Genomic DNA, 64,853 nt, shown 5'->3' with positions numbered 1-64,853 from the left:
TTAATTTTATTTTTAAAAGTTATATTAATTTTTTTTAATATTTAATTCCGCCCCTTCCATACTTGGGTTCTGGATCCGCCACTGCCAACAAAGATTAGATACAACACAAAGTAATAACCAATGGTAGAGACATAAAAACAACTCCCTATAAATCATATGCAAGCCGCGGAACATCACTACAAAACTTAAAACAGTACTCCCTCCGTCCCACATTACTTGAGGCATTTTGTTTTAGCATGAAATATAAGAAAGTTGTGTTTAGTCGGTTAAATAAAGTAAAATAAAGTAGAAGAGATAATAAAGGTAACAGAGGGGAGAGGGTAAATTAGTAAAAGAAATAATAAAGTATGTGTGAACGTGTGATTAGATGTTTGGGTTTTAGCCAAAAAGAGAAATGACTCAAATAACTTGAGACAATCCAAAATAAAATACGACTCAAGTAACTTGTGACGAAAGGAGTACTATAAAACAAAAAACAAAGTAAAATCACAATAAAAACAAAGGAAAAACAACAAACACAAATCACGCCAGCAAACCAATCAAAAGGTAAGACTCGCTCGTTGCACATACATAGATAAAGATGAACATACACATGAATTCAAAGTCAACATACTAGTTAAGTCATTTAGCCAAACACATATAACTAAAGAATCATCAGATGTTTCAAAAATGCAATGGTGAACAAAGCTGGAACATGAGGCATGAAATCCAATTATCAACATGTGTTTGTAGGAATTGAAATAGACAAAGAAATGGGTAGAGTAGTATGAAGCCATTGTGCAGAAGGGACCATCACTCTAGAAAATGGTGTGTTGGTGATTCGTCTAGCAGCTCATATTTGCGGCTTTGACCCCTCACAATTTTAATTGGATGGGGGCTACCTTGTTTTGGACCTATCCATATGCATATATTCTCCCATTTGAACAAAATATCCAATCGAGTTTGCTGCATTTAAAAGATTATTATAAACATAATTATTTAGATTTAGACGTCGTATATTGTATGTTACTTTTGGAATACAAGCATTAATGTGACAGCTTTATACATCTAATTTTTGGCCTGGATCTTTGTCCTATCATCTTGTATAAACCTAGGAATCTAGGATGCTAGTTGCCCTAAATTTGCAAATTAGTTGGCTCTACCGAACAAGGACTGTGATTGTTAATTTGTTATTGCCTCTTTCTCGAAAACGTAGTCCATCCGTATCAGTGGCGGATCCAGGACTTATAAACGGAGGGGGCGAAATATATATTAGTAGGTTGGTTTAGGGCGAAAATGACAATTTTTTTTAATTTTTGGGGCGACGTCGGATCGCACGGAGGGGGCGAACATGGTAATTTTACGTCCGGATAAGAGGAAATTAGTCGCACGGAGGGGGCGACCGCCCCCTCCTGCCCCCTCCTAGATCCGCCACTGATCCGTAGTCATTTTTTCATTTTGGTATTCTCAACATTATTCTCTCTTACTTTATCATTTCTCCATTTTAACTATTTATTGCTCTCTTCGTCCCTCAAATATTGTCTCACTTTAACCCGACATAGATTTTAAGAAATATAATGAAAAATGAGTTGAAAAAGTTAGTGCAACGTGGATCCTGCTTTTATATATTAGTTTTATAATAAAATATGAGTTGGAATGAGTTAGTGGGATGTGAGGTCTATTACAAAAAATGGTAAAAGTGAAATGAGACAAATTTTATGGGACGGACGGAAATAGAAAAATGGGACAAACTTTCAGAGATGGAGGAATTATCATTTTAATAAAACGAGTTTGCAAAAAATGACTGGGACTCCTAGTGGCGGACGGAGGGAGTAGTAATAATTAACATTTGTCTCACTCTTAATTTTCTTTCTCTTACTTCATTCTCACTACTTTCTTCACTTTCTACTCTCTCTCTCTTACTTTTTTTATAAATCTACTATTTAACACGCTAAACATCAATTTTTTAAACTTTGTGCCGAAATTTTTTGCCTCAATTATGAGGGAAAGAAGGGAGTAGTACTACTAATATGATTTAGAATGAAGAAAAAAAAATATTAAGCGAGTCCAAAACTACAAAAGCAAATAAACATAACAAAGCTAATAACACTCGTCCGCTCAATAAATCAGCAAAACTATCAAACACAAGACAATAACAAAGATAATCCCTAAAATAATATATGGAGGAGTATATTTTGAAGATAAAACTGATGGATAACTCGCATAGCGAGCAATACCACATAGTTCCAAAATCAAGGTGTCAAACCAACCAAAATTCGACATGCCTCTATGTGGGTTCTTTAGTCTCGACCAGTCTCTAATGCTCTTCATATTTTCCACCATGAGTCCAAGGACGAAGGGGAAGTCGGCATCACCCCCTCACTCAAGTACCTATTCGCCAAAGAAGTTGTTTTTCTCGAAATTCCGATAAGATTTGAAACTTTGGAATGTATATTTTTTTTGAGGGAACATCTTTTTTGGTCCACGAACTTTGTCAAAGTATCATTTTAGGTCCGTGAATTTTGAAAATATCATTTAAGGTCCATCAATTATTAGTTAATATCATTCGAAATACTTTTTTACTATTTTCAAGTTTTTTTGGACGAAAATACTCTCAATCCTTGAAGGCTATATATTTTTAATAAACTTATCACATACTCATATTTTTTATAAATATCTTTACTATAGTATTTTTGATGAATTTTTTAAATATAATTTAACCTTCAATATTATTACTTAATTTTGTGACATGCAAGAAAAGTTCCTTCTTCAACTTTTTATAATTAAATAATTTCAAAATATTTTAAAATATGGATATCCGTAAAAATTAATGTCACAGTCAATAGACGATACTTGAATATTGATATATTGATATTATTTTTAAATAATATATCAATATTCAAGTATCGTTTATTGACCACGACCTTGATATTTTACGAGTATCCATACCTCAAAAATATTTTAAAATTCTTTGATTATATAAACTTGAAGGAACTTTTCTTGGATGTCACAAAATTAAGTGATAATATTAAAGGACAAATTATATTTAGAAAATTCGTCAAAAAAATATGAGTATGTGAAAAGTTACTTACAAATATGTACCCTTCAGGCTTCAAGGTATTGAGGGTAATTTCGTCTATAAAAACTTGAAAATAGTAAAAAAGTACTTGGAATGATATTAACTCATAATTGACGGACCTAAAATGATATTTTTAAAGTTCACGGACCTAAAATGATACTTTGACAAAATTCGGAGAAAAAAAAAGATGTTCCCTCTATTTTTTTTATTTTTTTTAATCTCAAATCGATTACACAATGACAAAACATTGAAGTTCACCTATTAAATTATGATTCAAAATTTTACAGTTTTTAGTTTTGACTCTTTTGGTGTCGAATAGAAATCTCAATCTCGATTATCTATTTGTGGAATTTTAAATGGATGGATTTGGTCCTAACTAAAAGATTGGAACGTATTCATTTTATAAATTGGATTTATCAACAAAAATAATCATAGATGGAGATATAAGATATTTAATCTGCAATTAATGCGAAGGTTTTAGGCCCAAGATAGTAGTCGAAAGTTAGGATTTGGGCTATTTGACAAACTTGCATATTTTTATGGTGAGATTCTAGAAAAAGGGCTATTAGTTAGGATTCGGGCTATTTGATGTGAATATCAACTTTATATTAAAAAATTGTACTCTTAAAAAAGGAAAAAAGAAAAATTGTAAACTTATAAATCGTCACGAGCCAGAAATCACTGATGTCACGTATCGGTATCACATACACATGTTCTAAATTTTTTATTCATGTCGTGCAATTAAAAACAAACTATAGTTATTTGAGCTTAGATTTTTTATTTACATCATTATATTTATATATCGTATAGTATCGTTCGTGCTCTGAGTCGCGCGTGGTTACCGATTAAAATTGTGTGGATAATATATAGTAGTATTTGTTTTAGTACTCGTATATGTATTTTTAAATTTTGTTTTTATACCAGAAGCAATATCGAAAGCAATTTTCCCAAATAACAGAATTGAATCAATTGATTTTGTGATAATTTATTCCAATGCCATTTTTTGTTGTTGGTATATATAATAGGAAGTTAGATTTCACACATCATTTCTACTCAAATAAATTTGATGAAATGAAAAATCCAAATATTCCAAGTTATTCATAATATATGTAAGAATAAAAGATGAAATATCCCTACGAAAGAGAAGATGCTGCCTGTTCTAGCATTTGATGCAGCAACAAAATATAAGTTTCTAACAAGATTCAATTTTTCAGTAGTGATTGTAAATGTCACACTATCCTATTTTGGTGGGGATGCTTTTCTCTATAGTATTATGCCTGTGGTTGGTATGTGAATAATGTGTAGGAAAATCATAAAATTATGATTGTGATTGACTAGCTAATATTTTGCATTAGTTTGCCTTCCAATTCCAGCTACAATATGATCCCCACATATCCACGACCATATCCCACTTGTAAATAGATAAATGAATAATAAATGGTTGCAAATTATCGCATGTGCATATGATTCAAATGTTTTAATTTCCTAAATCAAACAGAACTTTGATGCGACCTATCATATATGTGAAGGGTTGGAAAACATTTCATTCTTCTTACTATTACTCCCTCCGTCCCCGAATAAGATTCACACTTTTTCATTTCGGTCCGTACCCAATTAAGAGTCACACTTCATTTTTACCATAAATAGTAAGTAGGTCTTACATCCTACTAACTCAATTCACTCACATTTTATTATAAAACCAATATAAAAAATGAGTCTCACATTCCACTAACTTTTTCAACTAACTTTTTTTTACATTTCTTAAAATTCGTGTCCGATCAAGGTGTGATTCTTAATCGGGAACGGAGGGAGTACAAACTAGTCAATTGTAATTTGTGGGAAGAGTTTCTATTTCGTACCTCGCCTATGACATTTTAATTGCTCATAAATATTTTTTCAATTTAATACGGTGTTGACTACATTCATATATTTTTGCCTTATATTGCGGAAATCTTGTGTGACATCAAAAGTCCACATCTATTGGGATTATGCAAACTATTCTATTCGATATTGTGCCCAACTTTAGAATAATAATTAAGCCAGAACTATTCGGTACTATCATCATTTGTGCAAATTGCGAAGCCTTTTAGCATTATTTTAAAGCAAAAAGTCATAAAAAGGAAAAAAGAAGAAAGTCGATATCACAAATTAATATCATAATCATCTCCAAAGATCCAAAATCAAGAGAGAGATCAGATCGAAAATGGTTGCAGTTTTCAACAAAGAACTCCTCAGTTGGTACCTCATCACACTCAAGCTCAATCAAGCAGTAGAAAATGGCCTCCAAAATGCTCAAAGCCCCTCCACAAATCCACCTCCCATCGATTTCCCAGACCATCCACCGCATATACACGAAAATCAACCTTTAATCACTCCCGGCGAGGCGGAGTCGGAGTGGGTGATCGCCATCAAAGAGAAGCTAGATCAGGCCCGAGCCGACGACGGCGCCGGCGCGTGGGCGAAGCTCTCCATCTACCGGATCCCGCAGTGCCTCCGCGACAGCGACGACAAGGCCTACATTCCGCAGACGGTGTCGCTCGGGCCGTACCACCACGGCCGCAAGCGTCTCCGCGGGATGGAGCGCCACAAGTGGCGTGCCCTCCACCACGTCCTGAAGCGGACGGGCCACCGCGTCGAGCTGTACCTCGACGCGGTGAAGGAGCTCGAGGACCGCGCCCGCGCCTGCTACGAGGGCGCCATCGGCCTCAGCAGCAACGACTTCGCGGAGATGCTGGTCCTCGACTCCTCCTTCGCCCTGGAGCTCTTCCGCGGCGCCGCGCAGGGCTTCGCCAGACTGGGCTACTCCCGCAGCGACCCGGTCTTCGCCATGCGCGGCGCAATGCACTCCATCCAGCGCGACATGATCATGCTTGAAAACCAAATTCCCCTTTTCGTCCTCGACCGGGTCCACGCCATCCAGCGCCAGGCTGGCGACGGATCCTCCGTCGCCAGCCTGGCGCTTCGGTTTTTTGATCCGTTAATGCCGACGGACGAGCCGCTGCCGGCCGCGAACGCGGCCGGCGGCAATGCCTTCGACCCGCTGGCGGACCAGGGCGGACTGCATTGCCTGGAGGTGTTCAGGCGCAGTCTGCTGGCAGTCCGCGCAGGGCCGAAGCCCGCCCCGCGTGTCTGGATCAAAAAATGGTCCCATGCTGGGCGGGTGGCGGACAAGCGCCGTCAGCAGTTAATCCACTGCGTGACGGAGCTGAAAGACGCCGGGATCAAATTTAAAAGAAAAAAGACAGACAGATTCTGGGACATTGACTTCAGCAATGGGGTGCTGAAAATACCGCGGCTGCTGGTGCACGATGGGACAAAGTCCTTGTTCCTCAACCTTATCGCGTTCGAGCAGTGCCATCTGGACTGCACGAACGACATAACGTCGTACGTGATATTCATGGACAACCTCATCGACTCCCCGGCCGATGTGAGCTACCTGCACTACTGCGGCATAGTGGAGAATTGGCTGGGGAGCGATGGGGAGGTGGCGGAGCTGTTCAACCGGCTGTGTCAGGAGGTGGTGTTCGACATCAACGACAGCTCGCTGTCGAGGCTGTCGGAGAAGGTGAATAGGTACTACGATCACCGGTGGAATGCGTGGAGGGCGAGTTTGACGCACAAGTATTTCAATAATCCGTGGTCGATTATATCCTTCATTGCTGCGATCGTCTTGGTGATGTTGACTCTCGCGCAAACCTTTTATGCCGTCTATGCTTACTACTTCCCTCCTTCTTGATTGCTGATTTTTTTCGTTTGATACACTTTATACAATAGTCAATTGTGAGTGAGTGGGAGTCGTTTGATTCATTTGGAAGCGTGCCACAAAATTTTGGTTGTAATAAATACAATAGTGAGAGTGATTTGATTCAATTTGGAAGCGTCCCACTAATTTTTGTTGTAAAGTAGTGGAATTTGTGAGTAAAAAATAAGTTGATGAATAAAGTGTATATGATGTGGCATGTGACATATGATGTAATTAAAATAAGTACTAAGAAAAGTTGCCAACAAAGAAGGAAAAAGTAATACTTAGATTTAATCAATTTTTTAACAAAAACATTATTTTTAAACCATTTATTTATAGAAAATATGACATGGATAGTAGGAGTACTTAGATTTCCAGACCTTTTATGCCGCGTGACAAGTTTTGCTCATTTAATTAGGTTTTATTTTTGGGCCAGATTACATCTCAATATTTGGGCTTGTTTCTTCTTTACAAATTATATATCTCCTGACCCAATAATTAACTAAAAAACTTAAATACTCGTATGATTTAAATTGCGAAGAATATTTATATATTGTTAGATTGAGATGATTTACCTTAATTTTTCATTGTCGGTAAATATTTTATACTCCCTCCGTCTTATGTTACTTACACTTTTACTTTTCGGCACGTCACAAACTCCTTACACTATTTATAGTTTAAGTTAGAATTAATGCATTTAATTAATATGTTAGTATAAGTTAAGAGGTCCTTTATTAAGTGACGTCTCATTACACTTAAAATTCTAATTTTATTATATTAAAAAATCAATCTCAAATTTACGAACTAAAATGAAAAATGCGAGTAACATGGGATAGAGGGAGTACGTTGTAGAAAGCAGAGTTCATAAAATTGTATAGTTACTGAATCTTCTAGTGTGGAAGATTGGTCAATATTGAAGATTTTTAAAAACTCTAGATTTAATATCTACTTCATGTATCTATGAGCTACTAATCTACTATATAGACGGGGAAAAATGTGAAAAATTCGAAGACAACTAACAAATAATAGAGTACAGTACAATTGAAATAATTGTAGTTATTGTTGCATTCGACTACACAATAAACAATTATTGTATCCATTAAATTATTTTTTGCAAGGTTTTGTAATAGCTTTAATTTGGAGTCTTTCAAATGGAATTAAAGTAGTAAACGAAAACGTATGTATGTCGAGGTGTACAATGCGTTAAGTAGTTCTATTTAAATTCAATTATCTTAATTTGTTTAAAGTTTCTTAATCCTTGATTAGAATCTATCAATCCCCTAACTGGGACAAATGCACTAATGCGTATCTTGTAAAATATGGTGACGGAAAGGTAATTCATATTGTTATAATCTTTAGCGATTTTTTCCACCTCAAACACATAAAATGAGATGTTATTGAAAATTTGAAACACAAAAGATATTTGATTCTTTTTGCTCAAACGACATTTTTAATGTGTTATTGCCAATTTTTTTGTATAATTAGATATTTGAAAAACGTTATAAATGAGATAATATTGCGATATGTATATATCCGTTACGATTTAAAAAGATCATAATTAAAATATTTCGCTAATAGCCAAACTCTCGTGGAGCTGACATGTCGCGACAGTGGTGGGTGGCGGAGTGCCCACCATTTTCCACTCAAAAACAATCTCAGCCGTCGAATGCTGGGAACTTTCTAGAATATAGCCGCTGATTAATTGTTTACAGCTTTTCACGCAAACCTAGGGCGGATCAACACCACGTGTACTGATGCACGGCCCAGATCCATGATGGCGCATGCACCGGTTGCATCGTATCACACCTGCTTATCTCAAAATACATAAACCTCAGTCTCCGTAGTTCACCACACATTCTACCACTCTCTATTTCGACTCTAGCTCTATCAGTACCTCTCACTCTACAAACAAAAATGGGTAATTTTCGTTTTTTCTTCCTGGTTTGTCATTAGCTTGTTCGTCTCTTTTACTAGTTTCTGATCTGCCTTTTTTTTTCTCTCTCGGCGCAGCGAAGATTAAGATCGGAATCAATGGTAATAGATCTGATCTATCGTATATTTATGTTGTTTGGATCTAGCATAATCCTCGATGAGCTATTGAAATTGATTGATTGTTTGGTTGTTGGATAAAGGTTTCGGTAGAATCGGCCGTCTGGTTGCCAGAGTCGCTCTTCAAAGAGACGATGTTGAGCTTGTTGCTGTCAACGATCCGTTCATCACCGTTGACTACATGGTATATTCATCTCTGACTTCATCCTTTTCTGATCCAATTTGCTTGATAATTTTCCTTTTCTACTTACTCCTCGAAGTCTTTTTGCGATCTGGATTTATGTTGTATTAAGTGTAAGTTTCTAAATCGGCCTGCGAAAGCGCATCTGTATATGTAGTTTGCTTGTTAGCTTGCAGTGCGTTCCGATTTACAGATCATAAGTTTGTCTTTTCACCAGGATGTTTTGATTTACTGTTGTACTGGTTTGAGAGAAGTTTATGACTTGTCTAAGTTTACTTGTACATGTTACCTCTTTCTCTAAAACTCGATCTATAATCTACGATTGCATTTTAATACTCGTATGTTGGGAAAATGAAGAAATCACCGAATAATGGAGTTCCTAGTAAATATCAAGTAGAGGAACTGATTTATTAGCATTCGTTGCACACTATTGGATGTTTCTGGGGACAATGTTTATAATGTTTCTAGGTTCTGTGTTATTAGTTGGAGGGCTTTTGAAATGGATTTGACTTGTACACTATTGGTGGAAGCTAATATTATAGTGTGATTAATATTTGGTACCTGTTGCTGCAGACCTATATGTTTAAGTATGACAGTGTGCACGGCCAATGGAAGCACCACGAGCTCAAGGTTAAGGATGAGAAAACCCTTCTCTTTGGTGAGAAGCCTGTCACTGTTTTCGGCTTCAGGTAAATTCATCAACATATATTTCTTTGACAGTGCTATGATACACATTAGTTGTTCACTTCCTAACTTTATGGCACTGGTAGAAATCCCGAGGAGATTCCATGGGCTTCAACTGGGGCTGAGTACATTGTGGAGTCAACTGGTGTTTTTACTGACAAGGATAAGGCTGCAGCTCATCTGAAGGTATTGCATCAAACTGGCAGTTGTTCTTGCTTGTTTTCATGAAATCATTTATTACAGCCATATTTTACAGACAATTGCTTATTTTTCTCTAAGTATCTGTTACTGAAGTTATGAATTGGGCTTTTGGATACAGGGAGGTGCTAAGAAGGTTGTTATTTCTGCTCCAAGCAAGGATGCACCTATGTTTGTGGTCGGTGTCAATGAGAAGTCATACACACCTGATCTTGACATTGTTTCTAATGCTAGCTGCACCACAAACTGCCTTGCCCCATTGGCAAAGGTATGCCATACTTGTCCCATCTGTCATTTGTTTATGTTTATTCTTTATCATCTTTCTTCTAAGGTTATAACGTTGTGAACTTTCAGGTTATTAATGATAGGTTTGGTATTGTTGAAGGTCTTATGACAACAGTCCATTCCATCACAGGTTAGTATAAGTATAATTACCATATTATGTTATTTTGTATGAATCTATCTGCTTAGACTGATTATATTATGTCTCGTTCAGCTACCCAAAAGACTGTTGATGGACCATCTGCCAAGGACTGGAGAGGTGGAAGAGCTGCATCATTCAATATTATCCCAAGTAGCACTGGAGCAGCTAAGGTAGCTTAATTGTTTAACAAGTTAAATCTACTTTTCTGCTATGCATGACTAATTTTTTATTTTCCTGTTTTCTGTGAAGGCTGTTGGCAAAGTTCTTCCTGCTTTGAACGGAAAATTGACTGGAATGGCCTTCCGTGTCCCAACAGTTGATGTTTCTGTTGTTGATCTCACAGTGAGGTTAGAGAAGGAAGCTACTTATGATGAAATCAAAGCAGCACTCAAGTAAGATTTTGCTTTTTAGTGATGTAGTACCTGATATGGAAACATTGAGTGGAATCTAATCAGCTCTGTTTGTTCGATAGGGAGGAGTCTGAGGGAAATCTGAAGGGAATTCTAGGCTACACCGAAGATGATGTTGTGTCTACTGATTTTGTCGGCGACAACAGGTGAGCTTATTATAGAACTTGGCATTCTGAGATCATACCTATGTTTGAAACTAATGGTATTCGTTATTGCAAACAGGTCAAGCATTTTCGATGCCAAGGCTGGAATTGCTTTGAGCAAGAACTTTGTGAAGCTCGTTTCGTGGTACGATAACGAATGGGGTTACAGGTAATTCTGATGCTCTTTTCCTAATAGCAGTGCCTGTCATCCTACCTTGGTTGAGGTTCATTTTAGTTGATTCGGTACCTTTTTTCTTGCAGCACCCGTGTGGTTGATCTGATCAAGCATATTCACTCCACCCAGTAACTTGCTACGTTCATCTAAGGTCACATCCGTTATGGTGTTTTCGGCGGAATTTGAGTTAGAATAAATTGTGGTCTATTTGAGACTAATGTTTGATGTGTGGCTGGTTTTAGCAGACAGATGTTGTATTTCGAAGAATTTTGTGTTGAATGGTGAATGCTAAAATATCTACTTGTGTTCTAATTTGCATAACGTTTTGTGGCCTTTGCTTTGTTGAGGGTCAAATCGTTGGCTGCTTTATATTGGTTCTTAACCCCTGCGAAGACCGAAAAGGCACTTTTACTTATTGTGGGACGGTTTGGCCATTTGTGTTTGGGGTTTTTTATCGTGTCACTTTTTAAGTGCACTCATGTGAGTGTGAGTATCAATGCTGCCTTTTATTTGTGGGGCTCTGTGGTCCTTTCAGCACTAGTCGCCCAAGTATTTTCCACAGTTCGTATTTTTTATAATTCTCGTGACTATAGAGCCTTAGTTTCTCCAGCTCTATACTATTTAACTATTTTCTATTTACATCTTTCAATTTAATTATTTTATAAATACAAATTAATGTTGAAATTGTGAATATGATTATGGTATTGGCTAAACTTGTGGTATTGATCGACTGTACACGAATCAGTTGAAGTTTGAATAAAATACTATGCAATGGTTAGTCAGTCTCAAGAACGACCTAAGGGTGAAGATGGTTCATGCGTGACAAGAAATCAAGGCTGTGAAACGTTTATTGCGTAAAGAGTAAAGACTAAAATTGGTCCTGAACATATGATCATTTTACGTTTTTGATCATAAATATTATCTTTTGGATTTTGTGGTCCTTAACATATGGAAATTTGATCATTTTGGTCCTCCGTCAATATTTCCATTAAGAATTAACGATTAATGGATTTAATTCCAATTTTAATCAAATTAAATTTTTAATTCTGATTTTTTACTTCCTAATTAAGTCCCTAATTATTTTTGCAATTCAATTTCATCTTCTCATCTTTCATCTTCTTTCTTCCTTTTTTTTAGAAATTTCATACATTATTTCCCACTGAAAATAAAATAATAAAATAAAGTAGTGTAGCTTTTTGTCGAACCTGGGTTTCTTGGGCTGGTGCTTTTCTCCTTTCATCTGGTGCTTTTATTTGCTCCAATAACAAAGGATCATTTTACTCCTATTTTTACTACAGAATATTACAGCAAAACAATTGGGAATGAAGACAGTTGAACCGAATCAAATCTTGAAATGCCGGAGCACACCACAACCTGGTCTGCTGTGGTGAAGCAGGGCGGAAGGAGCGGGAACGACGGGGCAGGCGGTGGTCGTGGCGACGCAGATTTGCCAGAGAAGCAGAGAGAGAGGCGGGCGGCGGAGGGTGTGAAGCTCGCGGAAAAACTTGCCAAGGACCAAAATTTCTAAAAGAAGAGGAAGGAGGAAGATGAAAGATGAGAAGAGTGGAATTGAAGTGCAAAAATAATTAGGGAATTAATTAGGGAGTAAAAAATCAGAATTAAAAGTTTAATTTGGTCAAAATCGGGATTAAACCCATTGACCGTTAGTTTTTAACGGAAATGTTGACGGATGACCAAAATGATCAAATTTCCATATGTTCAGGACCACAAAATCCAAAAAATAATGTTTAGGACCAAAAACATAAATGACCATATGTTCAGGATCAATTTTGGCCCTTACTCTTAGATAAATATAAAAATTTTCAGATATGCGAGCATGTTTTTCGTATAATAAGAATGAAATAATGAAAACCTAGCTTATTAATATCGATAAAAAAAAAACAGCCGAATGCTACCCAATCATCTAGTAATTTTAATAAAAAAATGATTAATAGGAGTACCTTTTTCAACTAGTTATACATAGGGAAATAAGCTTTGGATGGTATATCCAGAAATTTAGAAAATAATTTTAAAAATTAAAGATCTTTGTCAATTTATTGCGATGGGTCATTCTTCAAATCCGATAGATGTGTGTGACATATTTTATCCTATTAGTCATATGTTATCCAACATCGAATTTAAATAGTAGGACGTCGAAATGATGTTGTTTCATAATTTTTTTAATTAAAGCTAAGTCATATAAATTTAATTCACGATTAGCCATGTAGGATTAAAAATCTGCGTTATATTATTTTCATTATACTGAGGTGATTTGACAAATTTCAAAACCTTCACATTCTAAAGCGGAAAGGATATCGGAAACTAGATGATAGAATTGGTTAATTGGGTTTCACCTTCAAATATTTGTTTCATTTCTGTTATATAAATTAATTATTTACAATATTTCCAAAATTTAAACAATGAACTTTAATGTAATTGTGTTTGTAATGCTATTTAAAAATAATTACTCAATATACTAAATATCTACTATTAACAATTTATTGTCATTATGTAACCATTGAGCCCCTTTTCTTCTATTGTAAGCCCAATAGCATTTTTGGTATTTTTTTTACTGCGAGTGCTATTATTATTATTTTACCACGAAAGGTGAAATTTATCCACCTGCCCTATCTAAGGAACCAAGAATGTGCTATCTTTCTTGGGGGGCTCCGTTTCGATAATTTGATAAGAAAATTTCTATGATCTCTTTTTTTAGTGTTTAAATAAATCAAATAAAACAAATAGAAGTACAATCATAACTCGGGTATACCAAGAGATACAGCCAACTAGTCAAGCTAGCGAGCTGGGGTGGGGATAAACACAATACAATCGAAACTTGGGCATTACTCAAGGGCTTATATCAAGCCGGTTTACATCACAAACTAAACAAAGAGCTTAATCATAGAAAGCCTAGGGCTTTGACAAGCGTCCTTGCCAAGTAGAGGTTTACAAGGGGAACATAGGCATACCTATGAGGGGGAAGTCTGGGTCTACCCCCGAAACCACAAACAGGAACCCTCCAGTGGATCTCCATGTTCTATATTGTCTCGTGGTCTATTTGGGATATAAGAAAATGTCGTGTTTCATGATTTCAAGTCTAATTGGGAATTCGAGAAGAAGAGGCTCTTATAGCGGCTTGGTCTGATCTCGCTAGAATAAGTGGTGAATAACCTACCTACACAGCATTAGAGGCTGGTCAGAACCAAAGAGTGCACGAAAAAAGAATCTCATCGCACACAGAGAGCTAGACTACGATGTTCACACGGGGTTAACTTTCTTCCTTTTCCATGTTTGCAGGAGGTGCACTTTCTATGCTCTTGTGGTTGTGGTGTTTTGTGGATATTATATATAAACTCCTAAGAAAGGAGGAAATTACAACTGATGTTAAGAGGGCTCGAACTCGGCACCTCATACATTGATGTCTAAGCTCCTTGCCGTTAGGACAAAGGCTCTGGACTGGTTGTGGTGTTTTGTGCTAGTGTAAGGTTATGCTAAGAGCTATTCTTTTTCTATTTTTATTGTCTTAGCTCAGTGTGTGTGGTGGTTCAAGTGATTTTGGTCTGTTGATTTGCTTTTTTTCATTTTTCTTGTAACTCTCTGCTCATCTTTTTCCGGGGTTTTCATTTTAGTGCATTTATATTGCACATATTAAAAAAGTGTATAAAAGTAAATACAGTTTACTACAAAATATCGTAAGATAAAATACAATAATCACAACATGAGGATTGCTCTGCTGAGCGCTCAAAATGAGCGCCAACGTGAGCGTCACTTTTTTTTTTTCATTTTATTACAGTTTTACAATACATTATTATTTGTTAATTAATTTTACATTATGAAATTTTCTTCTTTCTCTCTATAAATCTGATTCTCGAGTTCATCTGCACAAGGTTTTTATCTCAAAAAATATCCGCTCAATTTTTTCTCCATCGTTTTTTTCTCCAAATTGAGATTCCAGTCTTTTCTACAAACTCAAATTCAACAACATGATACGAGGTGACTCGTATCAGGGGGATAACTGCGAGAGATCGCGGAGAAGATATTGGTTCGTTCGCGGGGAGAATCCCGTCGAGCAGCCAACTATCGTTCAACCAGGGTTTTGAGCAAGAAAATAAATTGCAGGAATGAAAGAGACGGTAAAAATAAGATAATTCTGATATATTGATTGATTGATGAGAATAATAAAGTATCTCCTATTTATAATAGGAGTATTATAAACCTAACGTGCTGAACAAGAAATAAATATGCTAGAAAGATATGATAACTAAATAATTAATAAGATAGGAGGAATATTCTTGCAGATATGCTCGTATCAACTCCCCCACGGTTAAAGTCCACCTTGTCCTCAAGGTGGAAACCACGGCACAAGAAGGCGGTCCAGCTCAGAAATTTGGCTACCATGAAACACTTCAAGAAGCTCTATCCCTAGGCTTGCAAGTTGCCAATATAATTGCACGACATCTGCTGGTGCAATCCTCAATCTCAGTCCACAAAAAATTAAGTCATCCCCACTAATTACAGCCACTCCATCAGCACCCATGAGATCATAGTATTCCCAATAGGTCTCGGCTTCAGCTTGATTCAACTCTACTCCTCGGTCAAGGTGCAACGATGACAGCATTACATTGGCATTAAGAGGTTTAACTCCAATAATTTTCACTTGTTTAAGTACCCGCTGAACATAGGCTTGAATCTTCTTCCAATCCCGAGCAGAGTTTTGCGAGATACTTCCTCCTGGATCAAACGCATACCGAATTAATAAGCGTTTCACCTCGTTGACGATACGCGTCACCTTGAGGCGATCAATGACACCCTCATCCTCGGTGCCTTTATGCTGAGAGTCGTTCGCGGCTGGTTGTGGGGCAGCATCCGGCAGCGGTGCTGCTGAATGGTGATGGTTCTGTGTATCCCTACAGGAGGGTGAACACCGCAGTGGGGCTTGCTGGTCGCAAGATGACAAAATGAGCTGAATGCACTGTCCGGGCAGATTATGCAGCGGCTGAGGAACACCAGGGAGTGAAAACATCGAAGTCTCCCATGGTGGAGGGCCTAGAAGGTGGGTTACAGGCTGATGCAACGACTGACTTCCAAGAGGCAACGGCTGAACAACTGGAGGCGGTTGTGCCTGTGGTCCTAGGTTGAACCCCGACAACGGTCCTGAGGTGGGCTGCTGCCAAACCGGGGGAGCGTTCTGTGGATCCGGCTCAGGCAAATCAGGCAGAAGGAGGCTGTCCACGCGACGGTCGATGATGGCAAGATGAGACTCCATCTCGGCAAATACCCCCAACCTTCGGTCATGCTCGTGCAGCGGAGGCGCAGCTGCATCAGAGGTCGTGTAGAACGGCTGATTTTTGTGCTTTAAGGTGCTGACCCAAGCCTTGACCATAACTACATCATCCTGTTCTTCAATTGCACATGAAACGTCAGCCGTCTGGGAAGGAATCGGCTCCATCGCCTTCTCTGCATCGACTACTTGAGAAGGGAAATCTGCCACTTCGGACAGAAACTCAGTACGACGGTCTTGTGCAGAGCTATCATGCCAGGCTTGTTTGTAACCACGTTGCCAATCCGGGGTCAATGACTCCATTTCGCGAGTTACCTGTAAAATTCTACCAGACACGCCATCACTAATGTTGAGAAGAAAACTTGGGAAGAGCAATTTCCACTTGAAACCCCTGTCTACCATTAGAATGACAATATTTTTCATAATTCTCTCGGAAGATTGGATCCAACATCCCTATGTATACTTTGGATATGAATTCAAAAAAATATATCTTGGCAGCTTCTCCATCCCTATTGTTCTCAGCTACCAGCAAGGAATAAGAGCTATTAAAAAGAACGCCAGGATCCCATGTAGATGGTACCTCATTCTCGGCTCTTTGTCTGAGCGAAATTGCAATAGAGGATCCCGAAATTATAACCGGTACACTGCTTCGACCTCCTAAATTTGTCCATTTTGGCTGCTTGATGTTGATGGCCTGCCAATCATCTTTGCTCTCAGACTCTTCCACATTAGGATCATTTGAAACTTCTATAGAAACATCCAAGCCCTCTTCCAAGATCCATTTGTCATCAAACTCATTTCTTCCAGTTATACTATCTCCAAATTTCACATTAATCTACTTAGATGCCTCAACATTACTCACGGGGTAAAGGTACCCTCAACACTAGAATGAATAACGTCTTTTGCCTCGTCATCACCAATTGTATCTGATATCATGGCTGCATGGTGGGGAGGCTGCTGGGAACATGTGTGTTGTTGGAGCGAGTTTGGCATAAAGTACGACGTCGAAACGGGGTGTGGGGCGTGATGGAGAACAGCCGGGGCGGCGATGGTCGGCAGCGGTAGGGGACACGATACCGGTGCCATGTAGGGGACGCTGAACGGAGGGGTTGGTGGAGGTCGCGTCGCGACATGTGGATCGCCTAGGCAACGTTCTTTTGCATCCATCCGTAACACCAATTGCTCGACATCTGCGGTTAAGCACTCAAGCTGTGAAACCAAGGCCGCTATCGATAGGTTCGGTTCCAAATCCGGCATCACCGGATCATGTGGCATGACGAGAGGCTCCGCATAGCCGAAACCGTTGGTCGTTGAATGACCTTGCCAATCTGGTGGATCAGGAGGTTGTCGATATAGTGGCGGCGACTGGTAGTAGTCAACGTTCTGTAGGCCCGATTGCATTTGTTGTGGCTGGATCTGGTATGGCGGCTGGTGACCATACTGGCGGTCAGTGTATCCCACGTCTGGGTAGCATTGTAGACCGGACAAAGCAGTCGTTTGGAATGCCGTATCCCATCTACTAGGCAGGGGCGGCGGTGCCGAGTACTCATGGAAGGGAAGCTGTCCCTCAGTCTCCCAAGGCGGTTGCTGATGGTGGTAGTTGATGTCAGCTTGGTAGCGCTCTGTGTGGGAATTGTAGAGCTGCTGCCAGTCCGGCGGATCGGGCGGCGGCTGCGATCCAGTGTTGTACGCGTTGGGCGGTGGCTGAAAGTAGTGCACGCTGTGTGGCAGCCCTGTTCGGTAGGGGTACTCCAGATTGGGCTGCGTCTGTGCGTGGGTGTGATCAAATTGGCGATGGTGATAGTCGGTGTAGGTGTATGACATGATGACATCGTTCGGAGGAAGAGATCCGATGAAAGCACCAAATGATACGAGGTGACTCGTATCGGGGGATAACTGCGAGAGATCGCGGAGAAGATATTGGTTCGTTCGCGGGGAGAATCCCGTCGAGCAGCCAACTATCGTTCAACCAGGGTTTTGAGCAAGAAAATAAATTGCAGGAATGAAAGAGACGGTAAAAATAAGATAATTCTGATATATTGATTGATTGATGAGAATAATAAAGTATCTCCTATTTATAATAGGAGTATTATAAACCTAACTTGCTGAACAAGAAATAAATATGTTAGAAAGATATGATAACTAAAAAATTAATAAGATAGGAGGAATATTCTTGTAGATATGCTCGTATCACAACATATCTCTTGTAATTTCTCACTCCTAATATTTCAAAAACCCCAAATATGCAGAGAGATGTAAAATACACGCAGAGAAGTTAAGATTTCACTTCTTTTTTCTCCTAACTCAAAACTCTAAAACAAAGATTAACCAAAAGACAACATATATTAATCAAAGAAATTGAAATTCCACAACCTTTTTTTTCTCAGCATCCAAAAATCTCTTAGCTTGTAATTTTTTTCTCCTAAAATTTTAAAAATATCAAATTTGGATGAATCAGAAGACAAAGTCTCAAAATTTCAGATTTGGGGCTAATGGTTTTAAAAAATTGGAGGGTCAAAATTTGAGAACAAATCTGACAATCAGCGTAAGCATTCCAAGTTATTGTTGAATGGCAATTGAAAGAAGCATAATTGAGAAAAAAATAAGAATCGAGCAACAAACAGACAGATGCAGAATGAAAGAGGGAATTGAAGAATGAAAAATAGAAAGGAAAAAAATGAAGGAATTGGTGAAATTGAGAATTGAAAAAAGAAGAAGAAGTGAGAATTGAAGAGAGGAGGCGCTCACGCTGGCGCTCGTATTGAGCGCCCAGCAGATTAAGTATAATTATTAGCCGAAATCCAAACCCCATTTCGTAACTAACAAAACTAACTTTATCCACTCCCCCAAAACCCCAATCCCAAAAATGCAATCTTTCCAACTCCAAACCCTCTCTTCCTTCACCACCTTCCTTCCAATCCCACCAAAACCCTTCCTTAAACCCCACAAATCCATCAAATTGAAGCCCCATCTCCTCCGCTCCTACTCCTCCGACGAGTATCCCGTTGGCGACGACGACGCATTCCTCGCCTCCTTCGGCCCAAAGGAGAAGGAGTCCGAAGAGGAAGCTCGGAGAAGGAACTGGGTCGAAAGGGGCTGGGCTCCCTGGGAAGAAATTCTCACCCCTGAAGCCGATTTCGCTCGCAAATCCCTCAATGAAGGCGAGGAGGTGCCTCTTCAGTCCCCTGAAGCCATCGAGGCTTTCAAAATGCTCACTCCCAAGTACAGGAAGCAGAAGGCTGCTGAAATGGGCCTCACGGAGGATGAGTTTTTCGCGAAGCAGTTCGAGATTAAGGGTGAGATTCCCGAGCCGCTCGAGCCGTTGTGGAGTGGGCCTTTGGTGCTGGGATTGGTTCCTCCCAGGGACTGGCCTCCTAGGGGGTGGGAGGTCGACAGAGAGGAGTTGGAGTTTATTCGAGGTGCTCATAAGATCTATTCGGCTTTGAGAGTGGATCCGGAGAAGGTGGAGGAGCGGTTGGAGAAAGGGACGGAGATGGAGGATATGTGTTTGGAGAGGTATAATATGTTCCTGAAGCAGTACAATGAGTGGGTGGAGGCGAACAGGGATCGGTTGGAGGAGGAAGCCTATGAGGTTTATTTTGGATTTGATTATCTACTTTGTTGCTTTATTGCTTTTTCTTGCAGTTCTGTGGAAAGCCTGAAATCTGAATTAGTTTCTTAGGTATACTGTTTCTTTAATGAGTTGGTGATTCTTTAATTATTCAATTCTAAAGTGTGTATACATGTTTAAAGTCAATAATGAAGATACGTGTGTTGATCATTAGTTGCGTAAAGACATTGTTCTTGATTTGAATTCATTATGTCGATGAAAGATTGAATCTTGCTAATTAGTAGTTGGTGCACACTAATAGAAAAGAACATGCTTGTCCTTGAACTTTTCCTGTTGGGGATGAGGAGCAGACCGTGGATGCTGCTCGTGCTTAGGAAAAACCCGCTCTTAGTCCTATGTAAGTAGTTTATAAACTGCACTGCAGAGGGAACTCACAGTAGGTAAGCCTTGCACAACTGGCTCAACCTAGAAGACCTTAGTGGGATTTGAACTCATGATCTTGAGTGACAGGTTCACCCATATGCATTGACTAAGTCAGATCTAAAAAGCAAAAGGGCAAACATGTTTCTACTTTGTTATTTGTATGTAATGTATGTGTGTGCGCATTGTGTAGGAAAGAAATTTTTCTGATAATGCTACTGAGGAAGGTCTCAAATAAGTATGTCACGTTGCAGGTTGATCAAGATTATTATCCTGGCAGAAGGAAAAGGGGAAAGGATTACAATGAGGAAATGGTAATTTCAATGCTGGTCTTTTTATTCATACCCTATAATATTACAGATATCTTCCATCCTCATAGTATTAGTTTACTTAGTGCACTGTCATGGGGTCAGTTTGAATGATTATGAATGAACTAATTATTTCCTTTTTTTGTGACATTCACGGTCCTGCAGTATGAGCTTCCGTTCTATTACCCAGGAATGGTAAGTAAACACTCACAGCTCTTTAATTTCTTTATTTCCATGATTTCTACGTATATAATTCAATTTCCGTTCAAGTTTTCTCTTCTTGAATATTTCCAATAGTTTGTTTATCTTTCCTTATTAAAAACAAATGAAAATATAAACTCATGTGTCATTTCATTTCATATTTGGTGAATTGCTTTGTATATTACTACCTCCGTCCTTTAAAAATAGCAACTATTTCCATTTTGGTCCGTCACTTAAAATTATGTACTTTCTATTTTAGGAAAATTTTGTCTCTCTAATGCGGTGAGACTCATTACCCACTAACAATACTTCAATCACTTTTTTCTTTCTATCTCATTATCCATTAAAACCCGTGCCATTTTAAAAGTTGCCTTTTTAAAGGACGGAGGGAGTATGTTTGAACACAGCTGTTTCATTTTCATATTTTCATGTTTTCTTGGTTTCCTAAGCGTGTTTTTTTACCATTTAACTGAAGTTTCTAAGTATCCTTTTGTAGCTTTTTATTGGATTTTGTTATAGCAAATTAATCTAGATTTTATCTTTATATGTCCTTTTTTATGGTTTTTAATTTATTCTTTGTGTTACCTGTTGAGTAAGCTTTTTATAAAATTGCAGCTGACATCTCCGTTATATGAGCTATGGAAATATCTTTTCTAATGAAAGGAAAATTGTGTTCATAATATTTGGCTAGTTATCAAATTAGCTTTCTGATGTTAACTTATGCAGTCAGAGTATGTATATTGTGGTAAATATATTAATGAAAAGTAAATATGCATTCAAGTAGAATTTGTTTGTAATTATTTTCCTTCTTTTCCTTCTTTTCCAAAGATATGCTCAGGTACAGTAACTGCAGTACATCTTTATCAAGGAGCATTTGTTGACATTGGAGGTGTTCACGATGGGTATGGACTATTGCTTCTGTACATAATGTTTGTTTCTTATATTTGACCAGTTCTTGCATGTACATTGTGTTCAGTTTAACCTTTACCTTGAGGTTCTTAAAGAAATGAGTAGCTTGCCCTCTCCTTTAGGTCCAATTGATGTAAAACATCACATATTTCTTTATCCCTAATAAACATAAATACTACATGTCTTACCCTAAAAAGGTTTGACGATATACCATGCTGGTCACAGCCCTTTAAAAGAATAGAGCTTCCACTTTGTAGTCTGTGGTATAACATGAGTGTTTATACAATTAAAAAGGGTTTGATTATTATTTATGTGGATATACAGCCACCAGTCTTTAGTGCTCCGTCAATTTTTGTCTCCATAGGACATTCATTGCTACATTTTAGTTTTATCAGTATTAGGATTTCCATAGGAGCTGTATATTGCTCATATTCTTGAATACTAAATCATTTTAATTTCATTATTCATCAAGATGCAATGGGGGATCTTATTTTCACCTAATAGATACTACCTCCGTCCCATTCAAGATGTCCACCTTTCCTTTTTAGTTTGTCCCATTCAAGATGTCCACTTTTTATATTTGGAAATAAATTTCTCTCTCCTCTCTTCTCATTAAAATATTCAACCACTTTTTTCTCTCTACTTACTCTACCTAACAACTCCTCCTTAAATCCCTTGCCACTCAAGAATATGGACATCTTGAGTGGGACGGAGGTAGTAATTCATATTTCTGTGGTTTATGTGCAACTCATTTGCAGAGTTGTCATTGATACCTTTCCTATGTTATGGTTTTTAGATTCTTTAACATTAATTCCTAGGTAGTTAACATTAATATATCATCATGGTTAGGTTTCACATCCATATGGTTAATCATCTTTTCCAGGTAGTATCGGATGTGGAATTTGTTAACTACTACTTCTAGGATAAACTGGTACCTATATTGAGGAGGTTATTTTGGCTTACCTCAACCCAAATGGAACTCCTTCAACTTGTAAATGCATAACTACATTACATGCATCTGTGACTTTTCCTACTCTGAGTTCGAATTTTCAACACCAGCCTTTACATTGAATTGACCATTCAGGTGGGTTCCTATAAAGCGTAATGATTGGTACTGGATTCGACATCACATTAAAGTTGGGATGCTCGTCCTTGTTGAGATTACAGTAAGTTGACCTCAACTTTTCTTACATATAATAGCACTGTAGCCCGCTTTAGGCTCTTTAATTTGTACTCGTTTTAACATAGTTGGGTGTTAAAAAACATAAGGATAATTTTATTTGATATAAAACCTTAAGTAGTAAGTGTGAGAAACATTATTGAACACATCACTTTTTGGTGTTGCAGATAATGCCCCATATGCTTTTGTATAATCAGTGATGTTACTGTAGTTCGTATCGTTTTGAGATTGTTTATTATAGTACTGATACACAGACTTGTTCTGTTAATACTATTTATTCTATAGGTGCAACTCCTACTTTCCATAATATTGACATTGTATGTTAGGATATCTTTGTGTACCAAAAAAATGTAGCACACTTCACAAACTCGAATAAGATGTTAAGATGCCTGTTGTGGGTTATTATTGCTGAAAACTTTATCTCACTACGGGCATTAATGTTATTGTTAAGCTGTTTACCCACCGGAGATCATGCATGTTGAACAATCTGATATAATTTCCTTGGTGCAGGCTAAACGAGATCCTTATCGCTTTCGATTTCCTATAGAGATGCGGTTTGTCAATCCGAATATAGATCACCTAATGTGAGCTTCCTATATACCAACTTATAGTTTCAGAGTCATTATTATCCTTCTCAACTAAAGTCTGTTTCCTCTTTTGTGGATCTATGTATCATTTTTGAATAAATTGCCAATGCCATGTATGCAATTTACTTAACAGCTCATTGATATATATCAGTTGACATGGTTGTTGCAGTTTCAATAAATTTGACTTCCCCCCTATATTTCACCGAGATGACGCTGAGATTCCAGATGAATTACGTGTGAGTAATTCTATTCTTATCCATTGCTGCTCCAGTAACTCTCCTATATCATGATCGTCAAGCTTTCTTAAACTTAATGTTTAGCAATTTGTTTGTCTTTTTTTATACAGCGTGATTGTGGAAGACCTCCAATTCCTAGAAAAGATCCTGGAATTAAGTGGGAAGAGGAACCTTTATTATCAAACCACCCATACGTCGATAAGGTATTCTAAAGCTTGATCCAGCTTAAAGCACTCCCATTCATTATTACAAAAAATATTTGATCTTTAATTGGTCATGTGTAAAAGTGCATGTTTAGTACAAAAAGGGTGACCAAAGCTCAATATATGCTGCCTGTTGATTAAAGTAACAGCAACGAACCTATAATTAATGCACTGAACTCTAATGAATTTGTGGTCCTGGTTTCAGAATCATGTGGGTTCAGTTAATTTATATGCAAGTGCAGTTACTTTATATGTTATGTGCAACAAGTTTGTAGTTTTTACGGAAAATCAGGGTTTTACTATAACCCAGCCCTTTTCTGATCGACATTCATCATGCTTGAGTTCCTTGAATCTGCATCTAAGATATTCTGTGTTGAATGCAGCTATGGCAGATACATAACGCTGAACAAATGATATTGGATGATGTGGATGCAAATCCTAATAAATATAAAGGCAAACGCTTATCAGAATTGACCGACGAAGAAGAAATTGATGATGAAAACTGCGTAGAGTATGGAAGAGCTAAATACAAGAACACGACCGTTCCCAGAATGACATTGGTAATCTTTTTTTTCTTTCCCTTGTTATCTCTTCATGCCTTGAATTTATTTATGTGAGATTTTCTCATGCTCACTTGCAGAAAGTAAACGTAAATGAACTTGATTTGGAAGCTGCACAAGCTGAGCGTCAGGTTTGTTTGCTAATCTGTATTCTTTTGCAGCATTAGTACATTTTGATGCTTCGGCTGTAATTCACATGTACCCTATTGTTTTAGTATTCTTCACATGCAATTGCTTCCGTAAATGGTAGACTGTCCAACCCGGTCTGCTTGCATCTCAGTTTGTCCGAAGACAGTTCATTTAATCGAAAGATTCTCATCTTGGATGATTATCTCTCAGTGCGGAGAAAAAGTTCGTTAATTTCTGCCTTGTTTCAGCTGCATAACAAACTAAGGAAAGAAGCCGAAGAACGTGGAGAGACGTATAAGATTACTAAGCTGAGGCGCAACGAGGAAATGGATGAATACGATCTTATCCATTGGCGAAGATCATTCGAAGAAAGAGAAACTCTCCTCCGAGATATAAGCTGGTACGTTTTGTTTCCATATTTGGTTGAGAATTTCAGAGGATTGAGATTTCTGGAATTGGAGATTTTGTTTGTTTTCAAACTTGATTTTTCTGTTTTGTAACTTGCAGCCGTCGAGCTCTGGGGCTTCCGTTGGAAGAGCCAGGCAGGTACGTCGACCCGAGTTTCTTCGGAAAAGACCAATACGACCCTGATAGCGCGTTGTATCGTTACGACTACTGGGGGGAGCCAAAGAACTCTGAGAAGAGCAAGCAAGAGCGCATGACGGACACTCACAACAAATCGATAGTTGGCAAAGGAACGGTTTGGTACGAAATGTCGTATGAGGATGCTGTCAAGCAGCAGCAGCAGAGGGAGAAACTCGGGCTCAAGCCTGAGGAGTATGAAGCAGAAGAGTCGGACAGGGACCCCGGAGAGGAAGATGATGACGACAGCGATGATGAGGACTTCGATTACAGCATTCTGAGTTCTACGAGTGTCGGCGCTGCGTCTAGCCAGCCTCATGTCAATGGCACTGAATCTCCGAGGCTGTCGGATGAAGGAATGTTTGAGGATTAGTTTTGAGGTGAGGTTGAGATATCAATTTTTGTAGCTATATAGAATATATACTGTATTTTGGCCGTGCCCATATGCATAAACTATGTAGTAAATCTCATATATTTTGATGGGTATGCATATGGAAGCTGAATATAATTCCTTCCTATACACTAGTATATGCGATGTGTTACTCCTTTTGAGCTACAATGAGCTTAGAGCATCTTCATCATTTACACTAAATTTAAATCTATTTTAATATAAATGTTAAATGGATTTTGTAATATCATTACAACTCTATTCTGAATTTTAGAGTTCCATTAGAGATGTTCTTAAGCATGCAAAATGACTCAAATCTTTAATCCACTCTTTTTTTCTTTTCAGAGTTAATACTAATAAGATTGTTGCGTAATCGGCATATATTTTGCAAATTAATGAACAGGATTACTTAAAAGCATTTCAATGGAGAGGTAAAGTCTTAAACTACCATATTTACCTTATTTTCGTGAAAAATCATTCTACAATGGGAAAAGGTAATTGAGAATGTATTATACTTTTTTGTTTAAAAATGCATGTTGTGCTATTTTTTTTTTATTTTAGAAAATAATTTTTTTTTTTATATACTTTTTCGCTTTAGAGTTTGTTACTTTTTGGAAGGATATATTTCCCTTCTTCTCTGTATACCTTCCCTCCTTGGAGATGCTCTTATAAGATTTATCTTATGATAATTAATATTTCCATTTATTTCTTTTTACTTTAATTTTAAATTTTTTTCCCTCTATCTGTTTTTACTTTAATTTAGTGAAAATGGCTAAATAATCATGAAAGATTGTAAAATTATGTTAAGTTCCACACTTTTCAAAACCTGAAAAATAAATCATAAAAAATGAAAATTTTGCAATGATCTTATCCTTCAATTTTCTGTTGACGGTAATGTGGTAGTAGTTGCTAGTACACTGTAACGTATACTTAAGTTTGAAACAGATTTTGTCCATATGCTTTAGTCACCGAAAAGGAAAATAATGAGATAATTGCAACAATTTAGTTCATCATTTATAATTTATTTTTCAAAATTTAAAAAATATGTAACAGTCCAGAATTTGATCTCTATTTGACAAATTTTCCATGATTTTGTCATCATAAAAGTATACTAATTAGAGTATTTAAAGTATTTTGAACATAAAGAGTGACAGTCATTGCATTGCAATAGGCAGTGGGCGACGAGGGGGTGAGGAGGAGTCGACTTCTCCCTCTCTATGACTAAATTTTCGTTATCTAAATGTAAAATTTGATGCATGTCCAAATAACAGCAAAATGATATCTACAGTAATTAATCGTGAGGGAGTGGTTTAATAAGATCGTGATTGCAATAAGACAAAGTGATCAAAACTGCATTTCCCAAGGTGGCACGATAATCAAGCCAATGCCCATAACACTTATCCCATTCTATTCCCCTGCTGACAACATCACTCCAACCTCATTTTTCTATTTTATCCCAATACGCAATTCAACTTCAATCCTATCCCTTCACCGCTTCCCCCCCTTCCATTTATATACCACCTTTCCCCATACAAAAATAGAAAACAAAACATCAAACAAACAACAAACATGGTTGGTTTTGAAAATCTGGTTCAAGTCCCTCCAATGAGGAAAACCCCAGTCGGCGGCTACGACTGCCCCGAGGGCGTCGACATCCGAGGCCGATACGACGCCGAATTCGCCGCCATTCTCACCAGAGACGCCCTCCAATTCGTCGCCTCTCTGCAGCGCCAATTCGCCAGCCACATCACCTACGCAATGGACTGCCGCAACGACGCCAAGCTCCGCTACAACCGCGGCGCGCTCCCCGCCTTCGACCCCGCCACCAAGCCCCTCCGCGACGCCGACTGGCTCTGCGCCCCTCCGCCTCCAGCAATCGCCGATCGCCGCGTCGAGATCACCGGCCCCGTCGAGAGGAAGATGGTCATCAACGCGCTCAACTCCGGCGCCAAAGTTTTCATGGTTTGTCAAATTCAAATTCAGATTCAAATTCACACTCCTGATCGGTTTAATTAGAAATTTTGATGTGACAGGCTGATTTTGAGGACGCGTTGGCGCCGAATTGGGAGAATTTGATGCGAGGGCACATCAATTTGAGAGATGCGGTGAGGGGCACGATTAGCTACCATGATAAGGCGAGGAACAGAGTGTACAAGCTGAATGAGCAGACGGCGAAGCTCTTTGTGCGGCCTAGAGGCTGGCATCTGCCCGAGGCTCACGTCTTGATCGACGGCCGCCCTGCCGCCGCCTGCTTGGTCGACTTCGGCCTCTACTTTTTTCATAACTGGTCCGCCTTCCGCCGCAATCAAGGCCACGGATTCGGCCCCTTCTTCTACCTCCCCAAAATGGAGCATTCTAGGTATGTGTTGATTCATACAAGTCCATCTTGCTTTTATGATCAAAACCCGTGTTTCAATCTTGGTATTAGAGTGGGTCGCCGATGTGTATTTACGTCTGATGATGTAAAATTAAATATTTTACTCTATAATTTCGGAATGAATATATAATTGTAAAAGCACGAGAAATTGATCTAGTAATAATTGAAATCTAAATATATATTGTACCAAAGTCTAAACTGTCATTGTGATTGTGGTATATTGCAGGGAGGCTAGGATATGGAACAATGTGTTCACGGCGGCGGAGAAAATGGCGGGAATAGAAAACGGGAGCATCAGAGCGACGGTGCTGATCGAGACTCTGCCGGCGGTCTTCCAGATGGACGAGATTCTGTACGAGCTTCGGGACCACTCGGTGGGGCTCAACTGCGGCCGGTGGGACTACATCTTCAGCTATGTCAAGACATTCCAGGCCCACCCGGACCGCCTCCTCCCTGATCGCGTCCTCGTCGGCATGGGCCAGCACTTCATGCGGAGCTACTCCGACCTCCTGATCCGCACGTGCCACCGCCGCGGCGTCCATGCCATGGGCGGCATGGCCGCCCAGATCCCCATCCGGGACGACCCCAAGGCCAATGAGGCGGCCCTGGAGCTCGTCCGCAAGGACAAGCTCAGGGAAGTCCTGGCCGGCCACGATGGGACGTGGGCGGCCCACCCCGGCCTGATCCCCGCGATCGCGGAGGTGTTCGACGCCCACATGGGCGGCGGGCCCAACCAGATCCAGTCCGCGAAGCGGGAGGACGCGGCTGGGGTGCAGGCGGAGGACCTGCTGCAGACCCCGCGCGGGGTCCGCAGCATGGAGGGCCTCCGCCTGAACACGAGGGTGGGGATCCAGTACGTGGCGGCGTGGCTGACGGGGACAGGGTCGGTGCCGCTGTACAACCTGATGGAGGACGCGGCGACGGCGGAGATAAGCCGGGTGCAGAACTGGCAGTGGCTCAAGTACGGGGTGGAGCTGGACGGGGACGGGCTCGGGGTGAGGGTGACGGCGGAGCTCTTCGGGAGGGTGGTGGAGGAGGAGATGGAGAGGATTGAGAGGGAGGTTGGGAAGGAGAGATTCAACAAAGGGATGTATAGAGAGGCGTGTAAGATTTTTGCGAGGCAGTGCACGGCGCCGACGTTGGATGATTTTCTCACGCTTGATGCCTACAACCACATCGTTGTTCATCATCCACTTGCTTCTTCGAGGCTTTGAAAATTGATCGTCGCCTTATCATTTTGGTGTTTCTTTTGCTAATAAATCCATGTTTTTCTGTTTTTTGTATCATTTGGCCGTGTATGTTGCACTATTATCAATATGTTTGAATGATAAAACATTTCATTTGCATTATTATCTTATTCTTGTATTGCTTTTTATATTTGTTGACACCGTTAAATAAACTCAACTTATACACATTATGCAAATTATATGTCCCATCGATGATATTTTTTAATCATATGTATAAACTACGTAATAGTATGCCACAATTATGGAAAAAGGTGTTCTTCTGGTTTAATATAACAACTAATCATGAAATGAATCTTCAGGCTAGACTGCCGGTGTTTGAATCGTAGTTTTACTTCCTTAATTTAAGTTGTTTTAGTGAGATTTAAAAATGTAAGTTTAGAAGGCAAATTTATGAAATTTTTTAAATGATGTGTAACGAAGGAGATTTGACCATACATGTGAGAACTTTGTGGTTGTGGTGGTAGTAGCTATGAAGGCAAGGAAAGTCAGAAAATAACAACTGTAACCCTAGGTCTTATGAGAGCATCCACAATAACTTTAGATCAGCCACAGACTAGCCATAGGCTAGCCATTCTCTCTCCCTGCCACGTCATTAGTACTAAAATTCTACCTGTCACATCATCATTTTAAGCAAATAGGTTAGCCTAAGGCTAAGCGCAATAAAAATAATTCAAAACAACTACATTTACAGAATTAAATTTATAAATTACGGAATTAAATTTACGAGACATATACGGGAAAATCCATTCATTTCATTTAAATAAAAAAAAGGTACATAGATAAAAAAAGTACATAATAAAAAAAAACCGAGCTTCCACACACGAGCCCCCGCCGCACTCTACTCCTCACTAATTTAATAAAAAAATACATTAAAAAAATGCAATAAAAACGCAATAATTTTATATAAATTAAAAAAAAGTACATAATAAAAAAATTACATAATTAAAAAAAATCATAAAAAAAATACATTAAAAATGCATAAAAAAATATATTAAAAAATGCAATAAATAAAAAAAATGCATAAAAAATACATTAAAAAAAATGCAACCGGCTAGCCGAATTGAGCCTATTATGGCGGCTAGCGGGATCGGCCAGCGGTCGGCTAGCGCCCACAAATCGGCTAGAGCTCGCCGATCGGCTAGCCTAAATTGCCGCAATGGAGGCTAGTGGATCGGTCAGCGGTCGGCTAGCGCCCGCGATCAGCTAGCCTATCCGCTAGCCTCCATTGTATGCTCTAAAGTACTAGTACTAAAAATGAAAAAATTAGGAACAAAAGCAGTTACTCTTCTAACATTACTATTATTTTTTTTTATCTTACTTTACCATTTTTTCAATTTAACTATTTATTTATTACTTTTATAAAATAAGTGCAAATAAGTGATTGGGGGTCCTAAAATCGGACGAAGAGAGAATAATTATAGTACTATGTTTTGATTATTAATAGATTATAAATATTTCACCCGAAACAAATCTAATTTATGATGCACCTATCGAGTCGATATGATTAGAACACGAACATAATTACGCTTGACAATAATTTCATACGTGTTCACGTCGACTTTTCGTGTCATAACGAGAAAATTTATACATCATTACAATTTAGAATACTTTTTATTATGAATAGTTTTTAGGTTTCATTTACCTCTCGAAATTTAAGACTATTACCCACAATTACTTTTGAGCTGAGTCATTTGGTCTTTCAAAGCTATCGACAAAATATTATCGGCAACCAGATAACATTATTATGCTTTTCAAAACTTAACAAGCTGCCTTAGATCGAACAGTAACTGAGAATTTAGATGATGCGCGAATATGGTCTTCAATTAGTATTTCTTAATATGTTAAATTAAATTATTAAATTGTACTAGTACATTTTATATAGTAGTACTATGAGGAGTGTTATATTGCTAACTCAATGCTTAATTGCTAACTACAACTCAATAATAGCCATTAGATATTCAAATTAAAGACCTAGATCATTAACCACAAAATATCAATACGATCAACAAAAAACGTCAATAAGGCTATATGATTAATTCCAATAAAAATCAATAGGGGTATTAATGTCAAGTTAGTTATAACTAACTTTTAAAAGAAATCCCAAAACTTTAAATTCATATAACATATATCAAATTAAAGATAATTTTATAAGGATTCCAACGATATACTACATGCATATGTTCCGACGTCAAAATTTGAAAAAAAAAATCTAGAATTTTCGTATTTTTCGTACACAGGCTAATGTCAATACAGCTAAGATAATATGTCAATATAAAGCATATATAATGTCAATCCTAAATTTGTGTTGATATTCTCAAAGCATTGTGTTGATATTTTCGAAACATTATATTGACATTTTCATTCAAAACCCTAATTTGGGTTTTTTTTTTAATTTTTTCTGATTTAATTAATAAAAACGAAAATTACACATGGCAAATTGTAGACCACACGTTTTTTAAAATCATGTGGCCTTAAATTAATTATAATTAGCAATTAAATGATAAGTTAGCAATTGATCAAGTATTATAAAGTAAAATCATTAAATTACGTGGCAATATGATTTTCTGTTGAATTTGTATGAACCAATCAACACACACTCCCGTCTTTCTCTGCATCCCAAATCCCAAATCCCAATCAAGAATCAACCAACACAACACTCGAGAGAGAAAGAGAGTAATGGGTGTGGAGGTAGGCGTGATCGGCCCTCCTGCCGCAGCTGCATCCACTCCGCTTCTGTATCCGAGACCTAAGAGCATTGTGAGTCTCCCAATTGAGTTCCCCTCAATTTGGTGTGGTCTAAAAAGGAGGAAGCAAAGTGTAAGGGTGAAAGCACTAGAGCAACCCGGCGGCAAGATGGTGGTGGAGCTTGTTGGAGCCTTCAATGACCTTACCGAGAGGATGAGCGTCCTCTCCACCAGCTCCTCCCGCCTCCTCTTCAAAACCCTCAAGCTCTCCCTCCCCCTTCTCCACTCCCTCCCCCTTCTCCCCGACGGCCGCGACCCCCTCTCTAGGGCTCTCTCCCTCGCCCTCTTTCTCGCCCATCTCCAGGTCAATTCATCCCCCAATTATCATTTCTCGTCATTCAAAATTTGTCTAATTTCACAATTCAACACTTGCTAATGTTCAATTGAGCTTCCACGATTACAATTGAAAATTTGGGGATAATGTTTTAATAGGATCACTTGGCTGCAGATGGATGCTGAGGCTATTTGTGCTGCGATTTTGAGACAAGTAATCGAGGGAGGTATGATATCGATGAGTGAAGTGAGGGAGCGCGTTGGCACGGGCACTGCTCATCTTCTCCACGAGAGCATGCGCTTGAACAACGTTTCCTCCAAGGTGGAGGCGTTGGACGACGAGAGTGCGTTCGCGTTGAGGAAATTCTGCCTCACATTCTACGACGTCAGGGCCATCATACTGGACTTGGTTCTGAAGCTTGACATGATGAGGCACCTTGATCATCTCCCGCGATACAAGCAGCAGATGGTTTCTGTGGAAGTTATGAAGATATACGCCCCGTTGGCTCATGCTGTTGGAATCACTAGTTTGTCCATGGAGCTGGAGGATCTTTCGTTCAGATACATGTTTCCTTATTCGTACCTTTATGTTGACACGTGGTTGAGGAGCCACGAGACTGGAAGCAAGCCTCTGCTGGAGATGTACGAGGACCAGCTACGCAACTCCCTCACATCTGACCAGTGTTTAGCTGAAATGGTACAGCACGTCTCTGTTGAAGGTCGTTTCAAGAGTCGTTATAGTACTATGAAGAAACTTCTGAGAGATGGGCGTAAGCCTGAGCAAGTGAATGACATCTTAGGATTGAGAGTGATTGTTACTCCATTATCTGGAGTTAATTCATCGGAGATTGGAGAAAAGGCTTGCTATAGAGTACGTGATATCATCCGGTCCCTATGGAAAGAAATTCCTAGCAGGTTCAAGGATTATATCGCACGGCCTAAGTTTAATGGATACAAGAGTTTACACATGGCTGTTGATATCAGTGACAATGGTAGGAATAGGCCACTGATGGAAATACAGATACGAACAGCTGAGATGGACATGTTGGCAGCCGGTGGAACTGCATCCCATGCTTTATATAAAGGTGGCCTTACCAATCCAGAAGAGGTAAGAGCAATCTACTAAAGATACTGTAATATAGCATCCTCTTGTTTTAATCAGTTTGAAATTTAGTGTGATTCGATGATCACTATTATCCTAGGTTGTTATATGCATAGCTAGATGTGTTAAACTAAAATCTTCTGCTACTACTGATTTTCAGGCAAAGCGACTTAAGGCGATTATGATGGCTGCGGCTGAACTAGCAGCACTGCGTCTTAGAGACTTGCCTTCCTCAACCCAAAAGGGTCTCGATGATAGCAGAGATCGAGTATTCCATCTTCTAGACAAGAATGGAGATGGTAAGATCAGTGTCGAGGAACTTATGGAGGTCATGGAAGAGCTTGGGGCTGAAGGGGAAGATGCCCGTGAGATGATGCAGCTGCTTGATTCAAATAGTGATGGCCTGCTGAGCTCGGATGAATTTGACTTGTTCCAGAAACAGGTAGCGGTTTAGTTCCATATTACGGTATTATTCTTCCATCGCTGATAATCATTCATGTGATTCTAGTAGGTGATATATACTTTTTGGTAAACTGATGATTAGTGTATAGAGTGCCCCTTGGAAGAGTGATGCTTTTCTTGAGTTCTCGTCTTTGAAAGTTGAAAGCATTTTGATTTGCAGGTTAAACTCATTCGGAATTTGGAATACAGAGATGGGCAATACAAGATTGAGTTGGATGAGATTGAGAGGCTTCTTCAATTAGAGGATAGAAGTAGCAGTGGGATGACTCAAACAACTCTAGGGTAAAGATTGTTCGCTGCCATTCGACCATAGGCAGCCAAACAAGTGTCGTTGGCCACTAAGTTGTTTTGCCCATCGTTCGCTCGCTTACCAAGTCCAACCTTGGATACATCCGTCTGCAGCTGTGACCGATGGTTGAATAGTAGTGTTACTCGATCTAGCTCCGGATATAACTGGTAAATATAATGAAAACAGTCTACTCAGAAGCTTTTTGTTTTATGCACTATAATGTAAGAGGCTTTCTAGTAGACTATTGTCTGTGTGAATCATGTAAATTTAACAGAGTAAATATCATATGTATGTTGAGACCGATAAAAGAGAGTTTAAGAAAAACAAAATTGATCAACAACGTAATGAAAACCTTAAATGTTGAAAAAGGTAAAATATAACTTCGGAACGAGGCTTGAATGATCTGAATGAGCATAATTGGACGAGAAACATAAGAGAGGTTCAGTAAAAGATAATCCTAAAGTTCTTATGCATCGGTTACGACATCAAGCACAGAAATACGACTGCTACAATTTGGCAGCCTATCCCTAATAACTGCAAATCATACGAGGCAAGGAACGGTTCACCAAAATTGTTCAGGCCAAAGTAAGCAAACACAGAAGAAATTGAAATTGTGTGTTCAATGCACAGGCAAGACAACTTCTTCACTGCCGTCCCACATGTCTCTCAATCATACTACTTGGATTCAGCTGGGGAGTATTCCGCGATGAGCTTATTGAACTCCTCATCAAACTTCTTCTCCAGCGCCATCTCTTCAGCCCAGAGCTTGCGCTTCAGTTCCAATATTCGCTCTTCATGGGCTTTCACCAGCTTGTCCCTCTTGCTGATGTACTCATCTAACCCTTTGTCCTGCAGCTGAATCAATCTGGAATTTTCTTCACGCCTAAAAGCAAATTATCAAGATTCGTCAAATGTTTTCTTGAATGGTTATATCAATAAACTAATGTGGAACTTGAGCATGTGCTAAAACAATCAAAGACAAGAAATAGTACAATGTAAAGTAACACAAATACTCATGAGGTGAATTAAACAGCAGTTTAATTGATATAAACAAACTGAAGTTATTGGACAAGAAAAAATAAATTCTTAAGGCAGACAACTCAGAATGCACAATATTTACCTGCGTGCCCTTTCTTCAGCAGAAGCAACACCAGCCTCAGACTGAGTTACTTTTTCACGTTCGTGTTGCTGTATTTTCTCAAAATTTTCCTCTTTCTCATTTCGAGCATCATACAGCTGCTGGATCTGTTCTTTGTAAAATTGCTCCTGACTGTCCATCTAAGTTCAGAACAAAGTAAAATAAGTGCGTGTGCAAGCAACTATAGCAAACTTAAGAATTAAGATATCATATAAGTTAATAAATAAAAACACACAGGGTTAAGAAAATGAAGCTCAACTGATGTTACTTTGTTCTAGGCAAAAATGAAGCTCGACAGCACCCAAAGGTTACTTCTATATAAAATAGAACAACTTCCAACTCGATTCAACCTTATAGATACAATCTATCTGTGTGGGTAAAATGTTAATGCCCAGAAAATTTTAGACTTGAACAATTTGACTAGGACCACAGGAAATAAAACTGGATGTAAATGTTTGGAACAAGAAATTTCCTCAGTACGAAATCACTAAAAGAATGTTTCTCCCCCTTTTCAAGTCCCACTTTCTACCTGCCATTTGGAGGCAAAAGATGGATTTTTCATAGGAAGTTACACAATTATCGCGATAAACTTTCTCATCTTACCACAAGTTAATTAAGAGCTGTAAACTAAAGAACAATCAATTGGGTGTAACCTAAGGTAAAATGTAGCTCCCCAAAGCAATATTTGTATTTAATGGTCATACGGATCAAACAATATTATTAAATAGACTTCAATAAATTTATCAAGAATATATACTTTGTATAATTCTTCTGATACTTAAGAAATCCATCAGAGGTGATTGTATTACTGACCGTTCTTGCTTCAGTGACTTCATTTATGTAGATTATAGAAACACCAACTGAAGTAGGTCAGGTGTCGATAAACAGTTTCACTCAAGAGAAAAACTGATTACTTTATTAAATTTCTTAATCCAGAGAGATTAAAATTTCCACTAGACACAACTGTTCAGTTATCCTGCCTTGCGGCATTTATCAAACTTTGAACATACCTCTTCTCTGTTTTGTTCATGATGCTTCTGGGTCCTCAGCTTCACTACTTGATTCTCTACCATAGTCTTTCGCAACTTTTCACTCAGTACTCCAAAAGACTCCTCAAGGGCTTTCTTGCTCCTCTGTTCATTGACCACTTTGTTCTTAAACCACATGAGCTGCTGATTGTCATCACTCATCTGCTTCATCTGCTTCACGACCATCTCTTGATAAGATCGCAACTCATACTTCAATTTGGATTTACCTAAGCATTTAAGATTATTAATTATCGATCATAACCAATGAGAAAGTAACAAACAAATCATGTCAGCAAGAGTGGCATGAAAGAAAAACATTTCAAGCACATCACAATCTACCCACACAAAAAGATAGAACACCTTGAGAATGTTGATTAAAGCTCTCCATGTCGGGTTTTTCTGCCATGTACCCATAAAGTTGACGCTGGCCACCAGGGTAGAACGGAACCTTATTTCTATGCCATGCATTCCTATCTCGGGAATTGGCTTCGAAATGCTTGCTCAAGCGTTCGGCCTCTGCATATCCCACTGCGGAGGCCTCAAAAATCAATATACTGATGCCACGATGCCCATGTGGTCCATAAGAATGACGTGCCTTTACTGCAGAATAGTCACTGAAATAATCAAGCAACTCTTGATTACCCATGCCAATCCACTGTAAAATGAAGTTTGCAATAGATAAGGATTTAGTGTACCATCAATTAAATAAATTTGCAAAAATACTAATGAAATACAAACTTCCACAAGAATTTCATACTTTGTCATTGTCATCTTTGTCATGCTTGGTATTCAAAATTACCACCATGGGAGGCCAGACTATTTCTTTATCAGCTCTTTCCTCCAGACCTTTCCATTTGCCAAATATCTCACCAGCTGGCACTGCTGATGTTCCCCTTCTTTTAAGTTCCTCATCTAGGATTAGAGCAAGCTCTCTGTGGAGCTTCACCCTTTTGGATCTTTTAGTTTTAGCGTGTGTAATCAGGGGTTGCAAGCCACGATACCAGTCTATAGCTCCGGGACCTCCTTGGCATGCTGGGCAATGCCACTGTCTTTCAGGCTCATTAATCTGCTCAACAGTTAAATTATCCAGACAATGAAAAAGCTCCTTAAACCACTTATTCTTCTTTCTAGTCTCATGGCTTTTCTGGCTTTCATCTGAATCAAAGTCATCGCTCATAAGCTCATCATCTGAGTCATCCATGCCATCTGACTCATCATCATCATCATCGTCGTCAACAACTTCATTACTCTGAAAGACCTGATTATTAGCTGCTTGCACATTTTGATTGTGAGCCGCACCAGCGTTCCGTCCCCATCCATTTTTTAGAGGAGGGGGGATTCCTGTAGGAGCTGCAACATAGTCATTATGGTTGTGGTTAGGTTGCTTAGTATGCCCTCTGCCACCATATTGTTGTTGACCGGAGCCCTGTCCAATCCCTCCACCATTTCGCATACCAAGTTTTTGCAAGGTATCAGCTTGACCCCATGCCTTTGGGGTGGAATGATGAGGAGCCCACTGCTTCGGAACAGTGTTCTTGTTCTTGTTCTTTGATTTCTTTCCGTATTCTACCCATCCATCGTCTTCTGTAGGATTTACATTCAAATCCGAAACACCACTGGATAATTGATCAATGCTTTTACCCTTGACAGATGGATCTGTGCCAGAAGGATACCCAACCCCTTTCCTTGAGCTCATGTCTGAATTCAAAATGACCACAACAATCAATAAGAGGGAGTAAGCATAACTTTCCAGAAGATGCAAAAAACATGAGGATATTACTTAACACCAAGAAAGACAGTTAAATATTATGGTATGAAATACATAGGGGCTGACAATTTGCTTAGCATTTACCCATTCATCTCCAAGATATGACCAAGAAAAAATGCTTGTGATGAAAAAACATTGCAAAACATGAGGCATTATGCATAATAACTGATAATACATCAACATCACAGAATAATGCTTACAACAAAAAAAATCATAGTTCCAATTCTGCATATATTGTAAACTTCCATAGGCACTAAAAAATCGAAGCATTCGCATGACATGGAAAGGAAATAAGACTACACCATGCTCCTCCGTGATAAACATAGAATGACAAAGACAAAACAAAGTAAAATTACATAGCATCAACACCTCACACAGAAAACACGCAGATGCTGAAAAGAACATCACGATATACAATCATTGAAGTTATTCAACTTAAAGAACATCCGATAAACTAGCGCCCTAGGGTAGGCGAAGAAATAATCTGCATTTTCCATGGCGTACTTACTAAGCACAGGCCAGTCAGTTACATTACACGATGGCACAGACTATACAGCAATTGTATAGTTGCAGATTGAAAATAGGCAAATGCAGGCCAACAATCGGACGGAAATTGCAACAATTAAAGCAGAAAAATGTGGAGAATTCCGAAAGCAAACCGCGGAAATGAAGAGAGAAATCACCTAGGGCAGGCGATCGCGCGACGGAACGAAATCAGTGTGGGGGAAAATGAGAGAGACTGAGAGAGGATTCGACTTGTTCGACAAGCTTAAAAGGACAGTCTCTCCCCCCTTCTCTTCTTCCTCGCAGTTGCAGACTATCAGTGTACTCGCTTTGCATATATGTACACCGGACTCCAAATTTCATTTCAATTTCATTTAATTTCCATAAAAAACTGGAAAAAGTTTACAATTTTATTCGTTTATTGGCAACAATTATGAAAAGCAAAAGTCTTTCGGTTACGCATTTACCTCGTCAATTAATAAATCCTACAATATAAATGCAAATTGGAAAAGGAGCAATGCTAGTAGTATTAAAAGAAATTAGCCTAAATGAACTTTTATTTCATTTATTCGAATCTTCAACCTTAACGGAAGCTATCTCTAAGAAATAAATTTTCTTTACATTGAAGTTGACGTGTTCGTCAAAAATGTCAACTAGAAATAAACAGTGAGCGATAAAACGATATCGTTTGAATATAGAAAGATAATTTGTCTGGAAATACACAAACTTTTGGAATTTTTTTTATTTTTCCCCTATAGATAGATTTTTTCTAAAACATTTTATGTCCAATCAATACTTTTTAAATTAAAGACATTAATTTATATTTATTAAAATATATATGGAAAAGAACTTTTATAAATAATAATTCATAACTTTTTTTAAAACGCCATTTAAATTTTAAAAGTCGTATAATCAAAATTAAATGTATGTGCAAATTCTTCATAATCATGGTCAATAACAAAATAAAACATTAAATGAAAATAATCATTATAGTTCATGTATTTAAAGTAGGAAAAAAAAAGTTTAGAGGAAGAAATTAGAAAATATTGAAAGTTCATGTATTTGCTTGATAATAAGTGTCATAGTGATATAGTGATTTACCAAGGTGACAATCCAATCTGATCTACATTTTTGACATGTGAATTCCAATTCTAACTCTATACATAAGTTATGGAAACATATTTAATGTTTTCAAAATTAAGGCATTAAAGTAATTATGGAAAGTGCCAAATTTATCGGCAATCACATATATACCCAATATTTACATTACACATACAAAATCTTAAAGTTAATAGTAAAAAAAAGTAGTTATATTATGCCAGATATTTAATATTTGATTCGATTGCTTATCTTTTTTGTTGATCATCATAACTTGAAATTTTCATAATATATTAGCGAGTATTAATAAAATAAAATAATTATTATAATTTATGATTTATTTTAACTTCGCTTAATTTCTAATTTTCTATCACCTAAATCTCAAGAAAAACATCTTCAAATTGGATCCGCTTGAAACGTAAAATTTTTATGTTCGAGTTAGCCCAAAAGTTTAGGCTCAATTGTCTCGGGTCGATTAGATATTTTATCCGGCCCAGTTATTTTTTTTAGCTTTGAATTTATTTTTATTGGAAATTTTCGATTTGGTTTCTATAAAAAATCGATTGATTTTTCAATTCTAAATTGTAATACCACAAATTTTGACAAAAAAATCAGACTATCTAGACTATTTTTATTTACAAATAGTTAATTATTCTCATTCTCAAATTATACACATTTATCTAATAAATTCTGTGTCAACTTACTCAACAGTAAACTACCAAATGACAATAATATAATGTTGATCATAGATTAATAGGAGTACTATAATTGTGATCTAAGGCAACCTACCAAGTCGACCCCAACTTAAAAAGATCAACACTCCACCTTCTACATAGTAATAACATGTAATTAAAAACTACAAAATCAACGATAACACCTAGCTTTACTAAAACCACTTGCACATTATATCGAATGCAACAACCTTGCCTTTATACAAACATAGATTACTTGAAGTTTGGTCAAAATTTGGTAAGGAGGAGAAGAGCCGTAGTGGATCTAACATCGCGTTTGACCGATTCTTGATCGATCAATGCACCGTAATGGTGGAAGAGCTTGTCCAAGATTCCCTCCCCAAAGTGGTGAGCCAACATTGATTCTTGAATACACCTCACCGCCTTTGCTACCGCCGTCCCGTAGCTCCCGCTCACGTCGGCCCTCTGCATTTCAAACATCTCCACCATCTCTATCCGGAACGAACCCTCCTTCCTCACCTCGTCTTCCAACTCCTCCTTCGATGGCGCGTAGAAATGCACGTCGTAACTCTCCAGCTTCTCCTCCTCAACCTCACCCTATCACAATTAGTGGAAACGCCACTTTTCCATTAACATACTACTCCTAATTAATGGCGGATCTAAATATAAAATTTGTGGGGCCAAAATTTGTCTCTCGATGCATACAATTGAGATGTTATATATGCTCTCTATAATGGTTGACTACGCCATTTCCACGCATATTAGTATATTTTCTAATAGTAAAGGTCAAAACTGGTCCGAATATATACACATTTTACGATTTTGGTCATATACTTTATCTTTTAAATTTTGGGATCCTCAACATTTCAACTCGAATCTCAATTGGTCCTACACTAACATTTCCGTCAATTTTTAAACGGTTTTAACCCGAGTGAGACTGTTAAAACCGTTAAAATCGGGTTAAAACCATTTAAAAGTTGACGGATCTGTTAGTGTAGGACCAATTGTGATTCGAGTTGAAATGTTTAGGATGCAAAAATTCAAAAGATAAAGTATATATATATATATATACACACACCTGAGCAAAGAGATGCGCTAGAGATTGGTAGAGGAGTTCCCAAAGGAATGAATTGGCGCAGCGGGCGTGGTCGGAGGCGGTCCTTCCCAACATCATGAGGAGCATCCGGCCACCGGGGATGAGTTCCCGCGACCGCGACTTGAGGAACAACGAAAAGTCCTCTTGAAACTGCTGCAAGTAGGCTTTCCTCACCGCTGGAGGGCTTCTCTCCGATATGTATACGCTCTTTCTATTCATTGACCGCCCCTCTTCATCATAGATGCCACGTGGCACCATGGAGAGCCAGTGGAGGCTGTTGGAGGAGTAGACGAAATGCAGGCTTTGGTCGGGGAAGAGGCGGCCGTAGAAAGTGCCCGGGCACGCCGCTATGTATAGAGGCTGCTTTGTTCCTCTGTTGAGCTCTTTGTAGAGATCGGGCAGGCCTTGGAATATGGTGTTGAAGTCATTGGTGTGGAGATCGTTTAGATAGATGCGGAATTCCGGCGGCGGTTGTTGGATTGCGCGGCTGGCGTTTTCGACCGCTTCCACGACTTGTTTTATGGTGGAGAGGGCGTTGGGGCCGGAGGCGCAGCCGAGGTCGGCGATGCCTAGGCTCTTGGGCTTCTTGGTTACGAATACTTGCTGGATGGCCTCCGCGGTTACGTGCTTCACCTCGTCAGCCACTCTTTTCTGATGCCAACAAAAGTGCAAATGAGAGATCAGAGAGTGACAAATCGAAGCGATAAATGGCTGAATCTCAGGAGATTGTAGCAACAAGGCCACTCTGCTGCCGAGAAAGGAGGAGATGAGAGAGAGAAGAGAACAACCTGAAGTGAAGAGTTCTTGGTGTAGCTGTTGTCTCCAACTCCTCCCTTCATGTGGAATGCTTTGTGAATATCCATCAATGGTGGTGATGACTGATCAAGGCCTGATGGATGGGCTTTTTTACACTTTTCATGGCAAGGCAGGCTATATTCCTCATATATATGGATTTGGAGTAGTGGATTGGCTAGTGATTTATTTGTTGCATGTAAGGTCTGTTTGGTAGCAGCTCAAAGATAAATTACAGAAAATACCAAACAAACAAAGTAATGCTTGCTTTTTCCAATCAAAGTCGTCCATAATTGGAGGTAAGTACCCTACCCATTAATCAAAGGTAAGTACCAAACATTTTAGTCAAAGGAAAAGTACCACCAACACACATAAATCAAGCAAGTAATCATGAGTGGGAAATGAGCATGGGCTCTTCCCTTTGTTGCTAATGAGCGGTTGGAAATGAATGTACCAACTCCTCCAATTTTGGAATGGGCCACTCTCTTGACTGAATTTGACCTACCTAGTGCTAATTAATGGGAGTAATTATTGTCACACTGAACAATCTTAGCATCATACTCCCTCCGTCCCACACGTTAATTGCTCACTTTGATTCCAGTACGAGTTTTAAGAAATGTGAAGAAAATTGGGCTAAAAAAGTTAGTGAACATGAGGCTCATTTTTATTCATTGGTTTTATAATAAAATGTGAGTGGAATAAATTAATAAAATGTGAGGCTTATTTATCATATATAGTCAAAGTGAAAGTGGACAATTACTTAAGGACAAATGAAAATAGTAAAAATAGATAATTAATAGGGACAGAAGTGAGTGTTAACATGGATACATATTTTAACATATAGTGTTGAAACTAGAAGTGGTGACATGATGAATATGTGCTAGTAGCCCCGACAAATGTCTAATCTAATCATAGATTTTCATCTCTCAATAGCTCTATTTGGATTTGACCAAATTAATCTTATCACGCCTGTTCACCACTTGCAACCATTTTTGTGATAACACGTTATTCATATATTCACCCACTTTCAAAAGAGGCACTCTTTGATTTTTTTAACCAATCGATTCACTGTTTAGTGTTGGGGTACAATTGCTTTATGCAAATCTTAGCAAAGTAGTAATTTGGTACTAGGAATCATTTCTAATTTTATGCAATAAAGAGTAAATTGATGAATGAAAGATATCAATTAAAAGAAGAAAAGACACACTTAGTTGTGAACTTTTGATAAACGTTTCTTGTTTTTATTACGTCGAGAGTTCAAGTTATCATAAGAATACAAAAAGAATTATTATTAATCCTCTTTATATAAAAATAGAGTACGACAACAAGAAAGAAAGAATGGTGGTCGGGCTACTAAGGGTATCTGCACTAATTAAGCTCATGGCCCTGCCCAAGTCACAAAACTTGGCCAAGGCCAAGAAACTTGGTCATGCCACAAAAATACTTGTCTATCCTAACAGTGGACAAGCCCAAGTCTCCAAATTAATTTTTTTTTCATATTTTATATATTTTAATTTAACTAGAATAAAAATTATCGAATTATAATAATTATAAAAAAATGCATAATTTAAGAAAAAAATATTAAAACCAAATATTCTCCACTTTGCATTTTGTGATTATAAAAATTGTAGAGTGGTATAAAATGTGTGTGATGTAAAAATGTATGGAATGAGGTTTTTATAATTTTTTTTTGAAAATATTAAAAAAAAAAATTGAAAATGGGTGAGTCACGGTTCTCGGCCGCCACAATAGGGAGCCGCAGTCATGGCTCTCCCATGGACGCCCCCCCTCCCCCCTGCGGCCCTGCATGGCTCTCGTAATAGGGAACCGCGACAGAGCCACACGCGAGCCACGAGCCGCGGCTCCCCTGTTGGAGACACTCTAATGAGGATGGATTTTTCAGGGTTGGCTAGCTAGTGAAATGTGTACCATCATTATGAATATTAAACTACGTGTTAGGACAAGTATACCTTAAAAACTAATTTGATTTTCTTTTGAATGAAAGTTTAGGACTTGGAACATTATTTATATGAATCTGGCACAAATCTATATTTCAGGACATAATTGGAAACTAGGGAATTTTGAGGGGCGACTTGGTATAATATGGTTATCTTGAGGGATGTCAATGTAGCCCGCAACCCGTGGGCTGGCCCAAATAACCCGCCAAATTTATAGGGTGAAATTTCTAGCCCGATAAAATTAAAACCCGATTAGCCCGCACCCGATTAACCCGCGGCCCGTTAGGGCCAAACCCGAAAACCCGATGGCCTGGCCCGAAAAACCAATAAAATTTCTATTATTCTATTTTTTACTCCTAACTTGACACTTCATTGATTAATTTTATAATATAGATAACTAAAAAAATAACTTTCAATTTTATATTAAATATACAAATTATATATTGAATATTTATTAATATAATAATTATAAATAAATAAAAAACTTCAAATTCACTTAAAAAAATTATTTAAATTTCTAAAATATGCATTAAAATTTCACGATATATCTCAAATATTAGTATTTGATCATGTTTTTTTTTTATTGAGTTTGAGTATATATCTCAAATTTATCATAATTAAATATTTTACATTTTATGAATATAATTAATTTTTATCATTATTTGTTGGATTGATCGCTTGTTAATCTTATCGGTAGCAACCCGATTAGCCCGCTGGGCTAGCCCAAAACCCGAACTTTTAGGGTTAGGGTTAAACTGGTATAACCCGAAAGAATTCACAACCCGATTAGCCTGCCGCACCCGATTGACCCGCAACCCGAGTAGGGCCGGCCCGAAACCCGATTGACTGGCCCGATTGACATCCCTAATCTTAATATACAATTGCAGAATTTAAATGTAACCGCAATAACGTTGGGAGTATTAATGACTTAAGAGTAGCATTTACGTATTTTCCCATAAATTTCTTAATTTTTCTCAAGTTCAGTGATACGGAATGTTTGATAGTATTTTAATTTGACCATGTCAAGTTCTCATATTGTAAAAACTAAAAAGTGATAGTAAAAGTAGGTAGTTGTATATTTTTATCAACTAGAATGAGATGAAATTTTACGTGTGAGATCAAGGAGAACTTTGATCTCGGCCTTGACTTTGAAAAGAAACCCCCCAAGCATTACTAACCATAACCATTACTACGTAGTAACTTTAGACATGGTAAACATTTGTCTTATGCAGAATGGACATTCATATATACTAATTTTAGTAGAAAAGGAATTAAAACTTCACTAAATCCTATCTGGGTTTCGAAAGATACCAAATGATGCTTCAGCAAGAGGATCAAGCAACTGACCAATGAAGAGTACTACCCTACTCATATCCTCTCTAATGGTGAAGACGAAAGGATGGTTCGCCACGAATCTCAGCCCCGGCCTCTTATCCATCACCGCACAGGCCAAACCTATGCCCGCAGACACTGTCTCTCCCTCAGCCTCGGTGCCCACCTCGTCCACCACCACAAGCGCCCTAAGCAGTACCTCGCCAACCAAACATTCGTCCACAATCTCAGCCATACCGCCCTCAAAAAGATCCACCACTCCCATCTCCTTCAACACCGTAGAAGCCTCCAACTCGAAACCTATCTTAAACTTGGGTATGCGGAATTCATCAAGAACCATTGCCTCCTCGTGAGGGAGATGGCTGTCTACAAACCCGAGCTCGCAGCAGATTCTCTCAATCAAATATGGCAACCCGTCTTTGGCATCCGGAAGGTAGATGTACATGGAGAATCTTCGCTTGTCGACGCCCGCAACGTAAGGTAGCTTCAACACTTTGAAGCCGTCGAACGTGCCAATGCGCTGCCTGTACTGGCTGGTCATGAAGGGGGCGAAAATTGCGGTGCCGTTTAAGAGGTGAAACCCAGCATTTCTTGTTAGGCTTGCGTCGAATTCTTCACTCCATGTTCCTTTGAAACAAACTGCGTCTGCGAAGACCATTCTTGGCACGTGGCACTTCCAATATAATAGTATAGCATAAGTCACAATTTTCAATAAATACAATGGACAGTTATTTTGAAAGTGAGAACTACCAGGACACTGTTTTGAAAGGCGGGGTTGAGCGTGTGGCCCCAATCGGGCCAGACGCCGCCCTTGATCGACAAGTGGGGCCCACCGAGGTGGCTGCCATTGGCGAGAATCTTGAAGAGAAGGTGCTTGTAGAAGGGCTCGAGGTGCTCCACGCGCTCTGATTGGAGATACGTTAGGAGTTGGGCGCATATGGAGCCGCTCGACGCGAAGGCGAGCTGACATAGCGCGGTGTGGATGGAGACCGGTGAAACGACAACGTTTTTGGTTTGGTTGTCGTCGGCGGCGATCACGTGCTTCGCAATAGAGAGGTAATCGTCTCTGGCTATCTCCACCGATGGCGTTTGTTTGTTGAGAGATAATGCCGCCATCCGCCTCAAGCCAATTTTGAGCGACATTGATGGCTTCACCTGTTAGAATAATTGAATGAACAATTACATAAAGCTCTCTATGATGATTAACCGAGAACAACAGAGAAGGAGATAAACTGTAGAGCGGAAGCGTACCTTGATTCATAATGAATTGAACGGCGGAATTGCTTTGCAGCGGCTATGGATCTTCCAAACGATCAGAGACATTCTTTGCAATAGTCTGCCGAGAGAATACAGAGATATCGAATGTTCTTCTGACGTCTGGGGACCATAACCCTAGCTTATATTTATATTAAATATAAACCCCTTTATTTTCTATTCGGTCCCTCATCAAATAAAAAATCACTTTATGGTATCTACACTTATTTCCATAACAATTAAATACACTTTAGCCCAAACTTTAATCTTTATTGGATCACTTTAATTGGACAACTGAAAGATAACCATTCACTTTAAATTAGTCATGTGGAAGCCCAAATTTCTAACAATCTCCCACTTGGGCAACACATGACACCAAATAAATGTGTACAAACCGAATGAGCGCTCAAAAGTGCTATCACATAGTGTATTTCCGAACAATCTTATTATCAACCATATCGACATAGGACTAAAGGGGCAGTCACCATATTTTTTCATGATTAAACCCATCAGTAATCACATATGCAAATATAATCAACAACAGATCAATTATGGAGTGTAGCATGAAAATTTCATGCAAGGTGATCATACATGCCTATTTCCAACTGGTCCTCCCAAATTGAGATCAAACCAAAAATAATGGACAAAACATAATACTTTATTTCTGCAGAGAATAACATGAGTTTTATAACTACAAGTTCAAAACACAATATAGAGCAATAACCAAAACTACTCCCACTAAACGGAAGTATCCTTAAACAACATAACACCCATTTGGGCTACATGCCCGTGAAAGACCTTGAGTGATAGTCCTTTAATGATTGGATTTGTAATCATCAAATCCATCCCTTGTGCTCTATATGTAGTTGTCCATTCCGAACCCTTTATTTAACAACCAGGAAGCTTCTGTTGTTTTAGAATATAATACTGCAGAGTTATTGTCACAACATAACTTAAGTGGTCTTTCAATACCTTACAATATGCAGCCTAGTGACAAAATTTCACAGTCATATTCATTAACTAGATGCTCCAAAACAAGTTACGAATTCTGTTGTCATGGCAGAAGTAGCTACAAGTGTTTGCTCAACACTTCTCCATGAAATGACTCTACAGCCAACAGACACACGTAACCTAAAATGGATCCTTTACTGTATTGGCATCTAACAAAATCAGAATCAAAATGCCTAAAGATCTCTCCAAATGATCTGATTTTCAACATGCGAGCATGTAATGCTTAGTTCTCTATAAATATCTCATAACCCGTTTTGCTGCTTCCTAATGATCCATATCGGGTTATTGAAATATCTGCCCAACATATAAACAATTAAAACCAAATTGGGTCTAATACACACTTGAGCACACATTAGGCTCCCAATCACCGAAGCATATGGAACCTTCTGCATTTTCTAAATCTCAAGATTTATCTTAGGGCACTGAATGAGACTAGGTTTGTCTCCTTTAGTCATAAAGGTATTTCTTTACTTGCAATTATGCATCTCAAATAATTTAGGCACCTTTTCATTATATCCCTTCTGTGACAATCGAAAATTATTTCGTTCGATTCCAAATACAAAAGAGGCTTCCCCAAGATCTTTCATATCAAATTTCTTCGAGAGAAAATTCTTGGTGTTAGTGCAACATATCCTTATCGAAAGTTATTTCTTTCAATTCCAAATACAAAAGAAGATGCATTTGCTCCCACTGAACTTGTGATACACACAACCATCAATAGCATTCTTTCTGAATCCAAATGAAAGAACTACTTCATAAAATTTGTGGTACCATTGACGAGAGTCTTAATTGAGGTTGTTGAGATTGACTTTAAATGATATCATCCACATGAGATTGAATGTTTACAACAATATCATCTTGAGGTTCTTAATATGCTTCTTCTTCAATGATAGTAATTGATACTTGATCATTGTCAAAAGCAGTAGTAGGTGTCTATACAGACTCCTCCTCAAAAGTAATGTTTCTTAACACATTTTTCCCCCCAAACTCAACATCCTCAAGGAATACTATATTTCTCGTCCCAAAAATTAGTTCATTTTGTGGGATCATAAAATTTATAACCCTCTAAATTTTTCTGGAAGACCAAAGTGAGAATATATGCTACAGTCTTTAATGCCTCTCCCTAAAGCGAATGCGACAAGGAAGAATGATAAATCATACTCCTTCACATATCTTTAAGAGTTTTATTTCGTCTTTTAGCTGCACCACTCATGCTAGGCGATCCCGACATGGTGTACAAAAAGACGATCCCACACTCTTCCAAATAGAAGGCAAAATGTCTTTGACATTGTTCACCTGAGCAGTCATTTCTGTCGTAGTATTTGCCACCACGGTCAGATTTGACTTTCTTAATGCCTTTGCTGAGTTGGAGCTCAACATCAGCCCTGAATATTATGAACTTGTCTAAAGCCTCAGACTTTTAATAGATTAAATGTAGGTGCCCAAAACAAGAATATTCATTTGTGAATGATATAAAATATTGTTGATCATTCCAAGAAACCGAAGTGAATGAACCACAAATGTCCGTATATATCAATTCGAAAATGTATAGCTCTATTGGCACCTAATTTCTTAAGTTTGGTCTGCTTTCCTTCGATACATTAAACACACAAATCAAGTTCTGAAAAGATAAGTGTATTCAATACAACATATGACACAAGTCTCACAATCTTTTATTTTGAGATATAACCAAAACACTTGTGTCATAAATTAACCAAATTCTAATTATTTAATTTGCTTAGTCCCTTTTGATTCAACATGTAAAGCTTCTGAATATGAAGTAACATAATTGAGCATACAAAGATTGTTATATGCAATTAAGGAAACAGTGCCCACAATACTAGAATTATTTGAAGGAAGAACTTTACTATTTTTGAATGAACTAGAGAAACCAAATTTGTCCAAAGCAGAAATAGAAACCAAATTTTGTCTAAAAGACAGTACAATAAAGTATCCTTCAAAGACAGAATAAGTCCAGTCTTTAATAACAATCTACAATGCACAATAGTCTCTACTTCCACCGATTTGTCATGTCCCACATAGATGTATCTTTCACCATCAATTGACTTTCAGTAGCTCAGACAACCTTGCATGATAACCTTATGTGAGTAGTAGCACCAGAACCTACCCACTAAATATCATTAGATACTAAATCCAAATTAACTTTAGAACATACTAAAACAAGAATTGTAACTTCCTTTGCACACCATGCGTGATATTTACAATTCTTCTTTTTATATTCATGTTTACCACAAAAGAAACAACTATCATTATCTTTATGTTTTTCTTTTGTGATGAACCTTTATCCATAGTAGCATTCTCAATACACTCTCTTAATGCCCTTTTACTTTATTTCTTGAGATACGGACCAGATGTGCAACACCAAATGCACAAGCAAGTCTTTAAAATTCAAGCTTTAGTGAAGCAACGTGAGACATTTGCATAATGTGCTCCCTTATATTGCCCTTGCCCTTATATACTTTGCTGAGATCAAGCATGCTTGTCTCAAACTTATCGTTTTCCGCAAAACGTTCCTTAATTTCGGCAAGGTATTCACTGGCTTAGTGATATACTTAGCTGCAGCGCCTCGAAAGGCTTTTGGGATGCTACACCTAATGATCAGTAGACTTACACGATTCGAGTATCCCTACTTCTCGTAGTTTCTCCTTTGATAAGAAGTACTATCGTCCGTAGGAGAAGTATGTTGCTCAATCCTTAGCGCGTAATCCAGATCCATGCAACCCAGAGCAATCAAAATATAATCTTTGCGATCCTTAAAATTTGACCCATTCAACACTGGTATATTGTTCATGTTGGAAGAAACTACAGAAGTAGACATCATAATTGAATAGAGAACAAAACCAAATAAATTGTCATGCTCACATCATAAAATTCAAATAAAATGGTAACATCTCGAGGTACCGACACAACATTCATACCAAGTCTTTGGACAGTAATATGAACTTGTAAGTGGTAACCTCTATGTAGTGATCAAACACTGACAATAAGATCATGTCAAGTGATGTCCACCTTTGGGCATCACAATTACTTACACAAAAACTGGATAATTGTCACCCATTTATCACCACAGATATGTATGTATCTCGTGCCAAATAATGGGGCCGACTAATATCCGCATTAAAAATACACACACATCACCGTCCTAATATTCGCAATAAAGAAGTCTAGACAAGAGAGGTTACTTTTGCAACGTCTTGCTTCGACTAATCCACTTTGAACATTAGTAAAACATTACGAGGTTCCGAGCACAACATCCATATCAAGTCTTTAGACAGTAATGTGAACTTGCAAGTGGCAACCTATATAGTGATCAACCACTGACAATAAAATCATGTCAAATAGTGTCCACCTTTGGGCATCACACTACTTACACGAATAATTGTCACGTATTTATCACTAAAGATATGTGTGTATTTCGTGCCAAATATTAATCTTCCTTTGGGCCGACTAATATCCGCATTAAAATACACACATCAATAAAAGGAACATGAGATGCACCAAAATTATTGAATTTAAAATTTTAAAACTGAATACAAACGCTTGCAAGCAAGTCGTTGATAATTTTCCGGAATACAGTGGCTAGCCAACGAGTCACTGGGTTCGCGCACCTCGCGAACTCAGCAAGTCGCTGAATCCTGACGGCCAACCCTATAGCTCCCCAGCAAATCGCAAATTGCTGACTCCTAATGGGATTCCATATAATTTTTCCAAATCCAATTTTCACTAAAATCGACAAAATCCAAATTTTAATGTTTCCAAGAACGTAACCAACGAACATAACAACAAAAAAACAACAACATCAAAATAGCCAAAACAAATTCATAAAATAAGCAAGAACAAAACCAAATATATGCAGGTTTACAGCAACAGCCAAACCGCGGAATACGCTAATTCAAGAATTTAATTAACCATCACATAAACAAATTCTCAACGAATTCTCAATCATCAACCAAAAAAAAAGGTCCCTATACATGTAATTCCTAATCCTCTAAGGTCGACGGAACAAAAAATTAATATTCCACAACCCCACAAAAGCAAAACCGAGATTTTCAATATTAATGGCTAAGCTTATCGACGAACATGTAATTCTACATATTCAAACAACCTTAAATCAAATCAAATAATTTTCCGTAGCAATGAATTATCAATTCAAACAATAAACAAACCGCACAGAACCCATATTATATCTAATCATCTACTACACATCAGTTTTGAATTCGCGTGAATTCATATTTGATCAAAACCAAAGTATTAGAAATATATAAACAATTAATTTAACCGGCGGCTTTTTATGAATAAAACCCTAATATCCACATAATTGATTCTTTATTTCCAAACGAACAGAAAAATAAACCTTAATTTTCCTTTCTCCGATTCTCAGAGAATCATCAATAGAGTGGCTCTGATACCACTTGTTAGAATAATTGAATGAACAATTACATAAAGCTCTCTATGATGATTAACCGAGAACAACAGAGAAGGAGATAAACTGTAGAGCGGAAGCGTACCTTGATTCATAATGAATTGAACGGCGGAATTGCTTTGCAGCGGCTATGGATCTTCCAAACGATCAGAGACATTCTTTGCAATAGTCTGCCGAGAGAATACAGAGATATTGAATGTTCTTCTGACGTCTGGGGACCATAACCCTAGCTTATATTTATATTAAATATAAACCCCTTTATTTTCTATTCGGTCCCTCATCAAATAGAAAATCACTTTATGGTATCTACACTTATTTCCATAACAATTAAATACACTTTAGCCCAAACTTTAATCTTTATTGGATCACTTTAATTGGACAACTGAAAGATAACCATTCACTTTAAATTAGTCATGTGGAAGCCCAAATTTCTAACATCACCAGCAACTAGGGGTGCTTAAATGGTTCTCCGGTTCTCGGTTAACTGGAATCGGAACCGGAACCAACCGGTTAATTGAGGAACCGGAACCGAAAAATCCGGTTCCGGTTCCGGTACCGGTTCCAACTTTTTAAATAACACCGGTTCCGGTTCGGAACCGGCACCGACCGGTTCCTAACCGGGAACCGGATTATAATTCAATTTTATTTTTTTATAATTTAATATACTAAAAAATCTAATTTATTGAATTAATTTTGAATTAAAGTAAAATAGTTTGAACATTGAGTGATTTTTAGATTTAAATGTTTAATCTGTGATACTTTGAATCTACAATTATTTCCCTAATCCATTTTTTATGAACTAACTACAATGAGTAGAACATCATAAGTTTGTTTTTAGTTTTAAAAATAACTTATACAAATACAATAGCATTTCATATGATATTTATTACAAATTTATGTAACAATTCAACATATGATTTTAACATATTTGTGAATAATTTATTAAGTGTTCCCTATAAACCAAATAGTCACAACAATATCAATTAGAATTGGAAATTCCAATGAATACTATGTTTAGCCAAAAAAGGGAAAATGAAATTCAATTTTAAAACTCATTTTTTTAAAAAAAATTGCTAAAGTTTAGAACTCCTATTTTTGTATTAGTAAAAAATTGCTAACATAAACTAGTCGGCCCGACCTACTACACTTGACATCACTCTTATCCATATATGAATATTATTGTATTGTTGGTTTGTATTTTGTGTATTTATTTTAAATTTTAGGTATTATTTGTTATAATTCTAGATGTTGGATTATTATTTTTTTAGTATTGAACTATTTAAAATTATAAATAAATTTGGATTAAAATTACACATCGGTTCCGGTTCGGAACCGGAATCGACCGGTTTTTAACCGGCCGGTTCTAAACCGGAACCGATCGGTTCCGGTTCCGGTTCCGATTCTTGAATTTATGAAAATTTAAAACCGGTTATCCGGTCAACCGGTCCGGTTAGAACCGGAACCGGCCAAATAAGCAGGCCTACCAGCAACAGAATGCGGCCAATTTTGAGAAACATTGATCAATTCGACAACAACAGAGAAGCAATAACCTATAGTTAAATTGAGACAATCATCAATTTGATCAAATTAAAATCATAGAAATCGCCGATCATGAAGAGCAGAACGAAACCACGATATACACTCATTCAAGTTATATAGATGCAGATAGAGAATAAGCAAGCAAATGCAGACCAATACTTTGACGGAAATTGTAACATTGAAAGTAGAAAAATGTGGAGAATTGCTAAAGCAAACCGACGAAAGGAAGAGAGGAATCACCTAGGGCAGACGATCCATGGCGGAACGAAATGAGTGAGAGGAAAAACAATTGCCAGAAAATTCGACTTCTTCCGCAAGCTAAAAGGACAGCGTCTCCCTCTCTCTCTATGTATATCCTTCCTCGCCGTTGCAGACTCTGCCACTCTACACCGGACTCCAAATTTCCTTCCAATTTCATTTAATTTCCTTAAAAAACTGCAAAAAAGGCTCAAATGTTTATGAGTTTAATAGCCAGAATTATGTAAAGAAAAATTAATATTTTACTCCTTTAGATAGCCTTTTTATTTATTAATCAATAAACCCGTCAATATTTATAATTGTAACTTGAAGATACAACAATATTAAAAGAAATGCATAACATATTATACTCTTGATTAATTTATTTGATTCTTTCGCCTATTTGTATTTAAATGGATAATCTTCTGCTAAATTCTGATTTTGCATACCGACATAAAAATAAAAAAAAAAAAAAAACTAGCATGTAAATTATCGAATTATTCATTAAATATGAATTTTCAATCATTCAAGATTTCAGTACTAACACGACAACCTAACTAAATTACGTGACACAATTGAACAGTAATCTAAATGAACTACATTAAAGGCATCCAAACTAATACTCCCTCCGTCCACGAATAAGAGTCCTGATTTTCTATTTTGGTCCGTCCACGAATAAGAGTCCCGGTTCATAATTACCATAAATAGTAAAGAGACCCCGCAATTCCACTAACTCATTCCACTCACATATCATTTAAAACTAATATATACAAGTAGGACTCGTATTCCACTAACTTTCTTCCACCCACTTTTCTTAACATTTTCTAAAACCCGCGCCATTTAGAAATGTGACTATTAATCGTGGACGGAGTGAGTAATCGCATTATACTAATGAAATACTATCACTTGATCTGATTTATACCAAGAAAAAGAGAATGGGCTTGAAAGAAGAGATAATATAGAAAAGGGATATTTGCATCTAATATCATAAAACTTTTAAAAAGTTGGATTTTACCCACAAATTTTATAATAGGCAAATAATATCACGAACTTTACCTCGGGTTTGTTTTTTCTCACGAATGAAAAAATTCATGTTATTTTAATAGATTGAAGAACAATTTTGGAGGGTGTGCTTCAAGAAAAACTATCTTCAAAGGTTGAAAAACTTGAAGCTCTCAAAATTGTTGTCGAGAAATAACGAAAAAAAATCAGTATCCTTATATTATTTGTGAGAATTTTTTCATTTGTGGGAGAAAACAAACTCGGGGTAAAGTTCGTGATATTATTTGCCAATTTTAAAGTTCGTGGGAAAAACTCAACTTTTTAAAAATTTCATGTTATTAGATGTTAATATCCCTATAGAAAAAAAATGAGATAATTTGAAATTTGTGATTTATGAATAAAATTGAAAAAATAAGAGAGAAAACTAGAGGTCATTTAGGTTCGACGTATCAAGTCGGGGTGGTGAGAAAGTGAGCAAAATTTTGTTCTTCGATTGCTACTTCTTTATTTTCCAGCCTTTCGAACTTAGCCGATCCTCCTAGATTGGGCTTCTATTAAGTCCGCCTGTGTTGATAATTTAGATTATTAACGGAGATTTTACACTAAATTTAGCAAAGCTTGTCATCATTGTAAAAGAATTTTTTTTTTTAAATATAAACAAGATAAGGGCTTAAGCCCCTTTATCATATATACACATGCATTCACCAAGGACACCGGCAACGCATTTTTCCGGACGATTGTGTAATAGTGTTGACTAAATAAAAGAGGATTTTTAATTTGATACATTGATATGTCACACAAAGATTTGAATATGACCACGTTAATTTTTCAAACCTTTTTAAAAATTGACATAAAAGTATGTATTATTTATTTAAAAGACATGAAAATCCACGTGTTTGATCAGGGAGTCGAGGAGATCTTTGTCCTTTGATTCTGGGCTATTTATTGATTCATTCTTCATAAGTCAAGCTACTACTACATGCACATTATATCTATGAAACAGCAAGCTTGCCTTACCAAAACAGATTACTTGAAGAAGTTGGAGTCATAATTTGGTAACGAGGAGAGCGGTAATGGATCTAACATCGCCTTTGTCCGATTCTTGATCCATCAATGCAGCGTAGTGGTTGAACCAACATTGATTCTTGAATACACCTCACTGTTTTCGCAACCGGCGTCCCGTAGCTCCCGCTCGCATCGGCTCTGATCTCCATTTCAACCATCTCAACCATGAATCATCTCCGTTCGGAACGAACCCTCCTTCCTCACCTCGTCTTCCAACTCCTCCTTCGAATGCCTAGCTCTTGGGCTTCTTGGGCTTTTTACGTTTGTTTTTATTTATTTGTTTCAGTTTTATTTTATTACTCCTTCAATCACATAGAAATAAGCCATTATTTCTTTTTTTATCCAGTCTCATAAATAGTCCATAACCATTTATGGAAATATTTTTCTCCTTTTTTACTTTATCATTTATGGCCCACCATCCATTACACAATTTCAACTACTTATTATTCTTCTTTCTTATTTTACCATTTACATGTTAAAACTCGTGTCAAACCCAAATGACCTATTTCTATGAAGGGAGTATTATATTGGTGTCTCCACACTCCCATTTAATCACAGTCGCTTTTTTTACTGCATTGGAATATTTTTAGTTACTGTACATATTTTCTATGTTTCCATTTCATTTTGTTTCCTACTGATTATTTGTTAATTATCTATATGGTATTTCTAGCAAAATTATGTGACCAATTAAGTTAAAAGGAAATTAACCACATGGTATTTTAAGCAAGCTTATGTGACATGTATTCGTATGTAAATGCATAATCTTTTGTCAAATATTGATTTTGCACACTAAACTTAAAAAGAAATTAGCATGTAAATTATCGAATTATTTATTAAATACTAATTTTGCAACCATTCAAGATTTTAGTACTGATATGACAAACGGAGTAAATTACGTGGCACGATCAAACAACAATCCAAACGGCACAATATTAAAGGCATCCAAACTACATGGCATTATATTGAATGAAATACTCACTTGATCTATTTCATACCAAGAAAAAGAGAATGGGCTTAGAAGAAAGAGGCGATATAGAAAAAATTCAGAAGATTTGGAATTTGTGATTTATAAATAAAAGTGAAACAGAAAGAGAGAAAACGAGGGGTCATTTAGCTTCGATGCATCGAGTCAGACTGGTGAGAAGTGAGCAAAATTTGGTTCTTTGATTGCTACGTTTTTATTGTCCAATTTATCAAACCTAGTCGATCCGCCTAGATTGTGCTTCCATCAAGTCGCCTTGGGTTGATGAGGAGGACATCACATATTTAAAAAAAACTCAAAGAAATTGTTCTACTGTTGTAGTCTCAAAATGGTGCATTTATTGCTTATCTTGTTTTTGTTTTATAAGTTGAACCGTGTAATAAACATGTTTAATTTGCATAATGATTTGGATCCTTCAGCGAACTACAAAATTTGCTTTACAAAAGTGAAGTATGAAAGGGCAATGATTGATTACTACTCCATATCCATAGCATTTAGAGTGAGGACTGTGCCACGTAGTTTCATCAACAAGCATGTTAATGTTGGAAGCATGATATGATTTTTTCCGTCTCTTTAAAAGAGTAATGGTTGACTCTAATGGTGACTTGAACCCGTGACTTCTTAGTTGAATGAGATGTATTTAGTATTTAATTAAGTAACGCTTCATCATCATCCACCGCTCTATGCAATCTTCATTCTCATCTTCTCACCAAACTCTTTAATTCTTTTCCTCAACCCATCCCCTTTCACCACCTCCTTAATAGTCTATCCATCTCATCCCCTCCATAAATCCCGTTTTTGCACTGCTACACTTGCACACCCGGCTGGGGCGGACGCAAAAAAAAGATCCACATGGGCTTTGTTTTCGATAATTTAAATTATTATAAGAGCTTTTACACTAAAATCTACATAAATTTTAGATAAGTTGTCATCATCTTAGACCATCTCCAACCGTACACCAAAACTCATTTTTGGTGTGGATAATTTCTCCAACCATACACTAAACTCAAATCTATTTTTGGATTTTTCAATAGAATAACACCAAATATGGTGTTTACTCCAAAATTTTGTTAGACAACTACTCATTAAATGGTGTAATAATGCTAATTGCTAACTAAATTTACAAATTCGTGGAACAGAGAAAAAAATGACTATTAAGGATCAAGGATTGCTAATTATAAAAAATTTACATTAGTGGAACAGAGAAAAAATGACTATTGAACGGCGCCGACGTTGACCGTTAAATATAGACGAAACAATTAATGTATGATTGATTGTGATCCGAGTTGAAATGTTCAGGATGTAAAAATTTAAAAGATAAAATCTATAACCAAAATTATAAAATGGGCATATGTTCATGACCAATTTTGACTTTATTCAATCCTATAGAACAAAACTTATGGCAACAAAGGTTTATGAATTAATTGTCAGTGCATAATGTCGTGTGAGAGGAAATAATGTGAGTTATAAGTATAAATAGAGTTTCTAAGCTTATGTGAGAATCCAACCTTTTTTACATTGTATTGGACATTGTGTTACGGACTCAATTCTCATATCGGTTGTGAGAACAATTGGTGTGGGGTATATAGACTAAATGAGCTCTCTCACCTAACAGGCTAGTCTTTTGGGCTGAGTTCTCCTGTTTAGTCTGTATCAATTGGTGCTTTCATTGAGAGCCCAAACGGCTCGGAGTGGTGGCCGGGCAATGAACTCGCCGTGACCAACGAGTGCGTTTGGGGCCGACTCGGAGTGGTGGCCTGACAAAGAATCCGCCGTGACCAACGTGGCCGTGACCAACGAGGAACTCGGAGTGGTGGCCTGGCAAAGAACCAGCCGTGACCAACGAGGACGTTGGCCTTTAAAGGAAGGTCGAATGTTACGGACTCAATTCACACATCGATTGTGAGAACAACTAGTGTGGGGTATATAGACTAAATGAACTCTCTCACCTAATAGACTAGTGTTTTGGGATGAGTTCTCTTATTCGGTATGTATCACCGATATTGCCCAGCAATTTTTGCTTTCTAATTAGATGAGTGATCATGTTTTCCCCCCAACAGAAATCTTTTGTAGTAGAATTTTTAAAACTATCTTTTTATATAATGATAGATAGACGATAGATACGTAATCTCCTATAGTGTGAATTTTTAGTTAATTTATTCGTTGTACTTATTAGATAACAAACACTAGGCATGACACGCGTTAACAATTTATGTACGATATAACTATAAACTACAGTATCAAAGAAATAAATGTTTTAAATGGACTTGGAATCGTTACATGGAGTACTACTATATACTCCCTCCGTCCCCAATTAGGAGTCACACTTTGATCGGACACGGATTTTAAGAAATATGAATAAAAGTTGGTTCAAAAAGTTAGTGGAGTGTGAGACCCATTTTTTATATTGGTTTTATAATAAAATGTGAGTGAATTGAGTTAGTGGAATGTATGACCAACTTACTATTTATGGCAAAAATAAAGTGTGACTCTTAATTAGGGACGGACCGAAATGGAAAAGTGTGACTCTTAATCGGGGACGGACGGAGTATAACTATAACATTAACATATGGCTATAGCAACGAATTTTATACGAATCATTAGTAAATACTTCATTCGTCGCAAAAAAGTAGATACTCCCTTCGTTCCACAGTAATAGTGGCATTTCATTTGCACACTAATTTTAAAAAAATAATTATAAATAGTTAAAGTGGAGAAAAAGTAAAGTAAGAGAGAGAATATTGTAGATAAGACTCTTCTCTACATTATTCTCTCTCTTACTTTACTCTCTCATCATTTTTTCAAAACGAGTGCAAAAAATGAAATGACTCTATTACTGTGGAACGGAAGGAGTACTGTTTTATTAAATTTTGGTTAGTCTCATATAAATCGTTCATTTCTATTTTGTGTAATTTCTTTTTTATATAATGAGGTGGATTTCATTTTCTATTAATATTATTACAATCACTTTTTCTTTTCATCTCTCTAATACATTACTAATTATACATTAAAAATTTGTGTCATTTGAAAAGTGTATTATTATTGGATGAATGGAGTATATAACAAGGGAATAACTTAATCACTCTAAATAAAAACAAGTCTATGCATATATATAAAACATAGGATATTTACTTGTAAATTCATACTCCCTCCGTTTCATACAAGCTCTAATATGACTTACTCCCTCCGTTCCATAGTAATGGAGTCGTTTCTTTTTAGCATGAAGATTAAGAAAAATTTTGTTATGGAGATGACTTTATTAAAGGGAGATGAAGAGAGAAAAAAGTAAAAGAGAGTAAAGTATGTGTGGAAAAATGTGTTGACTTTTACTAAAAAAGGAAATGACTCTATTACTGTGGAACGTACCAAAACGACAAAATGACTCTATTACTATGGAACATAGGAGTAATATAAATTTAACAAATAAAATTATTTAATTTAGCATAACACGATGTTGTTTCATTGCTTAAAATGCTACGTCGTTTAAAATGACATTTGATTGCATTATGTAAGTAAGTCATCAAGCTACGTTAATCTTGATCGGTGGAAAAATCAAAACAACTCAATTGTTTCTTAAGAATTATAAAGCTATTATATAAAAACCCAATTTGGCAAAAATTTAGAAACTTAGAGGAGTGCAGGCATAGGTTTCAATTCAACTCATAATATTGAATGCAACATTCTCACGTAACCTTTATCTATGTACTATAAAAGCTTCCAATAGTTAGGCATATCTATCTCAACAAACCACTAGTCAATGCAACATTATTCCTCAATTCAACTGGAGAAGGACTCAAATGTTATAGAAATGTGACACAAGACTGTCAAAACGAAGCTTTTGAAGCTCTATGTCAAGATACTTTTGCCAAAGTTGGACGTAGCTACTATTGTTGTGACCAAATTTATAATGAAACTGAAAGGTTTTGTGTGACTGGATGTGTGATTGATGAAGCGGTGTGCCGCTCCGCTGCAATTCGTACCGAGTTACAATTGATAACATTTATAATTATTGTAATTTATGCGATGAAAAATGGTCAACAAATGGTCAACCCGAGTTGAAGTGATTTATTTATGGATAAATTTGTTTATACGAATATAAAATTATTAAGAGAAATATATTAGTCAAAGTAAATTAATAAAATTATTTGTTTGCTTTGATTTGGTGGCAAAAGTTAGTTACTACAGTATGATGCTATAGGAAAATAACTGAACTTGATTCAGGCTAAATTTTTAAGTTTGTGCACTTTTGACCCAATATTACAACGAGATTAAAATTTGAAATGCCTAAATATTAACGTCGGTCAAGCAATTTGAACTTCATCGGGCGTGAACTTTAAATCACTTAAAAAAAAGTTCAATTATGTACGATTATCACTACCATTTGTTTATTTACTGGTTGGGCTTTAATGGGCTAACTTAGTTAATTTAATGGGCTGGGTTGATATAAATGCAGCCTATTGATTTATCGAAATGCCCAAACTATATTGAAATTTTTTAACTAGTAGTAGTATTAGAAGAGTAGTGATAAAATGCAAACTCATATATTATACAGACTTAAAACTTTTCAATATAATATCAACATAATGCCAATATAATGTCAACACAGTGTAAAATTTCAAGATTTTGATGTCAACACAATTTCAATACAATGTCAACACAATTTCAACACAACATCAACGTTGACATTGTGTTGACATTATATGTTGCTATCATTTTATCATCTGTTGATATTTTTTAACAGTCCAGATCATAGTTTTGAATTTGTACAATATTTAGAGTTTTCATTTGATCACATTCCAGTTCCAGTAGTAGAAATAGTATCTGCTGTGAATTTATAAATTTTCTGACATAGACATTTACCGGGCCTTCTAATCATGGGAGATCCGCTTTAAAAAATGCGTTAAAATAATGAACTAACTCAATTATCTTATATTTTTACGAACGTAATAATCGATGGGACATTTGACAAAGGATGTCTTGAAATAATATTCGCGGACGGACCAAAATTAAAAAAAGGGACCCTTCTTCTCTCTTACTTTACCAATTGTGCATTAAAATCCGTGTCGTTTCAAAGGTTTCTATTTTTAAAATACGAAGGTAGTATGATTTTGCAACCAATGAAGATTTCAGTAATGACATGACAATCTGAATAAATTAGTACATTACACTATCGAACAACAATCCGAACGACACCACATTAAATTCAACCAAACGACGTCACATTATACTGAATGGAATACTATCACTTGGAATTTGTGATCGATGAATAAAATTGAAAAAGAAAGAGAGAAAACGAGAGGTCATTTAGGTTCGACGCATCAACTCAGGCAGAGGAGAAAGTGAACAAAATTTGGTTCTTCGACTGCTACGTCTTTATTGTCCAATTTATCGAACCTACTGATCCTCCTAGATTGTGCTTCCATCAAGTCCCCATGTGTTAATGTTGACGGGGTCGTCACATACTGAGAAAATCTCAAAGATATGTTTCTACGTTTGTAGTATCTAAGTGGTACACTTATTGCTTATCTTGTTCTTGTTCTATCTTGCTGAATTGTTAAAAAACTTACTTAATCTAACTTTACCCCAAGTATGATTATTGCAGACTATGTAAGTTGATTAATTTGTAGCCTTCAGCGTAGCACAAATTTTATTTTACAAAATTGAAGCATGGGAGAGCAATAACTGATTACTATCAATAACATTCAGAGCGAGGAATGTGTCATGTAGTTTTGGTAGCAAGCATGTTAATGTCAAAGCTTGATTGAGTACATATTCAGATTAAATCAATAGTTCACAAATAGGTTTTAAAATTGTTATGCAAAAAATTTGCGAAAGAATTTACATGAAAACTACATATGCCACGTAATATAGTTAATAAACTAGTAAGTCGGTATTGAAATCACTGATTGTAAAACAATATTAAATCAACAATTTAATATTTTACATACAAGTTTCAAAATTAATATGGAAAATTATAATTTAATGAAAGTTTTTAAACATAAATACGTGTGAGATCAAGGAGTCAAGGAGATCTTTGATCTTGGCTATTAATTGATACGTTCATCACAGATCAAGCTACAATTATGTTAGTACTACCTTAGTGGTGTATATTCTCCTTTAACGAAGTTATTAGTATGATGACTTGTAACGTAAAATGTTGTGTTTTCTTGTTTCGTTCTTTTCTAAATGATTAATGATCATGAGAAGATGATAAGCACTAAAATATTGATTAAACCATTAGCAATGCAAAGAAACCTCCCATGAATTGCTTGCCATAACCATCACAGACATGAACTTTACAACTTTTGAAATGGTAAACATTCGTCTTATACTACACAATAGTACTCAAATCATATCGAAAAGATAAATCATACTATAAGTCGAAGCACAATTGAATGAGATTAAACTATCAAAAGATAAACCATATCGAAAATACAAGACTAATAACAAAATATGAGTCAAGTCAAAGAAGTCATTTTTCCTACAAAATGTAACGCCTTCGTAGTGCATGATCTCGGTTAAGAAACCTACCAAGCATTGTTTGCCTAATACAGAATGGACATTCATACTAATTCTAGTACAAAAGGTATTAAAACTCAGTGAATCGGAGGAGTAGTAATTGGGTATGCGATGAATCCAGATGGTGCTTGGGCAAGCGGATCGAGCAGTTGACCGACAAAGAGGACTACCCCACTCGTATCCTCTCTAATGGTAAACACGAAAGGATGGTCCGCCACGAATCTCAGCCCCGACTTCTCACCCATCATCGGACAGGCTTCACCGAAGTCCACCACCGGCAATTCCACTCTCGCTGTATAGGTGCTCATCTCATTCACCACCACCATCGACCTATGCAGTATCTCACAAACCACCGGTTTGCCATGAATCTCAGCCATACCACTCTCTGAAAGATCCACCACTCCCAGCTCTGTCGCGATCGATGAAATCTCCAACTCAAAACCCATCTTAAACTTGGGTATGCGAAATTCGTCAAGAGTCACCGCCTCCTCGTGAGGGAGATGGCCATCTACAAACCCAAGCTCGGAGGTGATTCTCTCGATCAAAGATGGCACCCCGTCTCTGGCATCTGGAAGATAGATGTACATGGCGAATCTGCGCTTGTCGATGCCTGCAATGTAAGGTAGCTTCAGAACCTTGAAGCCGTCGAAGGTGCCAACGCGTTGCTTGTAGCAACTGGTCATGAATGGGGCTCGAACGACAGTGCCATTTGAGAGGTGGAAGTCGGCATCTGTTGTTAGTTTTGCATCGAATATTTCACTCCATAATCCTATGAAACAGGCGCAGTGTGCGAAGAGCAGTCTAGGCGAGAGAGCCTTCCAAAATTATAAGATACACTATTTTAGCATAAGCAGCAAAAGAAAAATTACAAAGCCACCAAGCTTTTTGTGAGCAGATACAGAGCACATGTTTTAGGATGAATATTTCAAAGTAATTTGCAAAGTAAACAGCCAAAAAATTAATCATTAATGAAATTATAATAAAGCAAGATTAATTAAGGGCAAATAGGAACAAACCTTGACAGTATTTCGAATAGCGGGCTTGAGAGTGTGACCCCAATCTGGCAGATCCCACCCATGAATGACAAGTGAGGGCCACCTAAATGGATTCCGTCGGCGAGAAGAGTGAAGACAATCTGCGTGTAGAAGGGTTCGAGGTGTTCCACGCTCTCCGATTTGAGATATTTGAGAAGCTGAACATGGATAGAGGGAGGCGAGACGACGACGTTTTTGGTTTTGCTGTCGCTAGAGGCGATCACGTGCTTCACAATAGTAAGGTAGT

The 64,853-nt window shown here is 37.5% G+C and overlaps 8 protein-coding genes and 1 pseudogene across 8 annotated transcripts in view; 5 read left to right on the top strand and 4 right to left on the bottom strand.

Annotated features, from left to right (window-relative positions):
* Window positions 1-5,147: 5,147 nt before the first annotated feature.
* LOC125211573 (UPF0481 protein At3g47200-like) lies at window positions 5,148-7,022 on the top strand. Its single transcript, XM_048111431.2, has one exon. The coding sequence runs from the start codon at window positions 5,262-5,264 to the stop codon at window positions 6,792-6,794; it is 1,533 nt and encodes a 510-aa protein (XP_047967388.1). The 5' UTR covers window positions 5,148-5,261; the 3' UTR covers window positions 6,795-7,022.
* A 1,563-nt stretch (window positions 7,023-8,585) lies between these two features.
* Window positions 8,586-11,376, top strand: LOC125211574 (glyceraldehyde-3-phosphate dehydrogenase, cytosolic). The gene is made up of 12 exons (XM_048111432.2): window positions 8,586-8,718; window positions 8,811-8,834; window positions 8,933-9,033; window positions 9,604-9,719; window positions 9,801-9,900; window positions 10,034-10,180; window positions 10,267-10,327; window positions 10,409-10,506; window positions 10,586-10,728; window positions 10,809-10,892; window positions 10,969-11,058; window positions 11,151-11,376. The coding sequence occupies exons 1-12, from the start codon at window positions 8,715-8,717 to the stop codon at window positions 11,194-11,196; spliced, it is 1,014 nt and encodes a 337-aa protein (XP_047967389.1). The 5' UTR covers window positions 8,586-8,714; the 3' UTR covers window positions 11,197-11,376.
* Window positions 11,377-18,994: 7,618 nt separating this feature from the next.
* Window positions 18,995-25,759, top strand: PDE312 (Nucleic acid-binding, OB-fold-like protein). Its single transcript, XM_048115894.2, has 12 exons — window positions 18,995-19,937; window positions 20,591-20,650; window positions 20,810-20,839; window positions 21,674-21,747; window positions 22,839-22,920; window positions 23,445-23,518; window positions 23,691-23,757; window positions 23,868-23,960; window positions 24,344-24,520; window positions 24,601-24,651; window positions 24,898-25,049; window positions 25,157-25,759. Exons 1-12 carry the CDS (start codon window positions 19,212-19,214, stop codon window positions 25,602-25,604), a joined length of 2,034 nt encoding a protein of 677 aa, XP_047971851.2. The 5' UTR covers window positions 18,995-19,211; the 3' UTR covers window positions 25,605-25,759.
* Window positions 25,760-27,148: 1,389 nt separating this feature from the next.
* LOC125215338 (malate synthase-like) lies at window positions 27,149-29,345 on the top strand. Its single transcript, XM_048116725.2, has 3 exons — window positions 27,149-27,581; window positions 27,653-27,978; window positions 28,223-29,345. The coding sequence occupies exons 1-3, from the start codon at window positions 27,189-27,191 to the stop codon at window positions 29,208-29,210; spliced, it is 1,707 nt and encodes a 568-aa protein (XP_047972682.1). The 5' UTR covers window positions 27,149-27,188; the 3' UTR covers window positions 29,211-29,345.
* A 2,492-nt stretch (window positions 29,346-31,837) lies between these two features.
* On the top strand, window positions 31,838-34,421 carry CRSH (Ca2+-activated RelA/spot-like protein). The gene is made up of 4 exons (XM_048113083.2): window positions 31,838-32,291; window positions 32,436-33,368; window positions 33,523-33,804; window positions 33,985-34,421. The coding sequence occupies exons 1-4, from the start codon at window positions 31,920-31,922 to the stop codon at window positions 34,108-34,110; spliced, it is 1,713 nt and encodes a 570-aa protein (XP_047969040.1). The 5' UTR covers window positions 31,838-31,919; the 3' UTR covers window positions 34,111-34,421.
* Window positions 34,422-34,512: 91 nt separating this feature from the next.
* LOC125212819 (protein SUPPRESSOR OF GENE SILENCING 3) lies at window positions 34,513-38,881 on the bottom strand. The gene is made up of 6 exons (XM_048113082.2): window positions 38,731-38,881; window positions 37,037-37,977; window positions 36,640-36,934; window positions 36,262-36,506; window positions 35,234-35,391; window positions 34,513-34,996 (listed from the first exon to the last, which is right to left on the bottom strand). Exons 2-6 carry the CDS (start codon window positions 37,973-37,975, stop codon window positions 34,789-34,791), a joined length of 1,845 nt encoding a protein of 614 aa, XP_047969039.1. The 5' UTR covers window positions 37,976-37,977; window positions 38,731-38,881; the 3' UTR covers window positions 34,513-34,788.
* A 1,491-nt stretch (window positions 38,882-40,372) lies between these two features.
* On the bottom strand, window positions 40,373-42,428 carry LOC125212718 (putative methyltransferase TCM_000336). The gene is made up of 3 exons (XM_048112954.2): window positions 42,226-42,428; window positions 41,420-42,088; window positions 40,373-40,938 (listed from the first exon to the last, which is right to left on the bottom strand). The coding sequence occupies exons 1-3, from the start codon at window positions 42,298-42,300 to the stop codon at window positions 40,609-40,611; spliced, it is 1,074 nt and encodes a 357-aa protein (XP_047968911.1). The 5' UTR covers window positions 42,301-42,428; the 3' UTR covers window positions 40,373-40,608.
* A 3,041-nt stretch (window positions 42,429-45,469) lies between these two features.
* LOC125209353 (serpin-ZX pseudogene) lies at window positions 45,470-53,745 on the bottom strand (annotated as a pseudogene).
* Window positions 53,746-63,429: 9,684 nt separating this feature from the next.
* LOC125209352 (serpin-Z4-like) overlaps window positions 63,430-64,853 on the bottom strand; it is a 2,337-nt gene continuing 913 nt past the window's right edge. Inside the window, exons 2-3 of the mRNA XM_048108951.2 lie at window positions 64,589-64,816; window positions 63,430-64,387 (exon numbers count right to left, since the gene is read on the bottom strand). Of these exons, the coding sequence (XP_047964908.1) occupies window positions 63,650-64,387; window positions 64,589-64,816 (966 nt within the window). The 3' untranslated portion in view covers window positions 63,430-63,649. The remainder of the gene's footprint in view (window positions 64,388-64,588; window positions 64,817-64,853) is intronic.

This window comes from Salvia hispanica, chromosome 3 (genome assembly GCF_029641045.1).
Source record: "Salvia hispanica isolate PSC_SH4W2 chromosome 3, Shi_PSC_v1, whole genome shotgun sequence".
Lineage (NCBI taxonomy): Eukaryota > Viridiplantae > Streptophyta > Magnoliopsida > Lamiales > Lamiaceae > Salvia > Salvia hispanica.
Note: the sequence above shows the minus strand (reverse complement) of the source record. Positions and strands in the feature narration are given on the sequence as shown.

Bases quoted from the DNA above. Each gene is read 5' to 3' on its own strand.
- LOC125211573 (XM_048111431.2), top strand. From the start codon at position 5,262: ATGGTTGCAGTTTTCAACAAAGAACTCCTCAGTTGGTACCTCATCACA.
- LOC125211574 (XM_048111432.2), top strand. The intron at 9,901-10,033 runs GTATTGCATCAA...TTTTGGATACAG, and splicing joins AGGCTGCAGCTCATCTGAAG to GGAGGTGCTAAGAAGGTTGT. The intron at 10,181-10,266 runs GTATGCCATACT...GTGAACTTTCAG, and splicing joins GCCTTGCCCCATTGGCAAAG to GTTATTAATGATAGGTTTGG.
- PDE312 (XM_048115894.2), top strand. From the start codon at position 19,212: ATGCAATCTTTCCAACTCCAAACCCTCTCTTCCTTCACCACCTTCCTT. The intron at 23,758-23,867 runs GTGAGTAATTCT...TTTTTTATACAG, and splicing joins AGATTCCAGATGAATTACGT to CGTGATTGTGGAAGACCTCC. The intron at 25,050-25,156 runs GTACGTTTTGTT...TGTAACTTGCAG, and splicing joins CTCCTCCGAGATATAAGCTG to CCGTCGAGCTCTGGGGCTTC.
- LOC125215338 (XM_048116725.2), top strand. From the start codon at position 27,189: ATGGTTGGTTTTGAAAATCTGGTTCAAGTCCCTCCAATGAGGAAAACC. The intron at 27,582-27,652 runs GTTTGTCAAATT...TTGATGTGACAG, and splicing joins CCGGCGCCAAAGTTTTCATG to GCTGATTTTGAGGACGCGTT. The intron at 27,979-28,222 runs GTATGTGTTGAT...GGTATATTGCAG, and splicing joins CCCAAAATGGAGCATTCTAG to GGAGGCTAGGATATGGAACA.
- CRSH (XM_048113083.2), top strand. From the start codon at position 31,920: ATGGGTGTGGAGGTAGGCGTGATCGGCCCTCCTGCCGCAGCTGCATCC. The intron at 32,292-32,435 runs GTCAATTCATCC...ACTTGGCTGCAG, and splicing joins TCTTTCTCGCCCATCTCCAG to ATGGATGCTGAGGCTATTTG. The intron at 33,369-33,522 runs GTAAGAGCAATC...ACTGATTTTCAG, and splicing joins GCCTTACCAATCCAGAAGAG to GCAAAGCGACTTAAGGCGAT.
- LOC125212819 (XM_048113082.2), bottom strand. From the start codon at position 37,975: ATGAGCTCAAGGAAAGGGGTTGGGTATCCTTCTGGCACAGATCCATCT. The intron at 36,507-36,639 runs GTGTTCTATCTT...TTAAATGCTTAG, and splicing joins CTTTAATCAACATTCTCAAG to GTAAATCCAAATTGAAGTAT. The intron at 34,997-35,233 runs GTAAATATTGTG...ATTTGCTTTTAG, and splicing joins GCTGAAGAAAGGGCACGCAG to GCGTGAAGAAAATTCCAGAT.
- LOC125212718 (XM_048112954.2), bottom strand. From the start codon at position 42,300: ATGGATATTCACAAAGCATTCCACATGAAGGGAGGAGTTGGAGACAAC. The intron at 42,089-42,225 runs GTTGTTCTCTTC...TGTTGGCATCAG, and splicing joins CCAAGAACTCTTCACTTCAG to AAAAGAGTGGCTGACGAGGT. The intron at 40,939-41,419 runs GTGTGTGTATAT...TAATTGTGATAG, and splicing joins TAGCGCATCTCTTTGCTCAG to GGTGAGGTTGAGGAGGAGAA.